The sequence below is a fragment of the Diadema setosum genome, chromosome 14 (genome assembly GCF_964275005.1).
Source record: "Diadema setosum chromosome 14, eeDiaSeto1, whole genome shotgun sequence".
In the NCBI taxonomy this organism is placed as follows: domain Eukaryota; kingdom Metazoa; phylum Echinodermata; class Echinoidea; order Diadematoida; family Diadematidae; genus Diadema; species Diadema setosum.
The window spans coordinates 38,142,376-38,195,276 of NC_092698.1; the positions used below are offsets into that span (position 1 = coordinate 38,142,376).

Below are 52,901 nucleotides of genomic sequence, written 5' to 3' on the forward strand. Positions count from 1 at the left end.
GTGAATAAAATTCAGAGAAGTACAAAACAACAAAATTTAGGCTTTTTACACAAAATGAATATCATAGTAAAGAAGATTTTATTGAAGAATATGTGTAGTAAATAATGAACAGTGATGATAGAAGACTAGCAGGATGCACACGTAAATGACAATGTGTAGACGCTAGCTAGGCTACATAGACAATTGCACAGCGTATGTCGTAGTTACCGTATCACAGAATGTCAACAGACGAATTCAGAATTTATGACATAGGTTTTGGCTCTTGTAGATCTTTTTGGTAGACAAGATTGGATTTTGGAAGAACCTTATGTTATTTGAATGTTTTCACAAGTATAAAATGAGACTATGTGGTTTTACTGGCAAGTCTAAAATCAACCGGCAACGGTGAAACCCGTGTGCTAATTATAGCTCAGTCAGAAAACATAAAATAGTACATGTGGGACTGAGGTAAGATCGAGTGTATTCACGTACGTGAAATGGCATTAAGAAATGTGTAATTTCACTGCTTACCTTTTATACTGAAGAGAAATAAGTTGGTGAATAGCCAGAATTCGTTTTGGGAGTGTAATGTCCAAAGATGAGAGTGTAATTTTTGTTGTATCCAGGTTAATTCCCCGGCGAACAATGGTCGCTGCAGTGTACTTCCCAATTGAATTTACCGCTGTGCGTGACGTAAAAACTTTTAGCCAATCAGTGTTCACAGGCGTATTGTCTGCACTTTAGGACTCCGGGTCAAGGGGTATAAAAGGGGGCCCGGGAAGCTTGAAATTTTACCCTGGCTGAGAATTTCGTTGATGATCTTGACCCTGTACATCCTTGATGTCTTGTTGATGCTACATTTGTGATCTGATAAAGTCTGAGGCTATAAAGTTAGAGCAATCGTAAGTCTAAAATTCTCTAAGTCCCTAAATTGTTGTTAGCATTGTTAGAATATAAACTGAGATATGAGGATATAAACAAATACTTAGAAAATATTAGTGATGGTCTTCCTAGTTAGGGAAATTGGAAACAATTTTATTAAGAAGATGGATAGCAAATTTAGGGCTTCTTTCCCAGTGACTTAGGCGAAAATAACTCTGCTTCTCAATAGAGTAGGGACAAGTATGGAGTATCAATTGTTTGAGAATGTATTTATTTCTTACATGCTCACAGTCTCTTAGGCAAATTTATTAAGAGAGGATGTTATTTTTCTTTGCTAAACAGAGAGATGGCGATGATGCAATGCAGGGTCTGGGACCCTGGGATAGGGGGTCATGAACGATGTCTCCTAGGATAGACTCAGTCTAATTATTGTTGTTACCCAAGTTGTTATCCAGTTTGTTGCTAGAATTTTACCCAGATTGGCAACTAAGTGTTTGGAATTTAAACTGTGTTAGGATTCTAGTTGGTGTCGTCTAGAATCTAACTGTTAGTTCTGCTTTTGTATGAGACACTTGTTGAGACTTAGTCATTCTAAGAGAAGTGTGACTTAAAATTTTTTTTGACAGTGTCAGCACTTAGACATTTTTCAAGGGAAGTGTGAACTTAGAATATTTTACGGTGTCACTAGTCAGCACTTAGTCATTCACAGAGAAGTGTGACTTAGAAATTTTTGACAGTGTCAGCACTTAGAAATTTTTCAGAGAAGTGTGACTTAGAAATTTTTGACAGTGTCAGCACTTAGAAATTTTTAAGAGAAGTGTGACTTAGAAATTTTTGACAGTGCTAGCACTTAGAACTATCTATTTTCAAGGGAAGTGTGAACTTAGAATATTTTATGATGATAATGTGATGTGCAGTGGATTGTAGTTTAACATCTTATGAAGACATGAGGTGGTACCATGGTAACGTTAGTGCTCTTTGCATTTGAATACCGAATAGGTTACACAGATATAGGTGTAGGTTGTGATGAGTGTTGGGCAGATTCCCCTTCCCCTTTCCCCTTCCCCCCCCCCCCCCTTTCCCTTTCATTCCCTGATGAGGCGAAAGACTGACGGCAGATTCTACAGCTTGATGAGTGACGTGTTACCATGCCAAACCAGCAGTTGTGATGTTTGCAGTGTCAGAGACTGGGTTCGAGATGAAAGACAAGTTTGATGCTTTAGCTGAAGGTTGAGTCTCGATGATGCTGAAACTACAAGGGCTTAGTTGCAATCTGGCAATTGATGTCCTACTCCTAGCGTGATGTGGTCATGGCAAGCTGCTGTTCTTTCCTCTTCCCCCCCCCCTCTTTTTCCCTCCTTGCGTTTCTGTCCTTTCACTCATTACTTTTAATAAATTTAACAAGTGTCAAAATCGAGTGTGTCTAGGGCAGGCCTGACTAGTGCACAGTAACGGTCGAGGTGCTGATTTAGTGTCAGAAGATAGTTATTTGAAAGCGGTGTTTGTGTCCCACCAGTGATAGGTAGGAGTGTGACCCACTTGATGTCTATGCTATCACCGAGTACCGGGCAGTGAGATACCTAGGTTGCAGGGTCTGACACCGACAGAGTGAGTGCAGAACTTGCAAGGAACTGTTGACAGGGCCTAGAAATGTATCTGTGGAGTGTGTGCTGGTTAAAATCCCGGCGGGGTGAGATCCGGATAGTGTCATGAGACTAGTGGAAAGACGCGTGTTATTTATTCTTGTTGTTTGCGTATTTTATTGAGCCGTGCTTTATAAAGGAGAAAACCAAGGAAGACTGCTTGCAGTCAAGATTTGGAGACAAATGCCAGGAACAGAGCTAAGTAACATCTAGAATGGAGGACCGGTAATTCAATTTCAGTTAAAGACACTATAAGTATAAGCAAAACTTGATAAAATCTAAGTTCACACTGAGTGTAGCGTTAATAATACTTAGAAACTGAAGGTGATTTAGTAAGTTAGTATGTAAGTAAAGAAATGCACTCATACTTCTCCTAAAAGGTAACAATATAAGAATTGGGGCACAGAGTATAAGTATCAATACTAGGTCTTCTAAAATGGAAACAATCCGTGTGTAAATGTTTGAACTGTACAATACTGTAAAGTGTACAGACCGTCAGAGTATTACATGTAACCACACTTTGCGACAATGTACATAGAAGTTTGGAATTAAACGTTCAGTGTTGTTGTGAATTCAATTCCTGCTTGTACAGACTAAGTTACGAAGAAAGTCAAGTGTTGTGTGACGAATGACTGCAAGTCTGTTTAGTGATCTGTGGTTGCAGTTGTGATAGTGAAGTAATCTAAGAGTAGCAGTAGAATAAGACCATCATCCCACGACCGCGTCCATATACTGTGGACAAACGAACCCGTCATCGACGCTCGAGCCAGTTTAAGTAATCAGTTTGATAAGAACTTTGTGACTGAGAGAGAAGGAATTACTAGTAGTTAGAATACACTGTAGGAATGCCAGAATGTGGGTGCCGCAATTTACAAGTGAAATGTACATGACAGTTAGGCCTGTTGAACTTACGCTCGAGAGTGGTCGAGAATGCTTAGCATGCCAGTCTGACTGTGTGTGTGCTGGAAACACGTGTGGAGAAATTGTCGCTGTATGGAGTGTTGTGGTGCAATGACTGAAACGTGCACAGCTGACTCGTGGTATTTAAATATCAACACTAGCTATTCTGACAGTCACGATTATGCACAAAAACACTAAATATCGAATTATCAACTCACCTATATTATGCTGAATGCTTGAATGATGAGATTGTTAGAAACTTGGCATAGAAGTCTTGTTGAAACAGGAGATTTTAGTGCAAAATCACGAGACTCACTGTATTCGAGTGCTAGTAGTAATGGCTTAGTAGGACTGTTTGGCGGTCAAGTCAGTTATCTCATTTGCATGTACGCACTTTCAACCAATTGCACATACAGTGTGATAGTGGCATTCAGGGTCGATTAGGCACTTATAAAAGGAGCTTTCTGATTGGTCAGTGTTTGTCATGAATAGATTCTAGTTAATCTCCCTCTCTCTCTGTAGTTCTGCTGACAATAAGAAAGTTATGTTGTTGGCAAGGCGTGGTTTACCTGAACAAACCTGGTGGCAGCATTACCTTCGAATGAGTGATAGTTGATGAGATTTGATTGATTGAGCTACCGTTACGGAGATCTAGCCTTGTTACTGTTTGGTGGCAGATAAGACAAATCTTTTAAGATCGCCACCCCAAATTGGTACATGGTCACGATCAAATACCGTTACAATATATATGCATTGTTTTTATTCTCTGTTGGTTTTAGATACAACATGTATCATGATTAATCACTATATCATCAAATTCCAGCATCAAAATGTATTTCTGTTTTGTTATATTTTCATTTTTCGTTTTGTGACTGCAAAACAATATCGCTTCACCTTCTTTTTGTTGGGAAGTAAAATGACAGATCTTTGTGTTGTATTTTCTATATTTCGTTTGTGATTCTACGTATTGCATGTACATGTTTGTATATTCGTTCTCTGATTTCTGTTTGTTTTCGTACAAAATGTTATGTTTTTTTATGAAACAGAATAATGTTCAGTTTCAAGTTCAGTTCAAAACAAAACACGTCGATTTGGAGCCATTCAAGCAAACCCTTTCTTTGCCGATGGGTCAAAGGTGCATAAATTTTGCACAAATTGACGGGTAATTGCTATGGCATACAAAGGGTTAATGGAGCAAACAGTGATCTGACTGGATTTCGGTACAACGTATTGTGGTATATGAATGCAGAAGGCTGTCCTCAAATAAGCAAATAGCTTGAAGATACGATAGCCTCATTCTAAAAACGCAAATGTTGAATCAACATTAAAAGGGCCGAGGAGTGACAGCATTTTTGAAGTGTTGCATCCAGCTTTTAAGATAACATTTTAAATGTTGAATCTAGCAGGAAAACCAACACTTTGAAAATGTTGTCACTCCTCTGCCCTTTTGAATGCTAATTCAACATTAATAATAGGTGTTTTTAGAATGCTGAAAAAGAAAAAAAAAAATCTTTCTTCAAAAGCATCCTAATGTATGAATTTGCTAAAAACAAAAATGCTTATGGAAAAATAACCATGCAATCAAGCGATACTACTAATACTAGTGTCGTGTAATCATTGAGATATCTGTGCACATTTTGAAATATCAAAGAAATCCTTGAAATGTTCTAGACCGAACAGAAACGAATTGCTAGTAATTTACGTATATATAATCAAACTATAGAAAACACAACTTTCTCGAAAGTAAAAGCGCTCTGAACTATTTAGTATTACCACTGGTGCTTACACGACTACGGTGCATACTGTACTGCGCCCTCAACACGTTTGTACCAAGGGTGTGTGTGTGTGTGTGTGTGTGTGTGTGTGTGTGTGTGTGTGTGTGTGTGTGTGGTGGCAGCGCAGCATGCATTCAGTGCCGTATGCATTCACAGCCATGCTTTTTCCTCGCGGGACAAGGCGTCCTAGACAACTCGACCAGGGGATAACTCGACCAGATCGAGTTGTCCATTGCAGAGTCGGGTTTGTGATAAGGAAAATGTTGACGAGCGGCCGCGGGTTGGAGCCAAAGAGGTTGTTAGAACCTCTTTGGTTGGCGAGCTTTCCCGCGTGCCCGCGTTATAGCTCTGGCTTTCAAGGGGCCTTCGATATATAAAAGTAAACTGCTTTTCAAGGAACACATCGAATAGTGAAACATTCACAGTGCTTGAAGGCGGAATATTCCCATTGGACAGTGATATTAAACCCGCTTCAGTTTGACCAAGGAGCTATTATAGCTCCTTGGTTTGACAGAGCCGCCCGGCGCAATGTTACATGCCAGAGTTTGTGTGCGACTCATGAAGACATAACTTACGTTTACGAAGTCGAGTATATGAATTTGTCAGCTGTCACTTTCAGAGGGAAAATAGTTAGGAATACCTATTCACACATGAAAATGTAGCACACAATATATTCTGTTTTGAAATACTCACATAGACCTAAATGTCAGTGCAGTAGAAAAAAAAAAAAAAGGATGGTTTTACGACCGACCGCAAACGCGAGGGAAATTCGGGAACAATTTTGAAAGTTATAGTCCGAAAATAAGGCGTAGAAATATTCTTGCCAGTCAATATGACTAACAAATAATAAATTGATAATCAACTTTCAACTTGCTGTGCAGTTTGTACAGTCTCAAATCCTGATATTAACTGATATTATTCAGAGGGACCCACATACTACAAGCTCTGTCTTTTCAGTGGGTCCCTCCATTTTTCACATTTAAAACAACGGTATACATGTATTTCGCTTTGATCACTTATGTTTCTTTCTTGCAATACAATGTATGATTACTTTAGGTCCTCAATTGTTATAATCTTTTTATTTCACTATGTTCTACTTACCTTATTTTCTGTTACAAAATGAAGTGAAACATATGTTTTTTGTTGAAAAATGAAATAAACTTTGAACTTTGAACTTTGAACTGATCATTATTTTTTTATGATTCAACCAGGAATAAGACATTGATTCACTTTCTTCCAGCAAAAATAATTTTCGGCATTTCTTTTTTGTAGACAATTAATGCAAAGCAATAATATTGTGAGGTGATGGCATCGATCATTATACCTCATCATATAATACATCATTCATATCAACTCAGAGTTCAAAAACTGTTGTGCAAAATTTCATAACTCCCATTTGCTTTTAATTAGATTTTAACCAAACATTCACTGTTGTGCAGTGTCATACTTATTGTTCTTTAGCAGGCTAAATTTCAACATAAATGCAAAACATAATCATCCCATCATCTAGAAATGCGTATTAGAAAGACGCCGGTTTACTATAGTACTCTGTAGCTGTGCCAGGATATTGAACAAATTATTTTTTCTGCAGAGACTCCAACCCAAAGCACCTTCTGATCTGGAGATTCTCCCGCCTGAAACCCCTAGCAAACGGGAGACTCCAACTTGATGTGTGCGAAGCGCGAAGTTCCTAGGGTTCTAGATGCTCTCTAAGGCTTATTTTTTCAACATACGATAGAAATAAGTAAGAAATCCCTTCCAACAGGAGACAAAGAGCCAGGGTGGGAGAAATTAAATCTCAAAAACGGGAGAACGGGAGATTTTGCAAAAATGGGTTTTCGACGGGAGATCTCCCGTCGAAAACGGGAGAGTTGGAGTCTCTGTTTCTGTCATGAGTGAGTGAAAATATCAACATGAAACATATATGGATTGTTATTGGCACTCAAAAACAGTGACCAAAATATTGTCATATATTATGCATATCAGTATCATAAACCTTGATGTGGATACTATTATGACAGTCGAAGGCGAATCTATAACCATAAACCACTGCACTCCTTGACACTCCTGTCATCATTGTTATCAACTTTGACAAAATATGTTTCCCAAACCGAATGCAGCTGCCATGGTGGCTGTCGTGTATAGAGAGAAAGCTGTTTCGTTTTCATTCTCAGGGCAGGAAAGTGTCTTTTAACACCACTTTTCTAATCTGGAAAAGTGTTATTCTAAAAAGAAAAGAAAAAAAAACCACTCACACACACAAACAAACAAAGTGGTGACAAATAGTTTGGTTCGAGTTGTCCTCCGGCATACAACAACAACAACAACAACAACAACAACAACAACCCATCAATATTAATTATGAATTATCATTAACATCAACAACAGCAACAGCAATAGCAGCAGCAGCAGCAGCAGCAACAACAACAGCAGCAGCAGCAACAGCAACAACAATAACAGCAACAACATAGGGCAACTTGAGTGGAGTCAAGTTTAGTTGTGCAGGGCTTGGGTCGGAATTTTTAGGGTCAAGTTTTTTTTAGGTCGAATTGTCTAGCCCCTCACACAGCACGCACTTGTGGCCCGCTAGTGGACAATGCAATGCAAATGAGTGGTACCGGGTGAAACTGACTGAAACGCTGAACGAAATAAAGCGGAGAAGTAGTGATCGCTGATACCAAAACTGGGACTCAATAGTGGCACACGATATGCCACTTGGGGCCACTTGCAGTGCGCAAGAAAGAATCGAGCTGGCAAGGACCTAAATTCTACTGTGGTGCTGTATTGCTGTTTTGAAACGCTTCATATTTGCTTGGTCGACCTGCTCAAAGCAAAGACACTGCCGAGTGCTAGCTGCATGCTGCAAGCACTGCACCCGCAACGCAACGCCACGCTCTTATCCACAGGCACAGCAACTGTCTGACAATAGTTAGCATACAATCGGTGAAACATGGCTCAGCCTCAGTCTCAATACGGTGGATTGGTAAGCAGCTGACAAGACTTTCATATCTATGGTTCTTTTCATGTATGTTAGATCGATACCAGAAGACTTAGAAAATATGTTAAGAACTCGACGCATTCTGCTAATTCTGTAAATTTGTAAATTTATCAATCATGTTAACGTTACCTTAGAATAAGTTAGATGTCTAGATCTAAATGGATCCGGGCTAACTCGGCCCACGGGACAACTCGTCCCACCCGTCGAGGGTGGGCCGAGTTGTCCCACCCGTTGGTATCGATAGTGATCGTGAGCGCTTGTCTGTGTTTGAGGTTATTTTGTCTTTGTGACGTCTTTTTTAACCGTAACTTTTATGGAATTGTGCTCAGTGGTTTCTGTAAAGAATATTTGCCAACTTTTGGGGGATACAACGACGTAAAAATGAAATTTCAGACGTTTTTATCGCGGTTCGCGATCCCCATAGGTTCACGTTCATTTCGCGCGGTGGGCTAACTCGGCCCAGCTAAGTTTTAGCTGTTGTTTTGTCAGTAAATCTCCGTAAAAATGTCAATTTTATCATGTATGAAGGTGTATTCAGGGTTCCTTCAACTAATTTCATCTTCGAGGGAATTTAATTTTGCACATGTTTGGTGAAATGTTGGATATTTGTTCGCATGATTTCATCTTTGCCGTATCCGCACCGCACCGGTCTCGCCACCAGCAGCTCGCTCACGCAGCACTGTAGCAGAGCTGAGCAGCGCGGCGCGGGGCTGGGCACCCGCCAGCCGCGCGAACGGCACAGAGGGAGCAGCCAGCCACACCGTAAACGTCGCTACGGATACGGGCGGTGGTTGAAATTGGAGAAAAAGGCGTCATTTGCTGCACTTCCCAATTTTCTCGCGTGAGTACTAAATTCTATGCAGTAGTCAGTTGGCATTTTCCTATCCACTGTCTTGAACTTTGAGCTGAGAGCTAGAGAGGGAGCAACTTGTTTCAACTCAACTGTGTTTTGCTGCAACGTCGCGTGAATTGGGCTGAGCTGGTGTGCTACCGCCAGCCAATGCCAAGGTGAAAGGGCAAGGGTTTCTGCTAAAGGCTGGGCATATATGGGGTTGCTTGACTCTTTTTTTTTTTCTGATTTTTTTTTTTTTTTGGTCTTTTATTTTTTTCTGATATTTTTTTTTTCCAGGATGACTCAATAATATGTATTCCAACCTCATGCAGTTTGCAGTTGTCATTTTGCTGTTTTTCTGTCTATCCCCCAGCATCAGCGTTATTATTATTATTAATGATTGATACTGAATAAAAAAAAAAAAAAAAAAAACACACACACACAACACACACATAAAATATCGATTTGGATGCATGCTGTATTATTGGCAATTATCACGTGACTCGGATGGCACTATTCGCTATGTTGGGACACTGCTCCTTAATTTACGAATATGTAGCATTTGTGAAATAATACGAGTTTTAATATGTGAAAATGTTACTTTTTTGTGTCTGAAATGATTTACTAGTACTATGGTGAAGTCTGTTTTCAAAGTGATATTTATTCAATGTACTATAAAAACAGAAATACTGTTGTTACTGCTAATGATTGACAAATTGCCCTACACGTACATCGATATAAATGTTTATGTAAATATGATGATTTATTGAGATAATTATTACATCGATGTAGGGCAATTTGTCAATCACTTGCATTAAAAAACATCTCGATGGAAGAATTTCATGAATTTGAAGAAATACTGTTATACCAGTACTGAAATGAATGGAATATATAACCTTGTAACGAAAGCAGCAGATAAAGCAATAGTAAATTACATTGTGATCGAAGTACATCTATGTAGCAACCTAAGTTATCACTTTATCATTGAATTGTCATATAGACTGCACCTTGCTACTAACAATGAATACTATTGGCCCTGAAATTAATTTTACATTAGTACATGTATGTTCTTTCTTTCTTTTACGCCCAAGTACCAGGTATTACTTCTCTGGCAGGATAGACCAGTAAACTCTGTGGTATTGAATTGCATGCAGACTTGTGCAGGATGGATACTGCAATTAGTAGTAGGGCCTGGTAGGGGAAAATATGACCAGGTAAGCTCTGAGATTGTAATGTAGTACTAGTTTTGGAACTACATTGCATTAAAGATCAAAAGTGGGATTTTTTTTTGTAACACCTATAACTTTCGACAAAGCGTAACATTTGCTAATATTTCACATTTTTTCTTACCTGCGCCTAAAATTGTATTATGATGGCCTGCTATTATGTAGGCCCACGGTAAGACAGCAAACTTGAATTTGTTGAGCTTCTTGGCTATTTCATTCTTTTCAATCTCAGATCATTATATTTTGTTCAGTTTGTAATTGTATAGGTTCATAGGTTGACACACATTCTCATTGACCTGTATGCTGTTTCTTTTTATCGCCCTCATTCCTTTCCCATTCATGTGTTCATCCCTTTCACACCACACCTACTCTTTTGTTTAACATTCCATATTAAGTTCGGTAGTCCGAACTTAACTTCCCTTGTCCAGTCGGCCACTACATTGGGATGTTCGACAGTGACATAGAAAAAGAAGAAATAAGTTCTCACCTCAGCTTGTTGACACCTTCGTCCAGTTTATTTTCATTTGTAGTCATAGTGAGTTGGTTTTTTACATTGTAGTTGGTCTCTTTTCATTCCTGTTACTCTCAATTTCAATTTCAATTTACATGTATTTTCATATAAAAAATGTACAGTAGTCTGTCTCGGCATGAAGTCAAAGGGGAGTTTAGAATTGGGCTATGGTACTAGAAATATGATGGGGCCTATACATACCAGCAAGTTTGTTCAGCTGCAACTTATACATGGAGAATAAGCTCATCAGGAGTCACATTCCAATAGGGCTCCTACTGAGAACCAGACTGTGTGACCATGGTAACCGGCAAGCTGCCACGTACAAGAATTCTGAAATCAGGTACAATAATGAAGGACTTGTGGAATGTAACAGGCAGGCTGATCAATACCTGCATTCCTGGTTAGGATCCCTCCAGAGTAGAAGAATAGACAAGGAAAAAAAGCAACAAGTTTATTACCAGGTACCCGGTATGCACTTGCGTGCCATAGCTGCTAATAAGTTGTTGCTTTAAGGCTGCGTTCACATAGAAGTATACTATTCGGGTATTCGGGCTCGTTTTTCGAGGGCACGCGAATAGCTTGAATCGAACGATAGGATTTCCTCACACCGGTTCAAATAGGAGGGCACTATTCGAAAGTACCGAATAGCTGCGAAAAGTATAGCAAAGTGGGAATCGAGCTTGTTCGATTTTCTTGCAGCGTATACCGTCTCTCGTTTATGAAATAATGACACTTTTGGTCTGGATTTTGCCCTTTAGCAAAAATAAGCATGTAGACTGACATTCTGATGCAGTTTAGAAATTGTTAATAAGATTTGCTGGGATGTAGGAGGAAGAAATCCTCACTGCATGGGATGGTGAGTTGACGGTGCGGGTGATGGTGTACTCGGTGCCCGAATAGCGAATAGCGATACTTCTATGTGAACGCAGCCTTAGGCTGCGTTCACATAGAAGTATTCGGTATACGGTATTCGCTATTCGCTATGCGCCGTCAAGTCGACCCAGTACACCATCACCTGCACCATCCGGATTTCTTCCTTGTACACAACCATCCCAGCAATCTTATTAAAAATTTCTAAACTGCATCAGAATGTCAGTCTACATGCTTATTTTTGCTAAAGGGCAAATTGAGACCAAAATCGTCATCATTTCATAAACGAGAAATGGTATATGGGCAATTCCGCAGTTAGGTGGACATGACATGGATAAAAGAAATGTGCCTCTTTATCTTACCCTTTAATCTAGGTATCAACTAATGCCATGGATGTTCACCAATCATTAGGGTCTTTCAAATTCAGTAGATTTTATTTTTCGTATTCATTGATTTTGTGAGATCTAAAACCATCATTTAAAATGTACATGTGGGACTGGGGACGCTGAAATTCGCTTAAATGCAAATTACAGTGGGTTCCTTTGAAATTTTTTCCTCAAAGTTTTGCTAAAGGGTAAAAGATGAATACATTTAAATACTCCAGAAGTCATGTGACATTTTGTCAATTACAAAAGGGTGAAATGACCTGCGGAATTACTCCGGACAAATGTAACGTTACTAACCGTAACGTTACTAACCATGCTTTTGAGGGTCTAGCTAAAAAATTATTGGTCGAACTGCTAAAAAAATTTGCATGAACATTTGTCATGATGGAATAATTGAAATTAATGCAACACTTTGTTTGAAGTAACTTGAATTTTTGCACACTTTTTGTTACAAGACATTGATTTTTTTGTCATGTCCTTTTTTCGTAACGTTACTAACCAGCCCTTTAAGTTGCTATAGCAATTCTAATATTTCTTGGATTGTGTTCATTCTTTTCTCTATCATAAACCTGGGAAGGATGAACATGTTTCTGACCTAATTTTGACTTGAAGTGAATAAATGGTAATTTAGTGGTAAAAACAAATATCTAAATTTGTTCAAATGTAACGTTACTAACCGCGGAATTGCCCATATGCTGTTCGAAAATCGAACAAGCACGATTCCCACTATACTATTCTATGCTATTCGGCATTTTCGAATAGTGCCCTCTTATGTGAACCGGTGTTGGGAAATCCTGTCGTTCGATTCAAGCTATATTTGTGTGCCCTCGAAAACGAGCACCGTATACCCGAATAGTATACTCCTATGTGAACGCAGCCTAAGACTGTAAGAGTATGTTTGAAAGAAGGTGGTGCGGTGCAGGATGTTGGGAAGTTCATTCCAATAACTAGGCCCATGGTGAACATAATACACAATGGATTTTTTGTTTTGTTTTGTTGTTTTGTTTTTTGCGTAAATTGTTTCGGGTACATGGAAGGTGATATGCATCCTTCTGACATGTTGGATATTGGTCCTATTAGTTAATTTAGATATGTTAAGTTTATGTAAATTATGTTTATGACTTGAAGCATGTAGGACTAATGTTTACATAGCTATCCATGTGCAAATTCATAGAGCAAAAATCAACAAAACACTGATGTATACCCGGTACCTCCAACTTCATAATAAATGGGATCTGGCTTCTACACTGTGTAGCTATGGAGTAAGTTCCTGTTGGTTTGTGGGGCTGTCTCTGGTGTGCTTTGGATATCCTTTCAGTCCCTTATATGTTTTGCAAAGTCTCCATGGCCATGCCTCAATCTTGTAAGCTGCTCTTTTTTTTAATCTTTACTGTAATTCTTATTTTGACTATTTGTAATCATTTTGATTTATGGTTATTTGTCTTATACTGTATTGCAATCAGTGGAAAACCAATAAATACAAAAAAGATCAACAAAACACCTAGCAATGATGTCAGAGCATTAATGTGACCAGAAATTAATTTTTTGTGTAGGTTTGGTTTGTTGTTGTTTTTTGTGTAGCTTTCCATATTTGTAGTTTACTTTTCAGACATACCCCTAATGAATTATCCACATTTAGTTTTCCACACAACCTAATTCTCTCCACTCACCTCCACACGTACGTCCTCAAACTCTTTTGATCTGTTTCCATTCATGTTCAACTTCACCTTGTGATCACCTGTAGGCCCTACCTTTATTTTCCATCGGTTCCTTCGGTCCTCGGGTGAAACTACTTTCCTCCTTTCGTTTTTGGTTGATTTGTCTATCTTATGATTTTAATATGTAAATTAACTACCCTGGAAAAAGTAAGTGGGTAGAATTAAGAAAGAGTCTACCACAGGAACTGACCGAGAACAGACTGCTTTCTTCAGCCCCTACAGCTATAGTGAATATTCAGTTTTGAGAGGACATTGTCTAGTTTTGCGGAGTGACTGAGCATAATGTTGGACACCGAAATGAGTGTTACAATAATGCAACATTTCATGAAGTGTATCTGGATTGACATATGTACAATAATCTCATTTCCTGCGATGCACCTCACCTGGGGCAGAGTTCATCAATTGGCAACTATCTGGTAAACTACATGTATGTTTTACAGGTAGGTCAAGAGGTGAAAATCTAGAAGAAAGCAAACTATCGACTGAAGTAGACCTCTTAACTGAAGTAGGACTGAAGTCAGTGTCGTAATGGTTCCATGACATTTGCTCCTGCAACAATTGTTCACTTGAAATTCTGCATGCTAAACCAAACAAAAATTCTACGAAGGAGCATTACTCTAACCCTACTCCTATCACAATCCTAACCTTGATCCCAAGTCCTTGGAGAAAATGATACACCAGAGCAATTGTTACAAGGTCACAGGAACAAATGTTGTATTACCGTTATAACACACTATAAAATGTGGTGGAATTGAATTCACATTTTATGAATGCACACTATTCACTGATGATGAAGTGTGATGACTCAAAAAAAAAAATGATGTTTTTGTCACATATGTTTTTTAATCCATAGTACAGCGCTACTTGAGACTTTCGTTTTTATTAAAGATATCAAATTTGTCTACATTGAACATCAGTGTAGATATGCACACACTAGTTGTTCTATGTAAATATGAATTCGGAAAAAAAATACTGGTGTGCAATTCACATGAAGTACAGGGAATAATTTTCCAACTCAAATTTGATTAGCAATTTCAGCTGATGAACAATATTTCTAATGGTATCCTGTACACTTCTATGGAAGAAAACTGCTATACAAAAATTAGTTTGTGTAGCAGTGGTGTAAAAATGCATAGCAAATTGCGATGCGATACCAGGAAAATTATTCCCTGAAGTATGCAGTGTTTCAAATCAAATCTCATTTGACACTTGACAAACACATTGATCACGCATAAGAAAAGAATGGGTTGATGGAAGAGTGAAAGAGAGACGGGGAAAGGAAGCGGAAATATTGGCAGTAGGCGATCTATAGAGCCAGACGAAGAATCATTAAAAAATACAGAACTTTACAATGCAGTTGTGGAAAGAAAGCTTTGTACACAGATGATACTTGGTAATGTGATAATTAAAAATGAAAGTATTATTTCAAGTCAAATGAGAATGTTCTGTTATTCAAGAAAAAAAAATAGAGAGGAAATAATAAAGTAATAGATGTTAAAATGACAAAACAAAACAAAACAAAACATACTTTACATGCTCACATTAATATTATTCAACACTTGCTGTGATCTTGCAGTCTTGGAAAGAGCAGTACCGGTACATTGTAATCAAGGGCAGGCAGGGCAACAGTCGAAAGGATGCAATGGCCACAAAACAACAGATTCTTTTGTGAAGGAAGATGAGAGCTTATATGCGTGACCTTACGGATCGATGCCTATAGGCAGTGCATGTTGTAATGTTTCTTTTGTGACCCTGCATGACTGCAAATTATGTAACACTTTGAGTACCGTGCTTGAGAAGGAAGACCATTTGAGAAGCTATTCATCTTTGCTGCTTGTTTAAAAAAAAAAAAAAAAAAAATGTGCATAAATTCAACAGTATGAGTGCAGGACAAGCAAGGATTTGAGAATTTTATAATCAGCCTTGTTTTGTACAAATAAATAAAAATGTAAAAGATTAACACATATAATAGGGATAAGGCATGGAAAAGATTAAGATATGTTTAAGTCCAAGTTTGGTTCAATAGATCATCACAGTATACATAACATAGATACAGTAGAGGGAGAGAGAGAGAGATTTACACTGTATATACAGTACATATATAAAAAGGAAATTACAAAAAAGAAAAAGAACTTGATGGTTGGCCATTATCGTGCAGGTACAGGTGGGAGAGGATTTTTCTCTTGAATTAGGGTATAACCCATGGCAAAAATGGCAATGTCATCAAAACAAAAACAATTCCTTTTTATTTTTGAAAGTACACACAAAAGGTAGGCCCTACAATCATAAACAAGGCCAATCTAGCTAGCACTACATTTCATTACCGGTTTCATGATATCAACCATTCAACCAAACCATCCATATCTACAGGTCAAGTAACTGACCACTGGATATCAAACAATTTATTAATTTCCACGGTAATGCCCATAAACAGACTCACCCCTTGACTTTTGCTTGTTTGTTTTTATTAAGAAAAAAGGTAACATAAATTGGACAGAAATAACTTTTGAGTAGAACGCAGATCTATACATAAAATCAGCAACAACAACAGCAACAACAAAACATTTAACAGTTAAAATCAAATGCATATAATGACCTTCATGTAGTTCACATCGAATGATCTGCTACATAATTTGATTTCTTGTCTACTGGGGATACGGGTACGGAGTGGCTGGCTGCTCCCTCTGTGCCGTTCGCGCGGGTGCCCCGCGCCGCCCCGTGCCTCGCCGAGAGTGGGCATGGGCATGGCGCTACTCAGCTCTGCCACAGTGATGCGTGAGCGAGCTGCTGGTGGCGAGACCGGTGCGGTGCGGATACGGCAAAGATGAAATCATGCGAACAAATAATCCCACATTTCACCAAACATGTGCAAAATTAAATTCCCTCGAAGATGAAATTAGTTGAAGGAACCCTGAATACACCTTCATACATGATAAAATTGATATTTTTACAGAGATTTACTGACAAAACAACAGCTAAAACTTAGCTGGGCCGAGTTAGCCCACCGCGCGAAATGAACGTGAACCTATGGGAATCGCGAACCGCGATAAAAACGTCTGAAATTTCATTTTTACGTCGTTGTATCCCCCCAAAGTTGGCAAATATTCTTTACAGAAACCACTGAGCACAATTCCATGAAAATTACGGTTAGAAAAGACGTCATAAAGACGAAATAAACTCAAAGACAGACGAGCGCTCACGATCACTATCGATACCAACGGGTGGGACAACTCGGCCCACCCTCGACGGGTGGGACGAGATGTCCCGTGGGCCGAGTTAGCCCGACCCCATCTAAATCATCGACATCAGAATCTCCGTCCACCGTCAGCTGACTGTGAGCTGTGCACTGCCACTGACTCCAGCTCCATCCAGATCGGGGCCAGCCGTCGTGGTCGTGGCCTGGCCCACTTTGTTGTAGAAATTGTACAGCTACAGTATGGCAATGTAACATGCCATGCCTACAAGCTACACGCAGCCGCTGTAGCGACAGCAGCTGCACCTCCTTCGCAGACGTTGTCATTTTTCAGTGTGGTTGTGCGACTCCTTCATCATGTTCATGAATATCTTTATTAATCGTGGAAAACTAAAATACAAGGAATTATCGTAATCTATGATAATCATTCAATAATCGGTATGCCATTTTTTGTTTAATTACGTCAAGAACTCACCGAAATCTGTGGCTGAAATCAGGTCTGTAAACGTCCTTATTGCTTCACTCCTCATCTGCGTGTTATTTGAATGACATTCACTCTCGTATACTACAACGTACAACGTAGGTAATCGGAGAGGCGCCCTCTAGCTCTCCGACTACCTACGTTGTACGTTGTAGTATACGAGAGTGAATGCCATTCAAATAACACGCAGATGAGGAGTGAAGCACTAAGGACGTTTACAGACCTGATTTCAGCCACAGATTTCGGTGAGTTTTTGACGTAATTAAACAAAAAATCGCATACCGATTATTGAATGATTATCATAGATTACGATAATTCCTTGTATTTTAGTTTTCCACAATTAATAAAGATATTCATGAAGGAGTCGCACAACCACACTGAAAAATGACGTCTGCGAAGGAATAGAGGTGCAGCCGCGTCGCTTCGCGACAGCGGCTGCGTGTAGTTAGTATAGGCCTAGTGTAGGCCTACCGTATTCTAAATTTTTGACCTCCATGCCAAAATTTGACTGCATGCAAAAGCGTAGGTCTAGTCTAACTAGTTTGTATACACAGCCCTGTCGCTGTACATGAATATTTACACAACACAAGTGTCGCGACAGGGCTGTACAATGTACCTATATTGGAGGCGACGCATTCACCTAATTCCCAAACAACAACATGATTTTAAATTTAGTACACCATATTTGCTACTCAGACTAATTTATATACAATTTGTAGTCTTAAACTTGATCTATTTAGCTTTCTTGTTTTGTTATCGATATTGCATTTGCATGTAAAGTTATACAGAATTCACAACATACCGAAAACGAAGATTTAAATATTGTATATGCTCACTTGGTAACCGGCAGTGATTCGAAATGTCGCAGCACTGCAAAAACATTGGGAAAAGATGGTGCTATACTTAAAGGGGAAGTCCGGACAATTATCAGCCGTTTCCCGTGTAAAGAACAATATTTCATGAACCTATTACCTTTTTCCCAACGAGAAAAGACCATCAGATACATTTACTATGATTTTTTTTTAAAGTAAAGTAATTCTTCATGTTCGAATCCGTCGCGAGCAGCCCTTCGTACTATCTGTCCCAGTATGCATTGCGCGTGACGTCACAGACTCACTTTCCTCAGCAGAGCACCGCGAGCGCAGCCCAGCTACGCATCGATCTCCCATTGCACTGTTGACTGCAGCGCGGTACAGGATGCATGCCTGTTGAGGTCTGCCTAGTTGGCGCTACCACAGGAGTCATTACACTGTTTTAGGAGTGCTGTTGCCAAATGCTGTATTCCTTTATTCAAATGATCTTCGATATATATCTATATAAAATCCGTCAAAGATTAATGTAAAATAGTTGCAATGTTATAACATTTTCATTTCATTGAAATATTATATGTATTGTAATACTGCCGTACTTATTAGTGTCCACCCCATCATTTACAATTCATTGGCTATTGTTGTCATCAGAGTGATCAGGCATACATTTACGTCTGCTGCTGCCAAATGCTATCCCAATCCGCGATCGTTTTTTTCGACTTCTGAGTGTGAACAATCTGAAATCAGTCTGTCATTTTCAGAATTATTGCCTCTCCTGTTGTCAGAGACTGTTGAGTATGTCTGACGGTGGTAAATTACGACAGTATAACTTGAACCGCGGAAGAAACGCGGAAGAAACGCGCCAGCTTCATCATAGTACCGCCGCCGGTAACTGCGACCAGCAGCCCCGTACACATAGCGTAATGGGACTGCGTACTGTAGCATTCAGGATCATGATAAGGTAGCATCGCGGATAAATATCAACTTAAAATCGAAATATTTCTTCAATTTGAAGACTTAACAGTAAAGTTAAAGTATTGACAACAGGCTTTGGGTAACGTTTGTTTCTGCCAATAGTCCCTTTCTGTTCAAATTGATGACTTAATGTGACTCGGTCGAGAGGAACCTTGGAGAGCTACACTGAATTATTGACGGCCAGCACAGGCGCACACACAAAGAGATTGCGCACACATCACACGCGCACAATCAAATCCATTGACGACCGGTTATGCGCTGGCCGTCAATTCAGTGTAGCTCTCCCAGGCTCCTCTCAACCGAGTCACATTAAGTCATTAATTCGAACAGAAAGGGACTATTGGCAGAACCAAGCGTTGCCCGAAACCTGTTGTCAATACTTCAGCTTCACTGGTAAGTCTTCAAGTTGAAGAAATTATTCGATTTTAAGTTGATATTTATCCGCGATACTACCTTATCATGATCCTGAATGCTACAGTGCGCAGCCCCATTACGCTATGCGTATGGGGCTGCTGGTTGCAGATACGCAGCCGATGGGGAGTATGACGAGGCTGGAGCTGCATCGAGTAGTACAAACTTGTCAATTAAAATATTGGAGAGCCATCTTGCGCACCTTTCCCGCTCATTTTCTGGGTTCGGAATGGCAAAAAAACTCTTCTTCTGGCCATCGCCCGGTTTATTAGAACACCCAAACACATCGGCATTTTCGAAGTGAAGCAATAGATCATGCCGTGTGCATCTGCTGCGTGGCCGGAACCACGCAGAACGCTACCGCTTGCTCGGCCCGTATCGCCGTTGCTCAAGCAGGGCTCCCCGAGCCAGCTGACGCTCCAAACAAAAAGTAATGTGATGCTAATACGTCACGCCGTCACGTGATCTTTCTCGCCGACGTACAGAAATTGAACAGTTATGATTCAAAATTAGTGATGCTAAAAAATCAATTGCGACGAGTTGGGAGGATATTTTTCAATGAAACTTAGTCATTATGGTCCTTGATTTATGTAGAATATGGTGAAATTTATTCAAAATCGTCCAGACTTCTCCTTTAAGTATTTAATGGCATCCTTTTCATATGTGAGCAGACATTCTAAGTTCAGCAAGATAAAATTTACTTAAAAAGTATTTAGAAACATTTTCAAAATGTAAATTCGGGTCAGAACATTCAACAGGTATGATTTCTAGTTTTCTTTTCTTTTTTTTTCCTTTTTCAGATGTTTTGGCAATCTGAAGGTATAGAGACCACACACATTTCTGTGACTGACCCGTTGTACACTTTATGAAAATTTAGATGTTGTGTTGAATTTTGACGTATGAAAATTCTGTCCAAGAGCAGAGGAAAAAAAAAAAAGAAAAGTCACCTCATCTTGCCATATTAAAAATTCACATAATTTTAACACTTTGTGTGTCAAGTTACATTGTAAGTTATTACATTGTTAACTTTTTAACTGTTTAATACTATTTCTCAGGATCTCATAACATATCAGTGGGAGGTTCATAGTCCTGATTTGATTTCCTAGAAGGAGCTAATGTGGAGTATTGATGCTGGCCTTTATTTGGTACAAATGTGCATGTATCTATCTAGGACCTTGAGGAAGTCCACAAAGAAATCAACGAGCCGGAAGAAGATAGGAAGCTGTTTCTCGGAGGCCTCAAGTCAACAACAACTGAAAAGCATCTGTATGAGGCCTTCATGAAGTATGGCATTCTTGTGGACGTGTGCGTCATTCGTGGTCCTAACTACAAACCACGTGGGTTTGGCTTTGTCACCTTCCAGAAGTCGGCTATGATGGAGGGTGTGTTGGCTGATGCACCAGACATGCGCTTCATGGTTGAGGGGAAGTATGTCGAGTTAAAAAGGATCGAGAGGAAAAAGGTATGGTGTCCTAATTTAATGCCCATTTATTTTTTTTTTTTTTTCAGGCACAGGGGGAGGGGTGGTGTTCAGGATTCAATTGTTTTAAAAGAATTTGTTAAATCGAAATAGTGACTTGTTTTCTGGTATGGTTTTATTGACAGCTCAGCAATGTAACACTAGATGTCAAAGTGCATAATCATTCTGCATATGCAGGTGCTGGTCTGCTCTGCAGATGGTAATCTTTGAGTAGTTAAAGGCAAAATTTACCATTTGCAGATGAAACAAAACCCAACACTAGTGCTTTAAAACAGTTCTAAAATGTGAGTTAGGGATAGAAACAACCACTGTAAAAATTTGAATCCATATAATCGATGTTAAATATTGTTAAATACACAAAATGTGAACAATAGTTATAATAAGAATGCTTCCAGACTAAACCGTATACAGTTATGGTTTATTGAGAAAAATGCTGATATCTCCTCATATTTGAGGCTTTATTGCAAAAATTTTATATGGTAGGATGTTTTGTGATACAACAGACCTACACATATGCATCAAATGTGATATCTTGAACATTTTTGAAATCACTGCTCCCAAAAGTAAACTGGACCTTTAATTCTTCATCTTTGTATATCTCTGGACTGGAGTGGAAGTAAAATTGACCTATTTGATATGGTGATAATAATGCACTTGTCAATGTAATGACGCACCCCACTACCCCCGGACATGGGTGCATCATGGTCATTTTTTGACTGACAACACTGGGTTTTTGACGGACACCACAGTCACTTTTTTGACGGACAAAACGCTGCAAGTGACGAACACCACAGTCACTTTTTTGACGGACAACACGTTGAAAGTGACGCACACCTCGGTCACTTTTTTGACGGACATCCTCGGTACATTTGACGCACCCCCGAAAATACTGAAACGATTTTTGCATACGTTTTATTCAAGCAATTTCATTTTCTTTTGGTTCGTGAACATAATTTGTAAAAGTTTCGGCAAGTTTCCCTTACCCTGGCCCTGTAAGCACCGTACCGTCATTCACCGTACATCACGCTGCTGCATGCTACGATACTAAGTATTCCGTACATTTATAGTGTGTATTCTGTGCATGCAATCCATACATTGTACATGACAATCACATGTCTGCAGATGCGCTATGTGTTCGCGGCTATTGCTAGTCTGGTGGATGCATACTGCAGCGCAGGTACACACCACGCCACGGCATTCCCGCGAGTACACACAGCCCAGTTGTCGCTGTACGTAGAGATTCGCACTACATACTAACAGCGTCGCGCGTCTCGTCGGGCTAATCCCGCGAGCAGAAAATGGCATGCGGCAGGCAGTTTCGTCTGCTGCCGCTTCTTTTACTGTCAAAAATTCGCCTTTGTCACCACAGAACATAATTTAGAAAATGTGAGGAGAAAGGGTGGCTTTTAAATTATTTGCTTGCCAGATTCTGGCAAGCATTTTCCCCTCTTATTCCAAAACGCTTCCCGACTTTGATTTTCACTTGCCGCGGGAAAACGCTCACTGTAATTTCACTCGCGGTACGTGTATACGGTACTAGTAGCGTGCAAAAATGCGTGCAGTTTTCCATAGTAAGTGACGCACCCCTCGGTTCAGAATAATGCATGTTATTTTCCATAGCCAAGTGACGTACCATGACGCACCCCTCGGTCAAAAATGTGACCGACAATGATGGGGTTTTGACGCACCCCTCGGTCAAAAATTTGACGGACAAAGCTGGTAAAATGACGAACACCTGGGTCACAAATTTGACGGACCAAACGAGGAAATGACGCACCCATGTCCTGGGGTAGTGAGGTGAGTCATTACATTGACAAGTGCATAACTTGTAGTTGTATTAAGAAAATAGACAACAACATGATATCTCCACTTGTGGTGTAGCATTGGAATGTTGATTTTCGGATGGGAAGATTACACCTTGAAGGCAGATTAACAGATGAAAGCAAACTTTGGAGATGAACTTGATCCTGAATATTTACCTGTCAGTGATAGGTGTAACATGTAGCCCATGGTATTCTGAAAATGATTTTCATCTCTAATGAAATTTGGATTTATACTGTCCTGAATGACAATATTTCAAATTGGCTGTACAATAATATGAGCGATTACAGATACTTTGCACTTCTATGTAATGTAAAGTAATTTATCTTCCATCATTCATTTGTAACTGGTTAGCCACCCAGAGAGAGCAAAAGCACAAATCTTCCTGAGGCAGATGAAGATACCTTGCGGATCTTTGTTGGAGGGATTCCGGATGTGACCACAGAAAAGATATTAAGGAATTTCTTTGAACAGTTTGGAGAGGTCGGAGAGGTCATCATTCCCCTGAGCGAGAAGTCCCAAAAGCCCAGAGGATTTGGTTTTGTCACATTCTTCTCGACAGAAGTGGTAGCTAGAGTTTGTGGTAAGTAAAGTGTGCGTGGAATCTCTTGCTTCTTTGCCTTGCCACTTACACTATAAATGTGTGCATTGGTCAACAAAATCATGTGCTCATGAAGCACACTTTCATTAGGTTACTGGTCACTTATTAACTGCTACTGTTGTTTTGTGGCCAGTAACAACCAGTTTGTAAGCATATTATCATGTAAATATCTTATGCATATATTATGTGAGTGGACCTGTAGCCATGACTGCCTTTGTGAGTCAAAGATGCCATTTGTGGCCTTTGTATAGGACAAAGCTTTGCAGTTGTGATATACTGTTAAAGTGAAAATTTTCGCGGCGTGAAATTTTCATGCATTTCGTGCAACCAGAAACTAGCACGAAAATAAAAAGCATGCAAATATTTTTGCTTGCCATATGTTCCAGTAGATGATGCCTTCATTCCGCGGAATTAAAAACATGCGAAACCCTTCTTACCCGACTGAGCGCGAAAATATCCTCTTTTTTGGTAGTTCGTTTCAAGCTTAAAAATAAGAGAAACTCTGCTCCAAGTGTGCAGTAGAATACCAAGTAACATCTTCTGCTTCAATTGATATATGGCTGACTAGTTTTGTGTGTATCATGGCTGGTCGTCTACTTGCCAAAACTGTTGACTTTTATCATTTCACTTACTCAAAATATTGATTAAATTTTCCGTAGCTGTTGGTGGAATCTTTGTCAGTCATGTAATGTTTTGTCTTCGGGTGTGCATGATCCATTGTGCATGGTTATTTGTACACATAAACTATGAGAAGATATTGCTCATTTTTCTTCATCCAGAGACAAAGTACCATTACATTTGGGGAAAGAAGTGTGAGGTCAAGCGGGCAGTGGATCGTGACAAGATCAGCAAACCATCTCAGAGGACGGGCCAGTCAGAAAGAGAAAAGCAAGCAGGCCGAGGAGACAAGAGGAAGGGTGACTGGAGTGGCATGGGGGGAGGCAAGAGAGGCAGAGGAGGAGGTGGAGGCAACTGGATGGAGAAAGAAGGCAGAGGAGGTCCAGGAAACTTCATGGGTGGTCCGAGGGGCCACTTTGGTGGTGACATGGGACCAATGGGGAGACCTAATGACTTCATGGGGCCCAGGGGACCAATGGGCCCAAGAGGTCCCCCAGGACCTGGACCTGGATGTGGTGGACCCATGGGACCAGGAGATTTCATGGGGCCTAGAGGGCCAATGGATGGGCCAGGGGGTCCAAGGGGCCCCATGGGCCCTGGACCATATGGACCAGGACCTGATGGGCCTGGTCTTCGTGGAATGGGACCACAAGGACCAGGTCCACAAGGTATGAGACATCAAGGACCAGGACCTCAAGGGCCTGGTTCCCGTGGAATGGGACCCCAAGGGCCAGGACCCTTTGGACCAGGACCTCAAGGCCCGGGACCACAGGGCCCAGGACCTCAGGGACCAGGATCTGGAGGATTCGGACCTCATGGACCAGGACCTAGAATGTCAATGGAACCTGGAGGCCGAGATCCAGGTGGATTCCAAAACTTTGGAATGGACAAATTTGATGGTAGGAATTTGAACACTGAGCACACGTACAATAGGACCTCAAAGGGATAGGACAGTATTGGTGGAGATGAGAATTGGGCTTTTAACTTTTTGCGAGATACCAAGAAAACACTTATGATATAGTACAGAGCATACCATTTTTAAGAGGAATTCAGAGTTTATTTGATGAAAATCGGGTTTGGAATGACTGAAACATCCAAAAACAAAGTAAAACAAAGCAATCATAATAAGTGTGGGTCCCACACTTTATTAGAATCGCTCTTTTTTGGATATCTCAGCCATTTCAAAGCCAATTTTCATCAAATAATCATTGAATTCCTCATAGAATTAGATGCTCTTTCATATTTCATAAGAGGTTTCTCATTATCTCGCCAAAAAATGGTAGAAACCTGAAATTAGGTATCAACCAAAACTGTGATCCCTTTAATTATCCTGCCACTTCAGGACCGGCGGACCTCCGGATAATCAATTTGGCAGGATAAGAGAGATATGCTCAAATACAGCACTTTCTAGCATATCATGCTAGGGCTATACGCATGTTATTACCAATTTACTATCATAATGATTATGGGCATGGCAGTGTGATGTTTCATACTTCATTTGATGTGGAAATGAAATAAAATGTTAGTACAATATCCCTTCATGTCCCTTCATAGATTGATAGATAGACTGTTCAATTGATACTGACTGACAGTGAGATTGATGTAGCGAATCGTCAAATACTGCCACTGCACTGTACTTACTGTACCAGTGCTGTGCACTCAGTGCCAGTGACAAGCTCAGCACCAGTCATTGAACTCACTCTCATGAACTCACTTAAAGGGGAAAAATCCAGTCCAAAAATAAGTTAGTCTGATTTAAGAAAAAAAAAAAAAAAAAAAAGGAAAATCTTACAAGTTCAATGGTATAAATTTGACTGAAATCGGATGAAAAATAAGGAAGTTATGAAATTTTGAAGTGTTGCTAATTTTTGCAAAACAGTTCTTGTACAGTGTATATAAATATACAAATGAGTGAGCTGACCATGTCATAACCGCACATTTTTCCTTTGATCGTGTACAAAAAAATGATGAAAATACAATGTTTCTGTCAAAGAAGTCCAAAGCACAATGTTATTCCTGGTTGAACAATTTCAGAATAGTGATCAGTTAGATATCAGGATTTGAGCCTCCGGCATAATTGCTTTTGAACGAAAAACTGGAGATTTTAAAATTTTATGTACAAACTATACATGGCAAATTGTGAGGGGATTACATGCTCACTTTGACATTTGCATATTCATATTGACCGTTCAAGAACTGTTTCCTAAAAAATGAGTGAAACTTCAAAATGTCATAACTTCCTTTTTTTCACCCGATTTTGATCAAAAGTATACCGTTGAACTCACAAAATTTTACTCTTTCTTACCAGACTAACTTTATTTGGACAGGAGTTCCCCTTTAAAACTTACAGTCTGCTGGAATGATCCAATATGTCCCGTCATGTATTTGTACGGTTATGGTAGAACATGTGTTGTTTTTAAGTGAGATTTGGCACTGAAAGTACATGAAAACAAAAAAAATTTCAACCAGTCGACCGGAGGATAACAAAGAATTCAGATAAACAATTGCAGATAATCGAGGTCCTACTGTACTAAGTAATCAAATTTAGAAATGTTCTGAACTTTCTAAATCTAATCAAGTTACATGTAGTTCTACAAAGTGTATCATGAGCGGATTTAAAATGAACATTATGTACTGAGCTACACTTCGTGGCTAGAGAGAGTTTGAAAAATCATGTGGCAAAGGTACACCCACATATGTAAGCTTTTGACCAGTTGCCAGTTTGTTTACAATGTACATATACACTGTAGTCAATCTCTCGAATCTTGCTATGTGTGTCAAGTTAATACAGTTTACTGCACCTGTAAATCAAACCAGAGAGGACCTTTATTACGTCATTTTGTCACTCAAACTTTGCTGAGAGTGTAATCCTTGTATTTTTCTGCTGTCTACACAGAGGGCATGTTTGACAACATGCCATCGGAGGAGATGATGCGCCGCCAGTTTGGTGACGGTCCCATGGATTTCAGTGGATTCCCTTCAAACTTTGATGGCCCCGACAAGTTTGGGCCAGGTCCTGGCAGCCGAGGCTTCTCAAGTATGGATCGTGACTTCCCCATGCCTGGTGGTGGTAGTGGTGGTGGTGGTAGTGGTGGTGATAGGGGAAAGGCCGGATCTAGGGAGGCAGAATTCTTTGGGATGGACATGCCAGGGTCAAGCCGCCGTGGGGAAGACTTTGGCCAGGAGGGACGAGGGTCAAAGGAGTTACCAGGTAAATATTGACATCCTGATGTAAGGCAGTCTTTCCATCGTTCCCTGGCTGTGATCTAGAAGTGATATGTAGATTGCTCAAACACTCCAGATTTTGGTTGAAATTATAAACTTTCCACATTCTGTTGTTTCCCCCATTATGTGCACAATTGTGATTCTGTTTAAGTTGTAAAGCAATGTGGTAAACAGAGTTAAAGAAAATAGTATTACATCTGATGACTACATTATATCAGTGGTGGAAGTAGTCTTGTTGCTTGCTTTTCTACCATATCCACTGCAAGCCCACAAGCTCCATGAATGCTAGCAGTGTTGCAGGGCGAAGACAGAAACTTAAAGGGGATGGTCAAAAATTTGTCCCATGTGATCAGGCATGTCTGTCATGTATTATATATCCATAGGCCCTACATGTGCTTAGAAATGTAGCATTGGTTGTTACAAATGCATACATGGCAAAATTGCTGCTTGTGTTTCCTCTTATATTTTAGCATTGCTTTCTCAAATGATATTATGTTCAAACTGTATGGATAATCTCTACTGAGCAAGCATTTTATTCCTTAGAGGTTTCATGGTAGTTGTACTGGCTTAGTCCCCTTGTCCTTGTATGAAAAAATAACCATTTGCAAAAGAAATTGCAGCCATAATAATGTGACTGATAAGGGCAGGTAGAATATTCTTATCTTTGCCAAGTGTGTTGGCGAGAAATCTTTGCGAATATTAGAAATCAACCCTTCTTCCTCAAGTCCTGATTATAAGTTGCCATGAAGATGGGCGTGTCACATTTGATGAAAATCCTATTTTGCATGTTTCTGTTTGACTTTGCAGACTTCCCAGAGAGCAAGATGAAGGAGTACTATCGTCAAATGTACATGTGGAGGTACAAGTGGTACCAGATGATGAAGATGTGGAGTTCAGCAAAAGGTTGTCACTCTGCAGTCACGTCTTTATGTCTTTGAAATCAATCCCTCAGCTTGATGAAAAAAAAACAAAAAAACAGCCAATAGTGTAGTAGAAGTGGATTTTTAAAGTTTAGAAAATTTGGAAAAGTGTTTTCGTGGTAGTAGGACATTATTTCTCATGATGTCGATAATATATACAGTGCATTTGTGTTATAAAGAATGCAGTTATAATGAAATTTTTTTGAAAACAAAGTAAAAATTCAGGTCCTCAAATTATCATTGATATGTCCATATTTATATCACTGTACTAGTGTGATGAAATTTTTGATATAATGAAAGAAAACTTGAGGACTTAGTTATAAAGGGAGCCACTTGTAGTAATATTTATACTAGAATAGAATTCTGTTTATGTATGTAATGTTACGTACTATGTACCAGTCAAAACATTTCTGCGTAAGTGAGAGGCAAGCTTGGACAGGAGAAATGTCTGTTTAATGTCATATTTCTAATTGGCATGTATGAAATCATATCCTAGTAGGAAATAATGTCATATATCCTAATAGTACATATAATTTCATATGTCCTAGTAGTACATAGGACATCAAATATCCGAGCAGCACATCCTAGAACGGGGCTGTTGTTTGCATACTGGTATTCATTTCCACTCCAGATCATAAAGCTTGTTGTGCCTTCATATTACATTCTTTATGGTACAATGAAGTTCCGGTTTTAAAACTCCTGAACCATTTGGTAAGAGGCTACAGATATGATGATTGTCGTTCTTTATGTACTTGGTTTGAAAAAGTACTCCTTTTAATGTTTTAATCAGTTTCTCAATTATATTGCCATCCAGTCCTTTTATAATTTGGGCTGCACATTCACTTCAGGATTTCTGCGCTTGTAACCACCTGTTGTTAATCAAGCCCGCCCTTTTTCTTCCCTTTTTGTTGACAGCTGCTGCCTCGGAGAGCAGCAGTGGGCGTGAGAGTAGCAGCAGAAGCCCGTCTGGTGATACCTTCTCCAGAGCCAAGGAGGTCATGGGTAGCGGCTATAGGAAGGAAGGGGATGCTGCCAACCAGTGGGGGTCCTCACAGAGCAGAGACAGGAGTGCCTTGGTTGGAAGCGGTGATAGCTACAAGAACTCTGATGGGAGAGATACTTACAGAGGCCTCGGCTCAAGCTATGGTGGCATGTCATCGGGATACAGCTCTGCTAAGTCTGACATTTCCCCACCTGGAGAAAGCAGCCTTGGTAAGTAGCATAGCAGAAGGGAGCTTATTTTGTTTGATAATCTCATGTGTTAACGATGAAGAGGGGCAATCTGTCAGTCAGTTGCAATAAAGTTGCTTGTCAGTCCATACTGGTAGCCAATCTTCTAGGTCTCAAAGTTTGGGTCGCGTTGTGGGTGTGCGAGAATGAAGAAAGATTGTGCCATCTCACAGCTGGTGATTGTGACATAACAGTGCACAAACATACATCACAATGACAGCGCACTTCAGAGGCACTGCCTAGAAACAGATGGTGGACTGCTGACGTGACAAACTTTGCAAAGTTTCAGTGGCTAGCATTCACACTGCCCAAAGATCAAGGAGATTAATGGGTGTATGGGAAATATCCTTAGTTTGAGTGGGAAGTTTCGCGAGAAGTTTCACCAGAAGTTTTGTGGGAGGTTTACGTTCACACTGGCAAAACTTGAGATCTTGAAGATCATGATTTTGAACTTCACAATCTTTTTCCGGTATGACTGTGGCTATTGTAATTGTCAATGTGGGGTAGAGATGTAGCTCTTTCCTCATAAGCGAGGAGAAAAGGTTTTGCCCAAGGAAGACCAAAAGGAGCGGACTTTATGCCACCATTCTCACTGCTTCAAACTTTGTGAATCATCAACTATCCAGTGGAGTTTGTATAGGCACCATGAAGATAAACTGTTTTTTGCTTGGTATTTTTGATAGTACTCTTTTCACATGACATTTGATCCAGGATACTTGCCACTATGACGCTTATTTTCTCACATGAAAGTTTGAAAGCATCGCTCGATACTCGGGGAGTTCTGTGTTGTTTTAGAATCCTGTAATTGTCCAACTTTACCCCGTTCCATACAGGAACCTGATGGCCTGCATATTAGGTCTGTGGGCATTTCAGAAGTCAGTATAGAATGGGTTAGTTGAAATCATGTAAACCGAACTCATGAGGAATTAATGTGTACTATTAAAGTGGCACTTTTTTTATTCATTTTGTTCTCAGTTTGTTTGTATGTTTCTCTTGCAAAGACCCTGTATTCTCATTTCCTGGATATGTGTATCTTGTCTTTACACAGGTGGCTATGGAGGGAGAGGGAGAGGTCCGTCATCCTATGGCGGTGGAATGCCTGGCTTGTGATCTCTTCGAAGCGTGAAGGTTGAAACATCCAGATAAAGGAGGTAAGGTTTTTTGTTACCTTTGAACTCTGTTGCCTATCAGTGGACCAGTCTTAATGTCTACAGGATGAGATGCGTGTGTAAAGAAGGGATCAGATGGGTCTAGGGCAATTACCCCGTGGACAATTACCCCAGACCCTTCCCCTGACCCTAACCCTAATCCTAATCCTAAACCTAAACCTAATCTTTACCCTAACCCAAACTCTAACTATACACCTCACCTTAACTCTAATCTTTACTCTAACCTTATCACTAACCAGTATTTAGCCTGGGGTAATTGTCCTCTGGGGGGTAATTGGCCTGATACTGATCAGATTTACATTGTACATGCATGTATATTTTCATGTCGCTGTCTCCGTCATTGTCTTTTAGACTTACTGCTCTCTGATGCAGATGCTGTCTTTCCGAAAGTGGTGCCAAGTTAATAAACTGTTGAAGATGGCGACAGACTAGTGAAAAGAAAGGGATAAAGTACTAGAGATATTTTTAAAAATTTCAACATTCACATGTTAGTTGGTCAACTAATGGTTCCGTCCTATGGAAATCTCTTGTTAGCCATCCTAGTCAAGTGACTAGAGTATAACTTGAATTGGACTCATGTTTGGTATACGTCAATTATTTATCTTATTTTCATGTGATGGTTCTTGGGAGCAATGTGGTATTTGCGACAGCACTAACAAAATTTATTTGTTCATTTTCTCAGAAGAAGTAATTTCTGTTACACAGGAATAAGGAAAGTGTGTTTAGGTCTTTGTGAAAATGAAAAAGGAGTTTGCATATGCCTTGTTAAATCATGTCTTGCAAAATGTTACCTTGTATTGCCAGCTGGATGTTTTGTCCAAGGATGTACTGATTCACAAATAATCTTGATACAATGTTAATTATTTTGCCCAAAGTTTCACTGCCATGTTGTTTTATTCAAGTCCTACATTTTACCAGTTTCATGTATTTTTTTATGTAATACAGTTTTACAATATTTAGTCTTTGATAATTAAGGGGTCTTACCTTTTTGCTTTTAATGATATACCTTTGAATGAGTAAAAAAGGGTGATAGACATAAATCAACGTGTAGCAGAAGTCTAGTAGACTATACTGTACCTAGATTTTACACTGATTTAGTCAAACCGTTCGTGGTCATAGAAATGTACTGGTACTTTGTAATCCAGGTAGGCATGATATAACATAGCAATAGATATTTCCCTAATCTCAGTATGAATAGAATATGTGTAGTTGTTGAGACCCTTTGCAACATATGTTATCTACCCCTAACCTGCCCAGCTAAAGGAACACTTTCACTTCTCTATTATCAGATTACAGTCACTATTTTGTATGTTCTTTTGAGCTAGTTCTTGTAACGTTGAAATGTTATAGCATGAATATTAAATCTGCACCACTATACTTGAAATGTGTCTATTGTCATGATAATGTGAATCTTATTTTTTCTGCAGAAGTTGTAGCCACTTGTTGCAGGGGACCATCAGTCTATCGACCTAGCCAGTGTAGACTCAAGAGAACTTCTGTTTCTCTTGATCAGCTCCAAGCCTAGTGATTAGACCAGTCTTATTATTCACTGTTCTGAGTGATTTTACCCACATACTGTTTAAGCTGTTGTCTTTGTGTTTAAGTTTTGCCAAATTTAGTGAATCACTGTTGGACCGCAAATTTAACAACACTTGAAAATGTTGCCATATAATGCTAAGGTTATGCTCTCACGAAAATGTCCATAATCCCCTCATTCGCGAAAATAACAGCTTATGCAGTACAAGGCATGCAGTTACTATCATGCTGTCTCAGAGCTTCTTATATGCAGATTACAAATTGAATATGGTATCTATTTTTGTCATGCTTGTTTGTCTGCTTCAACGTAGGATCTATCATAAATGCAAATGAGGCTTAGGGTTTCAGTACCGTATTATGTTTTACAAGAGAGTTGGTGGACTTAAAGACTCATACTAGCATATAAGACCTAGATATCTGCAGTCCAGTGTTATTTTCTAGTTAGTTTAGAGATACTGTTTTTAACCATTGCCATATTCCTTTGTTCAGATCTGTTATGTGCACCAGGAATATGTCAAATGAATGACATGCACTATGAGTTCAACCAAACTGTGATGTATGAAGTGAGTGTTGCAGCTGAGATTAAGGAGAATAAGCCTGTATCATGTAATTCACATTGTGATGTAACCTTCTAGTGACATGTAAAGGAGGGTTCATCACAGAGATAAGTTAAATTCATTGCAGAGAGAGAGAAAATTGGACTAAGTGAAAACAGTCAAGCTAAGATGACAGATTAATAAAATATACACTGAATTAGACAAATATCCATAGCTTAAAATGCAAGTTGGTCCTAAAACACAGCTTCTAGTGTCACTGGTAAAGATCTGGCTTTGTCACGAGACAGCCTTCACTTGCATAACAGTTTATAGCATTAAATCCCACTAAATTAAAATTTTCTGTAGTATCATAAATTCTTGGATTCACAAGGCATGTCGAAGACAATGTTCGTACACATCGTCCAAGACTTCGGTAATTTTATTGCACATCGATGTCAAAACAGAAAGTTTGTGGACGTTTTTTGTATGAGGCAAATGACTAAGATGGGGCAGAAATACCATGATAATGCAACCAAACTGTAGTTTGGTGATGATAGAACACTTAACAACATAATTCAAAACAGGTGCACTCATATTTATCTGATTCTGTGCTAACATGCTGCCTTGATTAGACAGCTTTGTTTCTTTACGTGGATTCTCCTTTATCTCATGTCACTGTTGGATTATTAATATGTGACAATTAGTTCAGCCTTAGGAGATATAGCCTCCATAATCTAAACAAACGTTAAAGATAACGTGAAATGAACCTTAGAAATTAGACCTGACAGCTCTTTCACTCAAAGGATTCTCATACAATGGTGCTTTAAAAAGCCCTGTATGCCTTTGAGGTTCATCCTGATTCATCAGTAGTTAGGCCATTGCAGTCTAGCCCCATAGGACATTTTCATGATTATGAACAAATGGTATTATCTGTAAACTGAACAAGCAACTTCTTATCAGAGGTATCAGTCATGACTTTCTAATTGTGTAGACCTCTTTGCCTGTGTTTCCTCTATGCCTAGTGTAAATATCATGGAACTTCTTACAGTGATTATAGAATTTTTAAAGTTTAAGAAAGTTGTCACTTTTATCTTTAACACATGAGTCTGTTATGATCTTGCTTCAGCTATAGATATGTTTGTTCATGCAGTTATCATGTGTTTTATGTGTGATGACAAAGCCTATCTTTGTCTTGAATGTAATTAGATGTTTTGTACTGTATATGCCATTATTTCGCAGGGTTTTGATTTTAGCAAATTTTACAAGTCAGACGCTAGTCACAAATTTAAAGGCACACGAAAATGGTAACTCGGAACCCGACATGAATGGAACTTCCATGCGTAGTGCTCATTTTACTGTTCATTGCTGTACTACACAATTGTGAATGTAAACACCAATGAAATTGTTCTTGACAAAAGTCATTGCGTTACATGCCATCTGCATACTAGTAGCCAGCAGATGTAGGCTAGTTACTGTATAAAATTGACATAATGGATAATACAGAGTTGTTATTTGATGCTTGCTGTTTGGGGTGCCATAATCATTGCTAGGCTTTATGCAGGAGCAAATGACTTATAGAGCTAATGACATTCAGTTCCTATCACTATTGGGTCAAAGCTAGTTCTGATGGGAGAAAAAGCTAATCACAAATTGGCATCTGTAGCATTAATGTGTTGCTTATCACTAATTTTGACAGAAGTTCTAGTACCAACTGCATGTAGGCTTAATTCACACTTGTTTCTGTGTATGACCTGTGTAATTAATTAAAGGCAACACGCCAATAAACACATTGGCATCGCATGTAATGCGAGGTGTTAGACAAGTAGATCCTCACTTCCTCACTTCAGGGAAAACAATTGTTCAAAGTATTTTGTTTTGTTTTGAGAGTTAATCAGTGGGTTTTGTTTTGAGTTGTTTTGTTAGACTAGTTGTTTAACCTAGTTGTCTTGTTACCGTAGTAACCAGTATGAAAGTGAAAGTCACAGCGGCTAGCCACTGGGAGTTGTGTCCATGCCCTTTATTCTGCCTTGAAGCTCAGGGCTGCCGTCATACTGAGATTTCTATTCATACATCAAACCGGATAGACTACATAAACTATTATAATTCAGGGCCAGCAGGGATTGATGTGTTTTGTCACAAACATAGACCATGTGTATTGTGTTTCATTGTGATGGCTCACACGGTAACAGTAAATGGCATTTAACTCGGTGTAACCATCAGTGTGTTTTTGTAAACCTATCCTATATTAACTGGCCATCATAGCATGAGTTCTCTGTCTATGTAGTAAAACCAGGCCATGGTCCACCTTATGGACTTAGCAGTTTTTGTCACCATAGCAACAACCTCATAATCAGAAATAAGCTGTTATCGTCTGGTATTACAGCCAGTGGTCCCTGCCAGCTTTAATTTGATTGTCTAGGAGGACTTGTGAGATACATCTGGTGTTAGTTTGAATGATACATAATTATGATTAGAAAGTCACAACATAACAGTTCACAATATTACTCTAGTAACAACTGTCTTTTATCTTGTGTTGGAGTGTACATAATAATTTTGACTTCATCAATAAATCTTCTTAGTAGCTGTTGCCATGTTTACTTTGTTTACAACCTCTAGGTCTGTTGCTTTCTTTAACTAGAAAAGATAGTGTCACTAGGCTATCAGTGATCATAAATTTACTGAAATAGACCAGTGTGAAACAGTATTATGTGCTCACAGTATCGGTTTGTCAGTAGATTAAATGTTAGACCTAATGTTCTTTGTAATTCAGGATTTGCAACAAGTCTAAGTTCACAGCATCTTCAAAGGGGTAGCTGTCAAGATAGCCTAGAATTCTCAATTACTTTAAAAGGTGTTTGTGATGACATTAGCTATGTGACTAGACAAATTTCACATAATCTTGTTTTTTGACAGGTTTGCTAATAAAAAGCCCCCAATCCATTCCAAGAGGAGAAAGAATTGTGTGTTGTCTGATTTTTATTTCCTCTGGTCATACATGCTTGATTAAAACACTGGAATATCCTGGAGATTTTCTGAGTAAATTCTGATCATATGTCATCTCCTAGACTTCAGTCTCTTTCACACTCATTTGATAAATTTTGCATTGTTTGTGACCATAAAATATCAGAGATTATGTTATGGGTGTCATGTGTCACTTCGGAGGAAGAAACCATCGTAAGCATGATCTTTCAAATTGTGGATGTGTGAAAGAATACTTATGCTTTTTATTACTATGTTCGGTCTAGTTCTTAGCAACAGTCTTATATTCCACTCGGTAGGCCTAAGTTGATATATTTCCTCTTTTTTTTTTTCTTTTTTTTTGTGGGGGGCGGAAGGTTGACTTTGACAGGCAATTTTAGATCCAGGACAAGCTACTTATTCACATGTGCATAACTTGGTGTGTTAGAATGTGTGTTTGTGTTTTGTGAGTGTGTGTGTGTGTGTGTGTGTGTGTGAGAGAGAAAGAGAGTACAGATTAAACAACAACGACATAGGGATACACTCATATACTTCATCCAAAATTATATACCCAAAATATGATCTCTCATGAACTCATTATCTTGTTCATTTGACATGCAGTAGGAAAAAAATAAACTTTGTAAGCCATGTCAGTGCTGGTTATTGAAAAATTTTGATACTGTGTAGTTTATATTCAAATTTGGGTGATAACAAACCAATTAAGCTATCATAAACGGTGCAACAATCTAGTCATTGAATTTCATTTTCCTACAGTTTCTCAAGCTGTGTGATTTTCTGTGTGTATCTACACACTATGTTTCCCCTGAAGACTGGAAAGTAGTATTACACGTACTTTTCAATTCCATTCAATTCAGTTCAGTTCAATGTCTTACATTACTTTTAAAGAGATATTCTATGTTATCACAATATTCAATTCAGCCATTGCTGTAGGCCTCAGACAAACTCTACTGCTGGATTGTTTTATGTTACAAAGTGGACCTATGAACGAGAGGCATGTAAGGTGCGGCAGTCAATTTTGGCCCTTGTCCCATAGATGTTACCTTGGCATTTCATGTTTTCCTTAAATGGATCCTGCATTTTGATTGGCTGCAGTCATCCTATGGCACCTACCATGTGATTGGCTCCTGCCATGTGATTGGCTAATGTCTTCAGTGGTGATGACAGTGCGGACATTATCCCTGTACCATCTCAGATGCATACCTTGTGTGTCTGATATAAAGGTAAGGCCAGAGAGGTAAGGTTTATGTGGTAATATCAGATTGTCACATTCATGTTGAAACCTGACCTCATTTTTAAGTATGTTGTACAAAAAACAAACAAACAAATCGTCTATCTGCTGAAATTCAGAGGGTAAATGATCAAAGGAAAGGGAAGAAATAAGCATTTTTCTGGGCCACAATTTTTTGTGTTTAAACGGAGCAGAAACTTGTCTGAAGATAGACTCCACCCCTAGCAATGAGGGAGTGATCTTATTGGTGAGTGCATGGCATCCTGGTTACTAATTTGCTGTGCGTAGACCGCTGGCAGTAAGCTTGAATGAGCATTGCCTAGGTTGCTAGGAGCATACCTTCTCTTGTCAACAGGTGAAAACTGTCTTACTTCCCTTGATCACAATTACATCGGAAGGAAAACTTTGAAGGTGATATCCAAAAAAGAGTGATTCTGATAAAGTGTGGGACCCACACTTTATTACGATCGCTTTGTTTTACTTTGTTTTTGGATGTTTCAGTCATTCCAAACGCGATTTTCATCAAATAAACTTTGAATTCCTCTTAAAATGGTATGCTCTGTACTATAAGTGTTTTCTTGGTTTCTCGCAAAAAGTTAAAAGCCCAATTCTCATCTCCACCAATACTGTACCATCCCTTTAACTTTTTGCGAGATACCAAGAAAATACTTATGAAATAGTACAGAGCATACCATTTTAAGAGGAATTCAAAGTTTATTTGATGAAAATCGGGTTTGGAATGACTGAAACATCCAAAAACAAAGTAAAACAAAGTGATCGGAATAGAATATTGGTCCCACACTTTATAAGAATCGCTCTGTTTTGTATATCAGCCATTTCAAAACCAATTTTCATCAAATAAACATTGAATTTCTCATGGAATTACATGCTCTTTCATATTTCATAAGAGGTTTATCATTATCTTACCAAAAAATGTTAGAAACCTGAAATTAGGTCTCAACCAAAACTATACGATCCCTAGGGGAATCCAACACCAGTTGAAAGTTAGTTTACTAGATAATGAGAAAGAGATATGAGCACAACAGTAAAACTCAGATCAAAATTGGATGAACATGAAGGAACTTTTTTTTTTTTCAATTTTTGAAGTTTTGCTAATTTTCACAGAATACTCTTCAAATGGTCACTATGAATAGACGAATGAATGAGTTAGTAATGTCACTGCCTCACAACTTGCCATATAGTTTGTACGTAAAATCTTTAAAAGTTTTTTTGTACACTATCAGTACAAAATTATGAGGTGATATCGTCAGTTCAATCATTTGCATATTCATATCAATAAATGTTGCTAAAATGAGCCAAACTTCACGATTTCAATACTTGCTTAATTTTGATCTGATTTTGATCAAATTTTTACTGTTGTGCTTGTAAAATTGTACTTTTTCCCCTGTTAACCCTCACTGCTAACTATTTTGAGTTGTATCAACAGATTTTATGCTTCAGATGGAGTCATTAAAAGGAGAGGAGGAAAGAAAGTGAAACTGTTTCTGAAGTGTCATTCATGGACTGCTTTGTGTAGTAGTATTTATAGTATGAAAAGGTTGAGGGTTGGTGGCCTATAGGGCTGCTTGCATTAATACAACAAGATCAGGAGGTTCTAATGAGCAACCAGAGACATACTGTTGTGTTGCATACATACCAATAGGCAGAAAACAATTCCTAAATCATGAAGAATTCTCTTGTCGTGAGAACAAATGTCTAGTTTTTTAGGAAGCCTCTTGCAGAATCAGGGAGCCTTTGTTCAAGAGAAAATCCACTCCAAAAATGAATAAACTTAAAAGGAGAGCGAAAAATTTCCCCTACAGAACAACGTGAAAATGACAAAAACAGATAAGAAATAAGGAATAAATGACATTTTCAAATTTTGCATTTTGTCAGAAAACATTTCTTGACCAGTTCTTGCGAATGTCAGTAATGACAAAAATCTCATATTTCAGCTGAATAAATATAAAACTTGCCATAAAACCACCAAAATAAAAAAGTACAATTGTTAACTCTGATATATCTTGGTGTGAGAACATGCTTTTCTATAAGCTAAAATGTTTTTCAAATTTTGTTTACAATGTATAATATACATGAAGGATTGTGAGGGTATGACATAATCAACTCGCTCATTTGAACATTCATAAGGACTGGTTAAGAAATGTTTTCTGAAAAAATGTGAAATTTCAAAATCTTCCTTATATCTTATCCAATTTTTGTCATTTTGGTTATTGTTTCTATAGGGAATATGTTTCTCTTTCTTTTGAAATTCATTCATTTTGGAGGTGGATTTCCTTCTTAAGCAGAACTGAACTCGCGATGTGGATTCTCAAGACTGGAGACAGGGCAACAAAGCAGATTTCACCAGATTGCAGGCCTTCATGAACGTAAAGGTCTCTCCCTTGTTTCATGACTTTCGATACGATACTCTCACATGGATACACACCAAAAGGATACACTGATCTCTCCTTGCAGAGTTGTACCTATCTTTTACAAACAGGCTTGTCGACAAGGTGTTTGGTAGAACAACAATTTTTACAGCATCTCTTTGTGTTCTTCCGATGCTGTAAAAAATAATAATAGATATTTTCCATTGTGTTCTGTGTTACTGAAAAATAAATGACTTATCTGGCAGCTACTGAGGTATATGTATCATTCTACCAAATTTTTGATCAGAATTCATGAATTGTTTAATTTCATGCAAAACACGAAATAAAAGGATACTAAAATGGAGGTAACATCAGTGTTCCACGCTAAAAGCACATTAAATGAGAGCATGATACAAGCTGGCTGGAGATGAGAGGAAGGGAATGAAGACGTGATGGAATGGTATTCATGTTACAAGAATAAGATGTGGAGACAGTGTTGATGTGGAGTAACAGGTGCTGATTCTATACTTACAAATCCTGTGGAGAGATGTGATATTGAAACTAATGGTGTATAGATTAGTCAAATACTAGTCAGTGATTGGATACACTAGATCACATGATAAGCAGAACATTTGTAATGGTCTCTCATGGATCGAACATGCTTTGGATATTCTCTCACTGGAGGGCATTTTTGTGTAAAGTAAATAACAAAGATGCCAAATGATACAGGAGTGATATTTTTAGTGCAGTCTGTGCAGTGTCCAAAAACCTGAGTGACTGACAGTTGTGGTATGTAGGGAAATGTGACCATAAATTTGGGTAAGCACTGCAGCCAAGAGACACAAAGGCTTAACTCTCTGGTGTGTGCTTGGAAAAGAAGCATCAGGTATAATGTATTCTAAATCAAAGTACTTTGACTGACTCACATAGCACAAGGGTTGATGAACTTAGTTATGGAGAATGTAGGGAATGTTCCAGCCTCAGTGTTTGAAATGCTATTTTGGGGGAAGTTGTTAGTAAAGTCCCTGGACTTTTTAGGGATGTGAAATCTCCCTTCATATCATTCAAACATTCTTTCTGTTCTCTTCCTCACCAGTCATCACTCACATGATACAGCGAACTCCCATTATAACAAAGTCCTTGAGACCGCCATTTTTCTTTAGTTTCGCCACTTGAATTAATAAAAATTATCAAAGATAATATTGCGGCCTTAATATTTATTTCGTTGTAACTGGAATTTCGTTATAATTGTGTTGCTTCGTTATAACGGGAGTGTACTGTACATGTAAGGATGGAGAATACCATCTCAAGAGATATAAGAGAGAGAGAGAGAGAGAGAGAGATAAAGAGCTAGAGAAATCAGAGTGCAAGAAAGTGGAAGGAGAGTTTGATATGCATCATGATAACTTAAAACAGGTTACAGTACTTACTGTAAAACACAATATTTTCGCGGCATGACATTTTCGCGAATTGGAGCCAACCCCCTTTTTGCGGCATGAAATTTTCACGAGTTGCCTCTAACATTCAATGCGTATTGTGTAGACAAGAGCTTTTACATGCATTTTAATTTCTCGAATCTTGGCTCTCACGAAATTTGCAAAATTAAAATGCATGCGAACATTCCTTGTTTTACAGTAACTAAAGTGAGGACATAAAATTACTTCAGGCAATCATTAATGCAGTCACAGACTTTAGTGTCATGGTCTAGTGTTTGCAGAGTTTTTAAATGTAAAGTGATTAGGTATACAAAGAAAAAACATAGGACCATATTGTGCAAGTTATGATAATGTAAACTTAGAATTCATTGATTTTGTGCAAGTCTCTTCCCCTAATAACAATTACTTCGTGTCAGACCAATTGCAAGACATGAAATTTGTTTTGCATCAAATTTATCAAAATTACCAAACAACTAACATGGAAGAGATTCCCCCTTCCCCCCATTCGCACCAGGTCCCACATGGTGATGACAGGCGGAAGAGATCTTATCTTTTATAGGACTGCTATCTCCAAACTGCTATCTCGACTGTAATCGAGATGAGGGAATAATCAGGGTTCAGAGTGAGCCTTGCCATTTGACACCAGAGTCTGGACTGCGCACATTTGATGAATACAGCTGGGCCGCTATCAAGTACAAGCCCAAGGTCACTCTCCCCTCCAAATTTCGTCCCCAACCAGCTTCGCTGGAACACTGGGGGGAAGTCCCAGTGAGCATCTATGCTATGGTTTTGGAGGGGATGTCCTGTGGTGTGGGACCTTGTGCGAACATGGGGATATTCAGACATGTTGCACATCTCATGATATCACTTTATTGAAGAAAACATATGACAAATTATGAATACCTCAATCAGGTCATAACCCAATCATACTAAGGACTCTTTGATGAACAGTAAAAATAAAAATGTGATTTCTTGTGAAATCATGAATGGGGGGGGGGGGGGGGGAAGTATCAGCATGAAGAATCTGATGCAAGGAGCAAACTCTTGTATAAAACAGTTTTGACTAATTTGCATGTGTATGTGATGTCCATTGTACCACCTTCATCCATTAAAAAAAAAAAAAAAAAAAAAAATTCTCCTTGATTCTGATCAAGATTTGAACATGTTTTCACACATTTAACATTGTCAGTTGTGTTACACAAATATAGCTGTACTTGGAGAATATCAGGTTTGTAACTTTGTGTGAAAGGAAGTACAATGTAGGTACCTCTTTTTGTGAGAATACTCTACAGAAGTCATGCAAGTAAAAAATAAAATGCTCTTCAGAACAGCCATTACATGGGCTTGCTATTGATGTGTTGTCTTACATACAGTCAAGACTTTGTTTCGTAATATCATTTTGTGTGATTTAGTTTATACAGTAGTTTTGCTCAAAACTAATGAAGTCTGCTGTGCAAGAGACATTGTGATTGGGAGACCAGGGCCCTGTTTTATGAAGAGTTATGATTGATTATATAGTTGAGTTCTATGATAAGTCTATGGCAGCCTGTGTGGTAAGGACATTTATAATCGATTTTATCTTTTGATAAAATGGGGCCGTGGATTCAACAAGTTGCCTGATCAAAATCCCTGTGACCCTTAAAGAGGAATTCCAGTCCAGTTATAACTTAGTCTGATAAAGAAAAGCAAAATCTTAACGAGTACAACAGTGAAAATTTGATCAAAATTGAACAGAAATTAGGGAAGTTCTGAAATTATGAAGGTCCGCTGATTTCTGCAGAACAGTTCTTGTACAGTTGATATGAATAAGCAAATGACTATCATGGTAAGCTGATGTCGTCACCTCGCAATTTTCCATTGATTATGTTTAAAAAAAGATAATGAAAATTCATTGTTTGTTATCAAAATGTAAAACTTGTTATTCCTAGCTGAATAACTTCAGAATAATGACCAGTAGATATACAATTGTATTAGGATTTGAGACCGCACCATAATTGCATTTGAATGAAAAAAAAAAAAAAAAAACACCCAAAAAACGGAGTGCAAACTATATGGCAAGTTGTGAGGGCATGACAACATCACTTCACTATTTGCATATTCATATTGACTGTTCAGGAACTGTCCCTTGTAAAAGTAGCAAAATTTCAAAATGTCATAACTTCTTTTAAATATATTTTATCCAATTTTGATCAAATTTTCATTGTTGTGCTATAAAAATTTACCCCTTCTTTTCAGACTAATTTTCAACTGCACTGGGATTCCCCAGATATTACAAACATTCCCTGAATTATGCGTCATTGCCACTGTGTATTAAAAGGTTCTGTTGCAATGAAAAGAGTGCAGAGAAAGCCTTGAGATTTAGTTTGTATTGTTGAAGAGTTTGATGTTGAAACATTGCATTCTGTACCCCCAAGATCCCTTTGTGTGCTTTGAGTACTGATTGGAACAGAAAAAGCTATAGAATTGTACACACTCTCCAAAGTCTGTAACAGAGAAAGGGTTAATAGCATTCTGCATCTTTAGCAAAGATCCTTTCTCAATTGGTGAAAATTGCCATTAATCAAACTGTCAACATCATTACATTATTAGCAAGTGGAACTACAAAAGGTAGAGTACATGATGTATCCAGACAAGAGCTTCTCATACGGTTTTCTGCAACAAGTGCAGTTTTCAATTTATTTTGATACGAGACCAACAACAGACAGCTGGGCCAGGATGACGGAGAAAACAAAGCTGGTAAACAAGCATTATGAATCATACCATGTTGCCAAAAACAAGGTAAAAATCATTTTCTCTCCCCTTGATATAAAAACAAACAAAAAACATGATACAGTAAAGTGCTGCACATTTTCTTCTTTCCAAGACATGTTCAAAGTCATTTAAGTCTAAAAACTTACGAAATCACAAACAAAGCGGGTAATTTATTCCACTGACATTGCTTCACATTTTGGCTGCCTGCCACACATCCTGTGCATCGCAGTGACACATGACATAAGAGTTATACACCAAATGTGCTTGCACATCACAACACTTTACTGTCAGCTTAGACTGTTCCTTGTAAAATAGAGGCAGCGGTATTTGGGTAATTATATACTGTATTTTACTTTCAAGTTTTTTGTTCCATATTGTGCTTAGAAATGCCAGTATAAAGCCCTATTTAAGTGTTTATCATTATTATTATTGTTTTTGTTATTATTATCATTATCATAATCATCATTATCATTATCATCATTGAATATTCTTCTTTAATCAAACTGCATTCTTGATTTTTCTGTCCACATACCGTAGTTTTAGCTGAAACTGAACTCTGAGAAATGAATCTGTTGACACCCGGTATTCAGCACAGCTTTACATACAATAAATTTTCTGCATAACAAATGTTTCAAAAATATGTTTTGTGATACCCAACCCTCTTTTTTTTTTCTCAGTTTCACTCTAGTTTGTATCTGGACAGTTGGGATGAGATATTATCCTCGGCACCATAGACATGTGCATTACACCTGGACATGTAATATACACACCCTGATTAAAAGTTGGTTTCAGTGTTGAATCAACAGACAAATGTAGAATTAAATTCAGGGAGCATGTACAAAAAGAACAACACTTACCAGATCAAGAGAATAGAAGACTGACAATTTACTTTAGAAGACAGCAGTTTCTACATAACTGCCATATGCCTTGGAAAGACCACAATAAGCCAAAGGCAGTCTTTCCTAACTACGATCGCGTGACAAGGCAATGTTTAACACAATAACGACACACATGCATGATAGGCAAGCTTAGTATATACAATCATACCAGGTGGAGTTCCTGATCAATTCAAGCTGAATGCATGCATTGTAATGTACAATGTTTCAATGCCATCTCCCTGTACCTTCCCTTATCTTACCTATGACATCTTAACTTTATGCAAAAAACCTCTTGATAAAAAAAGAGCACATATGTACACTTTGCACAGACGGATGTAATGCTTTCATGATGGTCCAATAGAAAAGTTGTACTCCATCAAATAATAGCTACAATTTTCTGAAATACAAATGTATTTCATCAATTTGTCTATGTACAGGCCTCAACAGAAAAAAGAAAGTTTTTCCAGGTAAGTAATTATAAATTGATGTTGCTCAAGTTATATGCAAGATATGGGTAATCTGAAAACCTCTGGGTTGTATGCAAAAGATGTTAATCTTTGGAATTCAGTTTTAATAAACTTTGCTAACGAACAGCTAATGTTGATAGTGTATGGGGAGGAAAGACATAAATGCATTGCTATGGCCAACTCATACTTCTAGTACATTTGTACTTCCAAAAATGAACGAACTATAGCAGCACTGAAGCCACAACTATACAGATTATTTGTATCCACTAATTGTTCCCCCCCCCCCTTTTATTAACAAAGTTACGAAATGGATCACAAATGTTCTTACAGCACATCGAATGGAGCTGTGTTAAAGTCAAGTTTTATGTATCTATGAACAAGATGGACACCAAACATTACAAAGACAAAAATGGATTGATCATTCATGATTATCAAATTAATAAAATAAAAATATCTTTACAGACAGCAATTTTCACAAATTCAATTCCTCGGAAACTATCATAAAACATATCACTACATAAAAATCAAACAATAAAACACAACTAATGTGCTACTTTGTCTATGGAGGGCAATGTATCAGGTGATTCCTTAATTCACAAAGGAGTGGTATAGAGTTTCTCACTATAAAGGGACTATACCATTAGTTGGGGGAGGTGCTAAACTACTGACCCAATGACTGGGATATTTGATTTCCCATTGGGTTGTAAGTAATACCCCTACACAACTTACATACCCAGCCATACTCATACCTCCTATCTCCACTCAGAGACCCTCCTCTGACCTTAAAGGTCATATATCCCTTTTGCAAAAATTTGGCAGGCTTGAAGAACAGTCTCCACGCATCATGTATGATATCTCGCATTAACACACCTCACAGTATAAAAAAGAGAGAAATAAAAAATGAACCCTATGTCACTTGACAATACGCTCCCCTTGTGTACCAAGAATAACAAGCTGGAATTTGTTTGGGTCTGATTGAATTCATTGGAAATCTAGTATTGTTACCCCCTCCATCATATCCAGTGGTTAGGGGAAATTGTCTGAATTACCTACCTCTAGAATATACCAGCTTATTAAAGGAATCTAATTTTAAGGGTTGCAAAAGGGATATTCAACTTTAACGCACAATTATTTCCACAGAATCTACATCACTTGCTGTCTCTGTACTTGTATCATCTGGACATGTGAATGCACAGTGGTTGCTATGTAACACACTGCAGAGGAACACACTCTATTTTCATGAACATACAAGGGCATCTCGTTCATTAATCATTTTTTACTGTTGCTCCTATATAGAGTGTTGTATCTTGAGCGGTGACGTCATACATGTTTCCTATCACTACTTCTTCAAACCCTCATTTCATCTACGATAAACTCTAGATAGTATGTAATTACACTCTAGGAATCTGGCTGAACCTCTACTCACTGCAAGAGATACACATTTTCTATCAGGCTAACAATAGAGGGAATGCTTTTTGAATATAAATATGATTTCAGCTTTGGCCATGACAATATTTTCCAGATTTACTGACCAACACATATGAAAAAATAAGTTTGAAATATAAATCTTATTTTTTTCCCCCAAGACTGAGGGTAAACAACTGAACTTGCACTCATAAACTTTGAACAAAGAAATATACCAAATGAGAAAGTCTGACATAAGGAACAGTAAAAAAAAAAAAAAAAAATGATAGTCGGCTCTGAAGTTAAGAGTAAAGGTGTGCCTTCAATCAACAGACCTTGCAGAGATGAAAACTGCCTTGAAACAGAATTTTCTGACTGGGTACAGACAGTGATTCACATGACGCACAACATTCTGCCCCGCCCCTAATTAATTCCTTTTTGTGAGTGTTTCTGTTTTCTGACACTAACATGCAATCACTAGAACAACTTTTTTCCCCCACACTTATTAAAATTTTGAACATTCTTTTGTCATATATTCTGCCTTTATCATCTAGAACTATGTGGGGTGTGTGTGTGTGTGTCCAGTACAAAAATCAAAATACTTTATCACTTCATACAATTCATCAATATTACAGACACATGTCATCCATAATATTTCACACTTCAAATACACTGGTGTACAAAATCCTCTGCTATTAACTGTTAATGAGTGACAGCTATAAAATGCTTAAAATATCAAACTACCATTAACATTCTTTGCCTCCTACTGTGGTGTACATCACTTGGTGCTCTCATGCTTGAATCCTTGAATTGCTGCTACAAATACATTCAAAAACAGATACATGTGTGATGGATAACCTTCCATGAAGTCTCAATGTTACCATGCTTTGTAATTTCACCACGACAAAATCTCAAAGACAGCACCCAGTATATGACATAATCTTGGTCTTTTCTGCGAATTTCATTTTGAACAGGTAACTGAGTTACTGATCATTTTCACATCAATCTCAAAACACTTGAAGCTGTCATTTTTGCGTACAGATATTTTCGTGAATGAGGTCACAGGTCGCAGGATGCTGTTTCCATGTGTTGTTACATTCTGGGCCAAAAAGTGATTCATGAAATTGCAAAAATAACAGCTTATACAGTATGCAACTCCTTCATCACAATCGCAAAATATATTGCTACATCAAAGCATGTATCAATATGATATAGTAGTACCAAAAATCATGTTCTACTCTCTGAAAAACTATTTAGTGTCACAACACAAATAAGACCCCCCCCCCCAAAAAAAAAATAGTTGTTCATTCCAGCTCTCCCCCAATAAACAAGCGGCAATTACGATACAGAAGAAATTGAATATTCTATTATTTGCTGATAAAAAGAAAAGTCTGACGGTAGGCTAGATAATAACAGGACCCATGTGGGAATATCGGTGCTGTAATCAGCAAACACGAGTAGGGAGACAACACATGCATGATACACATCCCAATATGCCTACCAACACATCACATGACAAGTGCTATACATAGCAACAACACATTGGGGCAACATACATGTAACACCACATGGAAATTTCTACCAGCAAACCCCCAAAGGAAGTATGGGCACGGATGTGATACCGTGGAGGTATGTGGGATTAGCGAGAGCAGTGGGAGGGGTCAGCAACGCCAGAACATGCCTACCATTCCACAAGTATGTGATGTCAATATTCATTATTAGATGGGCGGTGGAAAGTGATGCACTGCCCTATTTATTCCACAATATTTCTACACTCTTGTATTCAAGAATGTCACAAAAAATGTCAAGCCTCTACACATTTTATGACTAACTGTCCCCATCCATACGTGGGAAATACTGTACTAATAACCCTTATTTTGTGAAAACTTTAATGAGTAACATCAATTTTGTGAAAACTTTAATGAGTAACATCAATTTTGTCTTGGTGCAGCCAGAAATGTATCAAAGTACATAATGTTTGCAGGAACAATATGTGTGTCTCTTAACTACTGGGTTTTCTCCATTGGTTTGAATAGAATCCATGTTTGAATTGTATTAATGCTAAGCAGGTACTCTAATTAGTCCTACAAAAAAATAAATAAATAAATAAATAAATGCAGAGTACACAATTACAGAGAGGAAAGGAATGTTTAATGGGCTTCACTCAATATGTGCATTGCAAGGCTTTAGCCACATACAACGCCATCTCCGTCTTAAATTTCTCCTGCACCCGAGATGGCGAGCATCCCAACACGTAGCTGCATAACTTGAGGATGACTGCCAACGAAGCTCTACTAGACCACAGTCAATTACCCCACAAGGAGGCAGGAGGGGATATAATGCACCCGGCCTACATCGGGAGTGTCTTCTTACCATGATCTGGTTTTTTACTCACTGCAAATACCTCCTGGATGTTTCATGTGAATAAAGTCTACCTCCAAGTACCCCTTCTCACATACAACATGAGTAACCTGCTGTTTAGCAATCATAACATACATGGGCAATTCCACGGTAACTCGCGTTACAAATAATGGGTACATTTATGGGATAATGTGCCAATATTTTTGTAATTGGAAGGATCCACAAGTTACTTTTTTCATCATTGGTTAAGTAGACATACACCAACTAAATGAATCCAAAAAGAAAACTAAAGGACAAACATGTTGGGATTCTTGAATCATTTAATTTTGGTAACTCGCGTTACACAAAAAGGACATGGTCAATTCTATAAAGGCCTCTTTTTGGAAAGTCTCCTCATACTAGACAATCCTGATAAAAGTTTTCCTACCTTGAATTGATAGTGGGTTAGGACTCATGAATTAACACTATCAAAGTTGAGTAACAATGACCTGGTAAAATGTAGGGAGCCTTTATATCGGTAACTCGCGTTACGGTAACTCGCGTTACATTATGTCCACTAACACAGGGTGACACAAATTGATGACATACAACTGTTCTGATGGCACTGAATCTTGTGTTGAATATTTTGAGAGATGCTTAGTACATAGTAAAATGAATAAATGTTAAACAAATATTTTACTAATCAACCCAATTGATAGAGAAGAATGTGTTTACGACTAAAAAGAGCTTCACTCCTCAAAGAGACCCTGAATATGTTTCAATATATACCCAGATGATTTAGGTGTATAAGTACATAATTTTCAGAGTGTACAAATGAAAGATGTTGAAATTTTTTTAAAAACAAAACGTAAAGTACCAAAATCTATTGACAAGTTTACAAAAAAGCCTACAATCTTTCAAAAATTAAAATCCTGTCTTTTTGAAAACTCTAATTTCTTTGCAGCTGATTGACAAATAGACCAGTTTGCGCATGAGCAGAAAAAGTTATTTGTACCAACAGGCATTTTGGTTTGTAAATTCATAAGCATCTGTGATGCGATGATTATTCACGTGATCCTTATCTAAATGATGCTTGCCAGCACATCCACCTCACAGCAAGAATGGTATTTCGCAATATAAAAGGAAATAAGCTGTTACTGCATTCAATACAAAACAATGAAATGGATGCTTGCTAAATTATAAACTGATGGGAGTATTCTGATCCCCTGATCCAAATGCAAGTTCATTCTTTTTTTTTAACATGAATTCCATAAATTGTTATGTCGCGCAAGTTTTATGCATTTTATGCCGCTTTGAAAAAGAGTGAAGTGCCGAACCAACTGAGAGAAAAGAAAGGTCATTTGTACCAATGTGTACATGAGCTACAGTGTAATTACGAACTGGCTTATTACCCTACAAATGTACATCAACTTAAATAAGCACTCAATTGATCAATGTTTTAGTAGTAGCCATGATAAAAAAAGTCATGGGCGTGCATACTCGAAGAGTGTTCGAACTAAGACCTCCTGATCTCCGGACGGGCATCATCTCGGAACTAGACCACCGAACTTCCGCCCGACAAGAAGTGTTGGTTCTAATCCTTAATCATGCAGCGGGTACTGTGTAATTATTCAAATTCATGAAATTCTTTCGTTGAGATGTTATTGCAACTAAATTGACAAATTGCCCTACATCAACATAATAAAAACTGAATTGATCAGTGTTTTATTAGTAGCCATGATAAAAAATCATGGGCACACATACTTGAGCAGGCCAGATTCGAACCCACAACCTCCTGATCTCCAGACAGGCGTCATTTTCACTAGACCACTGAATAAGGATTAGAACCAACACTTGCTGCTTTATAGCATTTTGTAATAAAAATTCTGTAATACTAATGCAGGAATTTCAGAAGATAAATTTTAGGTTAACCTCGTTCAGTGCTGGATGTACATGTACACATGCAGTGAAAGCCTGGCTAGACTCCTCAATGTGGCATGTGATCAGTGGCCTTGATGCTAGTATTATACAATCACAGTTTATTAGGCTACTCTCCTTTGTTTCAGTCCAGCATAGTGTGAATAACACTGGATTTGATTGTTTTCACCATGATATAGCTCAATTAAGTGTTAAAATTTGCTTACGTTGGTGGAAACTTGTGTTTATAGTCGGTAACTCGCGTTACATACCGGTAACTCGCGTTACATGGTAACTCGCGTTACACTTTTCATTGACATTTTTTAATGTGATGACAGTGTTTATTCAAGTCAACATCCTGTGTACAGTATCAGGGTGTGATGAATTTAGAAAATTATGATTCCCAACAAATTACCTCCACTGCTTCCTTCAGAATGAAAAATATTTCTTGTTTCGGTAACTCGCGTTACATGGCTCAAGGGCTGAACTTTCAGGTGGTGATAAAAAATTTTTGATGGTGGCATAGCAATTTTCTCATGGGAGACTGAAGTAGAACCAATTTGCTTCTTTAAAATGAATTAACTGAAGTGCTAGCAGAATTTTTCTTTAAAAAAAATGTATATCAAGTTAAGCATGCATTTTAGCAATTTGGATGACTGAAAAATTGTCTTGAACATTTGTAGCTGTTTCTCGGGAAATATTTGACCGATTGATATAATTCTTTGAGTTTCTTCAACTTCAATATATGGGTAATACATAATGAGTAATTCTTTTGCAATATAATAAACTTGAAATTTTAGTGCCATGTCCACATTCCCATGGAATTGCCCACATGTTAAGATTAGAAGGGACTAACAAGAGCTTTTCCAGTCCAGGCTCCACGCGTTATGAGTTGGCTATTAGTCTTGTGTTTGTACTTTAGATTTTGCTTGCTACACACTACGGTAGATTTTGAAAAGACAATTTGCCATAATTACTTTAATTAATTAATTAATTTAAAAAAAAAGACAGGGGAGGGGAAAATAACATGATATGATCTTTATCAATGCGTCACAAACATGGACAACATCTACAACCGTTTTCTCATTTTCTCTGTTTTTATCTTAAACTGTTGAAGACTAGTCCTGAGTATACTCGGGCAGGTGTCTAAGGGGAATGCGTGTTTTAGCAAAATCAGCTCATCCTTGACAGATACAGTGTTAAATGTAAGTGATGTAATATTAATTTTCTATCAACAAATGAAGAGTAAAATTAGCCATGTGGCCTTCAAAAATCTTATTAGAATCTACACTTGTCACAGTGGTGAACGTAAAGTCTTAAAATTCTCAAATCATGAAGTAAACCTAGCTGAAATAAGATGAGAATATAGTGTATGATTGCTGCTGTTTAACACTTCAGTGGTCATGTAACCCAACTCACAATCATCGCTGGATTTCTAGATTACACAGGAAATACTTGGTCTGATTCTGTGCCTTACAATCTATACAGTGCTAACTTTCTTACATACACACAAACCAAGGCTAACCCAAGACGACAACATCTGCTTTGTTACTGTCTAGGATTGAGGCATTACATATTTACACAACTACATTTACATATAATATACATAATGGATGTACTTCATACAAAAAAGGCAAACATTTAAATATAATGCTGATAAAGTATCAAATTTGGCGCTTCATCATTGTTTGTTTGTTTTTTCCATATTGAGCTGATGAACCAACATGTAGGTAGCTACACACACAGCCATTTCCATCAGCTCGAAATCATGATATTAATGGTATTGCTGCTGAAGCATGTGGCTGACCTCTTTCAGAATATTGTGGCATTTTGAAATCGCACACTGGGCATTGCAGCTGAAACAATAGAACATGCAGCAATTTAATATAAAGAGAAATAGACCAAAAATGACTGTACCTCAAAGAAGATACAAACATGCTGCTCATCAAATTATCATGCACAGCTACAAGAATGAAATATGTGCACAAACAGGGCTGTTCCGCAGGATTTAAAACAAGTTTGATATTGCAACATTCATTGTTAAGTAAACAAAAAATTTGCACCACAAGAATCAATACCAGCACAGAAAATCACTGGAAAATAAAACAAGCAAATCTTACAACAGCCACATCTTGGCACAATGAACCTAACAAATTTTATTCCTGTGATCAAAAATTATACGGCACAAGACCTGGGGCCTGTTGCATAAAAGTTACAATTATGGTAACTTTGCCATCCAATGGTAACTTCCATGGAATTCTTGATTTTGATTGGCTGTCAAGTATTGTTGCCATGGTAGTTACCATTGGATGGCAAAGTTACCATAATTGTAACTTTTATGCAACGGGCCCCAGCTGTTTCATACTAACAAATAACTGAAATTGAGAATTCATTCCTTTTATACACA

General features: G+C 38.2%; 1 protein-coding gene across 4 annotated transcripts; it reads left to right on the plus strand.

Moving 5' to 3' along the window:
- The first annotated feature begins 7,805 nt into the window (after nucleotides 1-7,805).
- LOC140238105 (uncharacterized) lies at nucleotides 7,806-37,418 on the plus strand. 4 transcript variants are annotated; one of them, XM_072318037.1, is made up of 9 exons: nucleotides 7,806-8,162; nucleotides 20,761-21,051; nucleotides 23,245-23,473; nucleotides 24,271-25,008; nucleotides 27,006-27,320; nucleotides 28,142-28,237; nucleotides 29,170-29,466; nucleotides 30,530-30,635; nucleotides 36,797-37,418. In XM_072318037.1, exons 1-8 carry the CDS (start codon nucleotides 8,130-8,132, stop codon nucleotides 30,592-30,594), a joined length of 2,064 nt encoding a protein of 687 aa, XP_072174138.1. In that variant the 5' UTR covers nucleotides 7,806-8,129; the 3' UTR covers nucleotides 30,595-30,635; nucleotides 36,797-37,418. The 4 variants fall into 4 exon arrangements, with proteins under 4 accessions (XP_072174138.1, XP_072174140.1, XP_072174137.1 ...); XM_072318039.1 differs by having other exon boundaries at nucleotides 30,533-30,635; XM_072318036.1 differs by lacking the exon at nucleotides 36,797-37,418 and adding an exon at nucleotides 32,081-35,746.
- Nucleotides 37,419-52,901: the final 15,483 nt, after the last annotated feature.

Bases quoted from the DNA above. Each gene is read 5' to 3' on its own strand.
- LOC140238105 (XM_072318037.1), top strand. From the start codon at position 8,130: ATGGCTCAGCCTCAGTCTCAATACGGTGGATTG. The intron at 21,052-23,244 runs GTATGGTGTCCT...GTAACTGGTTAG, and splicing joins AAAGGATCGAGAGGAAAAAG to CCACCCAGAGAGAGCAAAAG. The intron at 28,238-29,169 runs GTTGTCACTCTG...TTTTGTTGACAG, and splicing joins GATGTGGAGTTCAGCAAAAG to CTGCTGCCTCGGAGAGCAGC.